General features: G+C 34.1%; 3 protein-coding genes across 3 annotated transcripts; 2 read left to right on the plus strand and 1 right to left on the minus strand.

The window, feature by feature from the left end:
* The first annotated feature begins 2,070 nt into the window (after window positions 1-2,070).
* Window positions 2,071-11,075, plus strand: LOC114752424 (O-fucosyltransferase 9). Its single transcript, XM_028941171.1, has 10 exons — window positions 2,071-2,844; window positions 4,168-4,237; window positions 4,472-4,539; window positions 5,042-5,130; window positions 5,879-6,076; window positions 7,779-7,983; window positions 8,068-8,235; window positions 9,049-9,216; window positions 9,715-9,905; window positions 10,874-11,075. The coding sequence occupies exons 1-10, from the start codon at window positions 2,446-2,448 to the stop codon at window positions 11,034-11,036; spliced, it is 1,719 nt and encodes a 572-aa protein (XP_028797004.1). The 5' UTR covers window positions 2,071-2,445; the 3' UTR covers window positions 11,037-11,075.
* Window positions 11,076-14,954: 3,879 nt separating this feature from the next.
* LOC114752402 (uncharacterized) lies at window positions 14,955-18,916 on the plus strand. The gene is made up of 5 exons (XM_028941158.1): window positions 14,955-15,593; window positions 16,261-16,719; window positions 17,077-17,454; window positions 17,537-17,604; window positions 18,706-18,916. The coding sequence occupies exons 1-5, from the start codon at window positions 14,955-14,957 to the stop codon at window positions 18,914-18,916; spliced, it is 1,755 nt and encodes a 584-aa protein (XP_028796991.1).
* A 1,730-nt stretch (window positions 18,917-20,646) lies between these two features.
* Window positions 20,647-33,525, minus strand: LOC114752449 (DEAD-box ATP-dependent RNA helicase FANCM-like). Its single transcript, XM_028941192.1, has 23 exons — window positions 33,487-33,525; window positions 33,156-33,411; window positions 32,048-32,191; window positions 30,620-30,702; window positions 30,379-30,493; window positions 29,126-29,217; window positions 28,977-29,031; window positions 28,780-28,901; window positions 28,581-28,694; window positions 26,834-27,027; window positions 26,555-26,685; window positions 26,007-26,067; window positions 25,835-25,905; window positions 25,277-25,326; window positions 25,048-25,213; window positions 24,777-24,904; window positions 24,329-24,664; window positions 24,185-24,248; window positions 23,268-23,726; window positions 22,769-23,176; window positions 22,514-22,565; window positions 22,241-22,381; window positions 20,647-21,202 (listed from the first exon to the last, which is right to left on the minus strand). Exons 2-23 carry the CDS (start codon window positions 33,310-33,312, stop codon window positions 20,647-20,649), a joined length of 3,699 nt encoding a protein of 1,232 aa, XP_028797025.1. The 5' UTR covers window positions 33,313-33,411; window positions 33,487-33,525.
* Between the last annotated feature and the right edge of the window lie 18,858 nt (window positions 33,526-52,383).

The following is a 52,383-nucleotide window of genomic DNA, read 5'->3' on the forward strand; positions in this document are numbered from 1 at the left end:
TTTAGTAAAAACGTGTTTACATTTCTTATAATTAACTAATTTACCTAACTTCTTTAATCTAATCAAATTACTTAAATAGGTTTATATTAAGGACGAGAAGAATATAATCATTATTTGTTAGCAAAAAAAAAAAAATTATTTGTGTGAGATCATAGGCAAAATCCGGGTCTGAGGGGACAAAAGTTGCTTGTCTAATAACTCACACTGTCATTGTATCACAGACTCATGTTTAGAAGCCTTAAGAAAAATGTTTTCCGTCAATTGTGCCACAATAACCCGAGAGGGACACAAATTACTTGTTCCTAATTTTTTTAATTTCTTATTGTAAAAAATAGAAAAAATATCGGATGTATAGGATGCAATTTTATACTCCTAGAAAGATATTGGATTGGATTTTTTTTAAATGTTAAAAATACTTATTAAATTTCAAAATAATAAATAGGTCGTGTTAACTATTTTATAATTAGTCAAAATCTGAAAATTAACTATTTATTATTTTGAAACCCAACAAATACTTTTGTTTTTGGTCATTGTTCTCATTTTTTTTAAAGAAAAATTAATTCGGAGGCGGGAGGGTGGCTTCTCATTTAAGACATCACAAAGCCTGAATTTAGTTAATTAGCAACTTTTCTAAATCATGTCGTAAAAAGTGTGTTGATAACTTTTATCTCCTTTTTCAACTTCTTTTCGTTTTTTAACTTAATTTGCTACTTTTTATTGTTTTACCATACATAAATACATCTAAAGTATTTTTGCACTTTAAAATTCACAGTCTAGTTTTAAAAAAAAATTAACACAGTGAAGACGCATGTTCCCAAATACTCCTCCTGTACTTAATATAAAATCTATTTTATGATGCAAAATTACAAAGTAAGTCTTATATTAAAAATTAGAAGAGCATCAAATAATTCATTTCAAATTCTTTTAAGTATATCTGTCTTTTCTTTTAAAAAATATTAGACCTAATTATTTGATAGATATGGCATGATTTGAGAAAATAGGTGTTTGATTTAAAAGATGCTTGATATAAAATAAAATATGCCATGTAAGTTATAAAAAATAGTAAAATCCATGGTAATTTTGATAAAATAACAAAGAATAAACCACCATTCATGCACCTAATTTTATCCTCAGGCACATTCAATATTTTAATCTTATGCATATTATATCTAATATCTTGATGTTATCTTTTGGATGCATCAAACATTACGATTTTTTTTTAAGTTACACATAGCACTCTAATCTTATCTATGATTTAGAGTGTTGAATGCAATTAAAACAAATAAAATTAGATACATTATAAATAAAATTAGAGTGTTAAATACAGATAAAAGATAAGATTAAAATACTGAATGTTACTTTATCTAATAGTAAATCTATAGAAGTTTAGATTTTAATAGATCAATATCTATAATAAAATTTATGTCTCACTTAAAATTATGTAAAATGTACTCTTCTAGTCACAATTCTAACATGTTTTACTAAATTAAGAAATTTTTTTAAATCTCATTAGTTATATTTTTAAAATTTACTGTTATTTAATATATATGTGTGTGTTCGGAGAAAATAATAGTGTACTGAATAATAAATAAAAGTAAAATTATATATTCATGTAACAAATTTAATGAGATGACTCATATTAAGGATAAGAAATACTCTCTGTATGACAAATGTCTAGTTATACTATATTGATTATATAATTTTTTTTGAATTTTTTTATATTATGGGAATCCCCTCTTGATTTTAAAAATATATAAAATTTTCAAAACAATCTTGATCAAATTAGATGCATTTAGATTTAATTTTCAATATAAAAAACATTATGTGCTCTTGAAAATAAAAAGCTAAGGGAAGTTTTGTACCCTCAAGTCACGACCATGTTATTGGGCTAAAAATGCAATTTTCTGCAAATTTCCATATCAACGTGATTTTGATCTCTCGGAATCAGCAACGGTCGACAATTTCTTTCTATAAAACCGGCACGCCCTTTGCACGCGATCTTCTTTATTGCTCCACTTTCTCCCCCGACATCGCTTTAACTTCGTGCTCATCTTCGTGGATACTATCCCACTCACAGGCTCCCCCACACACACATTCACACGCCTTCTCTCTCTGTCCCTCCCCATCCTCGCTGTGCTCTCTTTTCTGTAAATTTCGCCTCTGCATATTTCTCGTCGTTGTTTGTTTCCCTGGAAAATCTTCTCTTCCGCAGGTTCAGTTCTTTTGAACATCGGTTCATTCCGACCTCGGCTGTGCATTCAATGTTTTATTGAGCGTTAAAAAGCAGCTGACGGGAGAAATTACCGCAATTCTCATTGCGCAATAAAGTACATTTTGCAAAGTAATTTACTTTTTCGAGCTCGGTACCGGATGTTATTGTGAGAATCAGGTGCTGGATCCTGATTTCATTATTGGGATTTCAGCAATTTTGAAGCTTCTTCCGTAATGCATGGGTATAGTCGCTTAGGCGGAGCTAGGAACGGCAGCTCCCCGCCTTCATCACCTCGGTTCCGTCATGGCCGGAGCAAAAGCAATGGCTGGGCGAATGGGTTTGTCGGTGGTGGAATCAGGGGTTCCAAGGAGCGCACACTCGAGAAGTTGCTCTTCGGAATTATGTCGGCGGTTTTCAGAAGGAGGGGCCTGCTTTTGTTTGCGCCCCTGTTGTATATTTCTGGGATGTTGCTGTATATGGGTTCGTTGAACTTTGATGGTGTTAGTATAAAAAATGGGGTTGTTTTTGTTCACAAGCGTTCCCCTCCAGGCTCAGTATATAGAAGTCCACAGGTGTTTGAGAAGCTCTGGCCTTTAATGGAGTCTGAGAGCAGCAATGGAAGTGTGAATGCGGTACGGAACGTTTCTTTATATTTATTGTCATTTTTTCTTTTGATAGTATAATGACAATTCGACACAATCTCGTATTTTGTGTTTCTACGTCCATGAGTTTCTGATTACTACTCTAGTTAATCGTTGAGGATGTAAATGATCACTGATGACAAGAAGGTTTAGCATCGGATTTAGGTTTCCCATTTATACGATAAGCGGGATTGCAATCGTAAGCCAAGGCAGATTTTTGGCGTTGATGAAACGAAGAGGTAACTGACTAACATTCGTTACTAGGCCGGGATGAAATCTTCCCCATGCTAACGCGTGCTTCATACATAATGGACTTTGGACGTACAAACGCCAGTTGTGGACTTGTATAGCTGTTTTCTATCTGAATAGAATTTCCCAAACGGTCGTTTTAGTAGAGAGATTATGAATTGATGATGCTACATCTCACTCTGAATAGATAGGATTGTCCAAAAGATGTCTATGAAATCATGGAATGGGGTAATAGACATAATTTGAAAGTTAAGACATTTAAAAATGGTCATCCAAGGAGATCATTCATGATCAGACTAGTACTTTGCTTTGGTTACAACGTTTCTTGAATAGCTTTAAACAGGCTTGTGCGCGTGGCATTTTGAAGTACTTTGATGAAAAAAAAAAAATAGGTGTCAAGACAAGAGGCACAATTATTTCAAGGGGAAAAAAAAACTGGGGATCATATGGGCCTGAAGTCAAACTGAAGATTGCATTGGCAGTAATGTTCATATGACTGGGGCCAAATATCCAACAGTTTAATCCTACTCACCATTTTAGGTGTCAGCGGTAGGAAGTTCGATTAACAAAATTAGAAATATACATCTAGAAGAATTCACCTTCAGAAACATGTTGGTTGTGGCGATCCACTTCATTTGTTTTTGAATTAATTTTACTCACTTTCATTGGTCTTTAGGACTTCATTGGTCTCCTATTTCTTTTATCTGTCGTGCCCTTGATTACTTCATCCCCTGATATCATCAGATACATGACTGATCTGAACGCTGTACTACGTCTGTGGTTGTGGGGATGGCCATTTAATGTGCTAGTGTAACTTTACCATTATAAGCCATTTTAGAGTAAAAAAGGGGACAAATGGGCTCAATCTGCTGAAATGATTTCAATAATGACTAATCTGTTGTTGAATTGAAAATATATTGTCTTTGTAGTTTTGTAAGTTTTATTAAACGCCTCCTGTGTGTTTAATCATAGGTAGTCAAATATAGGCTGATAGTTTGCTTCTCTTGTTTATTGATGGTTGGTGTTAATTGATGTAAAACCATGAATGAAATGAATATCATGCAGTTGTTTAGAGCATGGAATCTAAAGAGGGAAGGGTGGAGGCCTTGTGCTGATAAAAGTGTTCTCAGAACAGGTATTTTTTTTCCTTAACCAGAATTCCCCTATCCTGGAAACCGGTTTACTTGATATGTCAAGTGAAGTTTTAAAGAAAAATTGATTTTGGAAGTGCAACTATTTTCTTGAAGTTTCTTTGAATTCACTCTTAGATCAGGAACTTGAATAAATTTTTTTCTGGTCCCTTTGTTATCTTTTTTTTTTTTTTTGGAAGGGATTAGCTAACTTCTACCTGTGTGATTTTTTGTCCTAGAATTGCCGGTGTCAAATGGATTTCTTATAGTTGAAGCAAATGGTGGTTTGAATCAACAACGGCTGTCGGTACGTCAGTTAATGAAATCTAACATTTTATTTTTCCTTGAATTTCTTTAAAGTTGCAAAGCTTAGGATTCCAACGTGGGTATGGAATTGTTGGTCGGCAAAACTTAGGTTAGGGGCTGAAAAAATTCACTGTATCCTTCTGTGCATTTTATTTTTTAAAATTTAACTTTAAGATTAACAAACATAGATGAGAAGACAAGTCTCAAAGCAATCCAACAGATAATCCTTTGATACTTCCTTTATAGAGATCATGGTTTCATGGAAGGTGATTGTCTTCAATTATCATTTCCATTGGAAATTGATGCCATTAGTAGTTATGAATTGAGGATTAGTTGCTTGTGGTTCCCCTAGTGATTGATTACTTGGCATCTTGCTCTAAATTATTACGGTGGCAGACTGAAAAATTAATATCTGGCCTTTTTTCCTTGAATTTAGATGGGTCACATTTGTGTATCCTATGTCTGTTTTGTTCTGGCACTTTCTAATATCTTCTTTATCTCAGATATCTGATGCGGTTGCAGTAGCTGGACTGCTAAATGCAACTCTTCTTATTCCAATATTTCACTTTAATAGTGTTTGGCGGGACTCAAGGTAATTCTTTTTGTTGGCTGTATAGCAAAGGTTAACATTAATGTGTTGGCTGTTTGATTCTTCATATTTTACAGCTGTTATATATCTATTGTTTTATCTATATGTGAATTATTGTGATTTATTGTTTCTTTCCAGCACATAATTCACATATTCAAAATCTGGATTTGTAAGGTGGGTCATGTTTTACCATTTTACTTGCTCTAGGTTCATTGTTAGATGATTGGCATTGGGGATAGATCTCACAGAATTTCAAATGCATAAAGATAGTGGTTTTGACTTGTGAAGATGATCATCATTCGTTGATGGGCTCTGGGTACATGTATCAATTTTGGTCTGTTTCATATGTAGGATTATAAATAACGGTCATAGCTTCTCTGAGAATGACAAACCACCTGGAACACACCGAACGGCAAAAGTTAACTTCCAATTGCTGATGCCAATGATAAAGTTAAAATGCTAGCAGCCTCTAGGAAACAATCACCTTATGAAATGATAAAATTAGTTTCCGTTTTTGGCTACAAGCTTTCTCCAATAGCATTTCAACTATTATTTTTTATTTTCTGGTTGGGCATAACTTTTTGATGTCTCAAATCTCAATTGGATCCCTGATCATGTTTCAAACATTATTTGTTTACAATGTTCCCTTATTTGTCCCTCTTGATTCCATGATAACTCATCTGATACTTAATACTGAATTCCTTTACATAGATTAGAACATTAACATATGCTAAATCTTAATGTTTGGCAGCAAATTTGGGGAGATATTCGATGAGGATTTCTTCATAAGTGCACTTCAAAATCATGTGCATGTGGCTAGACAACTTTCAGATGACATACTTCAGCGCTTTGACAATAACATAAGTAACATTATCAATCTTAGAGTTAAAGCTTGGACTAGTCCAGCTCACTATATTCAGAAGGTGCTTCCACAACTTCGAGGAATGGGGTGCGTGGCTTTCTATCTTATTAAATTTCAGGACAACTTGTCTGGTTGGTTTTCAGTTCCTCGAGACAGAAAGTGTTTGAACAATAATAATAAAACTATATTTTGCTATTCCATTAAGCTCAAATTGACCTTCCTTATGTGAGTGTTTTAATTTTAATCAGTTTAAACACTTCTTTTCTGCTTAGAGACTAAGGATGTAAAATGAAATGCCTAATGAACTTTAAGATGGAAATTACAATCTTTTCATTATATTGACAAATTAGAAATGATTTCTTACTTACTCCACCTTTATCCACCACCTTGTGTTTCCAAAGTTTGACCTTAGGTAAAGCCGAACTTATTCAGTTTTGTTTTCCTTCTTTAAATACATCTGTAAGCCAGACTCTTTATATTTGTTTGTTTGGTGAGCTTCTTTGGTCTGTATTGCAATAGACAATAGCATAAACATACTCACTAGAAGCTAAAATTTTTACCCTGAAAACTTCAAAGCAGAGGTAACAGAATGCGTGAAGGTGAGCTTAATTTCAAGTAGTTTGGTGAGAGCTTAGAATGGCGGTGAGCAATAGTAATCCCTAAACCAGCCTCCCTCCCTCTTAGACACTTTGATGGTGGTCATCAACTTCTTCAATGGAAAACCTATATTGATAATCAAAACTGGTATAATTTTTGTTACTTTAAGCGCAGTGTCATATTAGGTTTTTGTGTTAGTTTTCATACAAGGAACAGGTGAAAACTAAGCTCTCACATTTGGCTCATGTTTGGATAATTGGACTTAACTTTGCAAGCTGGATAGAAGCCATTGGATAATGTATGTGTATCATAGTATGATGTGATAAATCATTCTTAGGTTGAACCTGATAGAAGCTTAAGTAGTAAGATATCCAATTTTTGAGATGCTCAATGGGGTACTTTGTCCCGATTGGTATCCATTACACTTGGGTGTCCATCAATTAATATCAAAGTTGGTGGTTAGCAACTTTGTAGAAGACCTACCCGCTGAAGATTTTTTTTGATCAGCAAAAAAAAATTGAGTGCAGTGTCGCAAAATGTTGTCATCAGAACATTGATTCTATAGGGCTGGCCACTGGATGGAAATTGAAGTAGGATGGGACACTTGTATCATAAGTTCAGTAGTGTGAGATGTTTTATGAGGTACTTCAATGGGTTGGTTCTCCATCCCACTCGGTCCTCTTTGGGATTGCTATGATTCAAAGTTTGATTCGATGTGTTCTCCTTTTCTTCCAGCAATCCATGTTGCCAAATGATTGAATCATCTCAACTTGTTAGATTCAATTGGTGAACCTTTCACTTTGGTAATTAATGTGTTTGAAGACTGATATATGGGTCCTTTTCTAAGCCAACCTGACAGCTGACATATGGTTCTTGGGAATTTAAAACTTCAAATTCTTGAGTATCCATGTAATTGTTGACTGTTAGGTTTGATGGTGTTTCTCAACTTTCTGGAACAAATGTAGGATTGCAGGGGGGATTTTGTGTTATAAGCTAACTGATGCATATTATAGAGATTTCCTAAAAGTACATTCAGCCAAAAAGTGCTACAGTTATGGCCCTTTTCTGGATGTTTCTTGTCCACTATTATATTATTATTATTTTTTAACTTCTTTGATAAAACTTGCTATTTATTTAACTTGTCATACTGTCTGTGGCTCATTAGATGACTTTTATTCATTCCTTTTTGCAGAGCTGTTCGCATTGCACCTTTCTCCAACAGATTAGCTCAGAATGTGCCCTCTAAAATCCAAGGACTCAGGTGCTTTGCCAATTTTGAAGCTCTTAGATTTTCAGAACCTATAAGAACACTTGGGGAAAGCATGGTTGAGCGGATGGTCAAATATAGCTCCCAAAGTAAAGGGCAATATGTTTCTGTGCATCTTCGATTTGAGGAGGTTCTATACTAATATCTTTGTATAATTTTCAGTTTGTCAAGTTAAATCTTATATTATTATTGATTGTTCATCTCTCTGTAAAAGGATATGGTTGCATTTTCATGTTGTGAGTATGATGGGGGTGAGGAAGAGAAGCGTGAAATGGATATTGCTCGGGAAAGGAGTTGGCGGGGTAAATTCAGGAGAAAGAATAAAGTAATCAAGCCTGGTGCAAATCGAATCAATGGAAAATGCCCAATGACTCCATTGGAGGTATATCGTTTGAAGAATTTATTTATTTTCTTTGATTTCAAAAACTTAAAAGCCCTTGAGGTTTGTTGTTTTTGTGCTATTGGTGCATCTTATTTGTTGTTTATATTGGTAGTTGAACTGATTACTCTATTGGAAACCACAACCCAAGGAATTTCTTTCGGCTTTAATTAGAATTCCCATGAACTCAGTTATTTAAACATTTTTTTGGTCATTTTAATTGTTTGGCAGTTTAGGATTTGAAAAAATCCTGTGAAATTTATTTGTAAACTGTGAGGCTATAGATTTGCATTTCTTTTAAAGTAATGGATTCACTGGTTTGGTTTACCGAAAAATCTTCAACCTATGCATGCCAAATGCTCTCCCATTTGAAAAAACAGCATAAATAAAAGCCAAGCTTGAACAACCCTTAAAAGAAAAATAGGTAGGATTGAAAATAAAAAATGTCTGCTGAAAAGAAAGTCTATCTTTTCTTCTCTTGGCTAAGCTAAAAACATAATGCATATTCCCATCTCTCTAAATGTTTACAAATGAGAAAAAATAATTATTCTACTTAAAATTAGTATACAAAATAAACCCTATCTTCAATTTTCTTGATCAAGTCAAAAACAATTAAGCTCTCCAATCTCTCTGGAGTTATGTATATGGGCTTTTACAATTGGGCATATGCTACATTTTCCAAGACTAGACTTCTAGTAGGATGTACTACGATGAAATCCCCTTTTAAGCTGTAGCACTTACATAAGTGGATGATTTCTCTGTTGCTTCATAGTTTGTATTTTCACAGCTTAGCATTTTTTTTTTTTGATGTTTTAGGTGGGGATGATGCTTAGGGGCATGGGTTTTGATAATACGACCACAGTATATGTTGCAGCAGGAAAGATTTATAAAGAGCAAAAGTTTATGGCGCCCCTTAAAAAAATGTTTCCGCTATTACAAACCAAGGATACACTGGCTACTCCAGAAGAGCTTGCTCCATTCATGGTATTGAGTAATTGGACTGGATATGCTTATGTAAATACCTAATAAAGGACTCACATGTGGTTTGGCCCTCCCTTCGGGTTTAAAATATTTATTCTTCTTCCCCATCATTTTTTTCCATTTCCACATTACCATCTCTATCTTTTATTTCGGTCTTCATTTTTATTGGGATAATCAAGTGTCAGAATAATGAGTGTTTGGTTTCGTATATCACATAAATAAAAATGCCCATTTAATCCTCGTAATAATCTCAGGAACACTGGAAAGTGTCAAAGTTTATCATGCTTTCAAATAGTGAAGGTATACCTTGTGTTAGCTTTCTTAAAGTGAGACCAAATTATTGGTTGGTTCAGTGAAAGGGAATGAATTGTGATGTTGAATAGTTTTCCAATGGGGCAAATTGTTTTGGGGCCAATCCACAAGAGGGTAAACTAGATTTTACTGAAGTTAAGAATGTCTCTGGGAGCAAGTTAATTATTCTAACTCGTGTTTCTGGCTTAGGGCCACTCATCTAGGTTGGCTGCACTTGATTACACGGTCTGCCTTCATAGTGAAGTCTTCGTTACAACTCAGGGTGGAAACTTTCCACATTTCTTGATGGGTCACAGGCGATATATGTTTGGTGGCCATGCAAAAACGATTAGACCAGATAAGAGAAGATTGGCTCTATTATTTGACAACCCCAACATAAGGTGCAATTTCTGTTCTCTTCCATGCTTTTCATCTGATTTACAACTTTTCATTCATCACGGTAAGGAATATTTTTGCGTTGAGAACAATAAATGCAAACTCTATAGGTAAACTATTATACCAGTCGTCTCAAGGTTATGTGATTGACTGCATATAGACATAATAGGTTCAGTTTCGTTGGAAACATCTGAGTGCTTCTATCCTATTTGAGCAGGGAAAAAACACAATAGGTGTAGACTGCTTTTAAGTAGCCAGAACCTTGTAAGTTTAAATATTACCCCTTGGAAAATTGGTGGGTGGCAGTACTTGGAATGCACTTTATGCAAGAAAATAAAGGGGGAGTTGATGGAGAAAGAGGGAGGGAGTAACAGAAAAGGTCAGAAAGATCTGACGACGGACTGAGGAACAGAGAGAAATCCGAGAGGGAGGAACAAATGGCATGAGAGAGAGAGAGAACAGAGTTCTAAAACTGCATTTTCTTTTTGAATCCGAAGTCCCATTGTAAGGGCTCTATACTGTGCCCAATAGCTCCTAATAGAGTAACTTTTAATAAAAACCTAAATAAAATAGGGAAAATTGGGGATAAATGCCGATTTGAAAATTAATGGGGGAATGGTCTCTAGGAAAAGGTGAAGCTATGAGGTCCTATAGGCGAAATAACAATATGAAATGACCACTTTGTTCTTTGTGCAGCCCATCTTCTCTATGTGCAAGCTAGTTCCCTTCCTGCAATTTATCTTCCTTTTGTGCAACTTATTTTTCTTTGCGTGCAATTCATCTTCCCTTTATACAACTTCTCTATATGCAAAATTACATTTTGTGCAATTTATTTTTCTTTTTACGCAACTTATCTTCCATCTTTACTAAAAGCACATTTTGATAGCAATAATAGGTGATATACTTTCCAGATTCATTACTGTGTGGGCGTAAGTTCAAAATTTAATTTTTACTACTAATACTGATTCTGCAGTTGGAAAGTATTTAAGCAACAAGTGAAAGAGATGCTTCGCCGCAGTGATCAGAAGGGAATTGAGATGAAAAAGCCAGGTGGTTCACTCTACAATTTTCCCATGCCGGATTGCATGTGTAAACAGGCAGAAGCTAGAAACGAAAGTGTCAATACACAAGCATAGAAGAAACTAAGGAAGTAAGGTTTTAGTCCTCCTTAAGAATACGAATATCTCAATACCTGTAATTTAACTTATATAATTAAGTGGTGAAATTGAGAAAACATTCTTTAATTTAAGTTAGGCAAAGCTAATAGGTTTTGATTTCCCCTTTATTATTTGTCCTCTGATTCATAGGTGAAAATTAACAGTTCAAATCACATTTCATTGTACATTATGATAATTGTAGACTGTGGACAGACTTTAAACTGACCATCAGTATTCATTATTTGGTGACAAGTGATGTTTGGTTAAACTTGATTTAGTGGAAGTGAATCATTCAGCATGTGCTGAACAAGATTGGCTCTTTCTGTCTTGTAATCTTTGTTTACTTTGTCCTAACTTAGTAGCAGGCGGCGAAATAATCATGAACCTCTGTGGGCAGCACACGCATTCTGTGACTCAGACCCCTGTTGTAGTGTAAACTACACTATGAGAGAGTCTTATATTTAGGAGTGGAGGAGTACTAAAAATTGGATTAGTCATTTAAGTTAGTTGAAATAAGGTGGACTCAATCATGAATAAAATAATACAACTTAATTGTATATTAAAAGTATTCATTCATAAATACCTCTAAAAAGAGTAATATTTAAATTAAAAAAGTATTAATTCACATGTGAATAGAATAATTTTGTATAAATCAATCATAATCTAATAAAACAGGTACTAAAATATAAATATGATAGATTGTTATTTTTTTAACCTAATGTTTTGACAAGCTGGTCCGACTTGATCAATTTGTCTAAAACTTTTGACTATACCAAGGGATTAGTTAACTGATTTATTGTTTTGACAAAGTCATTCAGATCAGATTTTAATATTATGATATATCATATTGATATTCATCTTTCGCTTAGGAGGGTTGGGGCACCCAAGGTGGGACAAATTATTAATTATAATAATATTTTATATTAATTATAAAATGAAATTCTGATTAAATTAAATATGAAATTAATATAATTAAATATTTAAATATTAATTAAACTTTTAAACTATAAACTTATAAACTAATTATTAATTGTTATTAATTAAAATAACAAAACTTGAATTTAAATCCAAAAATGAAAAGAAAAAATCTTACGATACTCTATACTACTCCCTCCGTTCCTTATTATAAGAGACAAATAACCAAATTACGTTAATCAAAAAAACAGTTAAAATTAGTTGAGGATAATTAATGTGTAAAAAGTATAATATTTTTTCCAATAATGCCCCCATTAATAAGGAGAGAGTATGAGAGAAACAATTAAATTATTAAAAGAAAGAGAAGTGGGAGGGAGAGAGAGTATGAGTTGGAGACAAAATAAATAGGGGTAAAATAGGAAATCAATACAAAAAAATAGAGACAACTTTTAAGTGTCTCTTATATATAGGAACATGCTATAAGCATCAAATGTCTTTTATAATAAGGAACGGAGGGAGTACTAATTAAGATAAAGATATTGATCATTAATAAACATATAATTGATTGTTGAGAAACATAATATATTTAATAAATAGATTGAAATATATTCTATTAATCCTTATCTTCAAATTGTTATGCTCTTTATGTCCTAGAATATTAAAGAAATGAAATATTTATTTGAAATTCTATATTCTTTTGTATATTCATGCTCATTATGTTATCAGCACCTTGGCCGCCACTTGGTAAAGTGTGAATCTTTATGACTGGCCACCGTTTGTGGAGCACTCATTGGCGTATTAAAGGTAATGTCTTTTGTGTTGTCTATTAGACTATTACGATATTATTGTAATCATTACTACCTCCGGTCCTTAATATAAGACTTCATTTGACTTTTTGTTTGGTCCTAATTATAAGACCCCAATCCATTTTTTCTCTCATATTTATGCATTTTTTTCTAAGATAACCCTTCTAATAATGATAGTTTTAGCCAATACACTTAATTAGCAATGATATTTTAGGAATGACAACACTTATTTATTACAAATAACTAACTTAACATACTTTCTTAATCTCCTTAAATAAGTCAACTAGGTTTTATAATTAGGACCGGAGGTAGTATTTAACAATAATTATCAGCTTTGCCTCCTTTTTCTTTCTAAATTTCTCCCTTTGCTAAAGGATGCAAACAAAAGTGAACATTTATGACTTCATGTGAAAGGGTTTCTGTGTTTAGCACCAAGCTTGAGGGACACAAACGAGAAACACGTACGTGGCATGCGGATGATGTCATTTAGAGTAAATTATATTTTTTTTTAATGTTTTAAATTACTATATTTACAAGTTCTATCAAATTTGATTGGGTAAATATAATTTTTGATTTTTGAAATTTGGATTCATTTTAATTTTAATTCTTTAAATTGCAAATTCGTGATTGTAGTCCTTGGAATTTATTTTTAAAAAAAAAGTTATTTCCTGGACATGGAATGATGTTCAAACTTCAAACCTGATGAAGAGTTGTAAATGGTGCTACAATGATAACATGGACTTACCAGATGACACGTAGCTGGATGGTTAAAAAAAAAATGGAACGTAGAGAAAGGTCATTAGGATGCAACGTATTAAATGGTAACCCAATTTTTTTATGCCTAGTCATTAAAAATTTTATTTTTTTCCCATACGACCTAGGTTGACTTGTCATTGCGAATGACACGTCCAATTTTAGTATGGGCAAAAAAAAAAAAAAGAGAGTCTAGTTTTGGCAATATGTGTGACTTGTCCTAGGATTCGAAGATGGCATATTTTTGTAAATAATAAAAATTGTATGCTAATGACACGTGGCTATAAGACACAGAACATTTATGGAATGATAAGGATGTGGCGTGGAGAATAATTTCTCCCATGCTTTCGTTTATAATAAAGCTTTTGCAAAAGACAGTTTGATAATAATATCTTTTGACCCGCACGAGACAGCGGAACCTACTCCCAACGTTCCTGACAGCACGGTCCTGTGCTTCCGCTTTTTCTTCCATGGTTGCTTTTCTTTGACTTATTTTCCTCAAAACAAAAAACAAAATTGTATCACTAATTAGGATAAAGTAACATCCATAATGCTATTTTCTTAATTTCAAGATCCGTTTAGTATTTGATATTACTCTATTTTTTTATATGTTTATAATACTTTAATTTTATTTATTGGATATTCAACACCCTAAATTATAAATAAAATTAAATCACTAGATCAAACTGAAAAATAACATAAGGATATTACATGTATCAGAAAAATAAAATCAATATATTACATGCATTGTAAATAAAATTAGAGTATTAGACGTATTTGAAAAATAATATTATTGGATGCTACTTTATTCTTTTACTTGGACCAGAATAAGGCATGGAGATTTTATACATATTATTTATTTTATGATAAATTCAGTAATATGTTAGAATTTGTTTATTTTGATTCAATTAAAAAGTATATTAAATAAATAAATCTAATTACTCAAAAATTTTTCCTTTTCCCTATTCTAATCTGTGTCTACATATTTCTAAAATTTTATACATATTGCAATGTTATTAAATTATTAATAATATAATTTTCTGAGCCTATTTAGTCTAAAAGTTTTAACCTAAAATTTTCATTAAATCAACATATCTTTTCATTAAAAAATAATATTATTCTAAGAAATATGAGTTTGTTAATTTATTGTTTATCTTTTATGCGAAATTTTTTTGTAATTTTTTATTTCTCCAATTTTTGATGTATTTTGTAAATTATAATAAGGTTTAAAATGTATGGGTTACATGACTAATTTAGATAGAATTAAAAAATTCAAATAATTCTCTCTGTTTTTTTTTTTTTTTTGGGGTCCCGTGTACTTCAATTTTTTTCAATTCCTCCCCAGGGGCAAAGCTACAGAAGAAGCCGCTTCGCCTTCCCGCGCGCCTTCAGTGGGTGACACTGCTCAGACTCAGACGAACCAATGCAGACATTGCTTCGCCTTTCTTCTTCTGTCCACATTCCCTCCATTGCGGCCACCTCCATGCCTTCTCTTCTTCTCTCCAAGAACCCCTCAACCCACTTGTTTTCTCTTTCTTCGCTCTCGCATTATTATTCCCCACATTTTCACACCATGCCTTCTTCCGTACGGCTTTCTCATTCCCTGGTGTTCTCGCTTACCAAGAAGCCCTTCCCTGTGAACTCTCCTATTTCATCTCGCTACTTCACCACTTTGGCGGGTTCAGGAAGTTTTGGTGCTTGTAGGTGCGTGGTTGATGATAGTATGAGAGACATTACGCAAGCAAGAGCCTGGGTTCTGCTTAAAGACGGTATAAAGGGGACACGAACTTGGTCTTCTCTTTCTTCTGATGTTGGTGAGAGTACGAGGAGTTCGGAGAAGTGTGGTAATGGGGATACTGAAGAAGTGTGTTGTGGTTCAGTGGCTTCTGAGGAGAAGCCCTTGAGATTAAATAGGCGACAGAAGGGTTTATCCAGTAGCTTTGAGGCGTCACTAAATCCTGATTTACTGACTGTTCCAGGCGTGGGTCCGAGAAATTTGAGAAAGCTTGTAAGGAAAGGGATTGCTGGGGTTGTTGAGCTCAAGAAACTTTACAAAGACAAGGTATAAATTTGTCTATGTTGCTGTCATTGCGCTTTGTACACCTGCAGCCTGATCATGGTTCATCACTGGATGCCTCATCTCTTGCAATGATAAATCATGCCTGGATAGTCTTGTTGCTTTATTATGTCATATTTTGAGTATATCTGAGCTTCGTTTAGTATTTTCAGTACAATTATTTATCATCCAAGTTCCAACTTCATTTCTAATTCAAGTTATTTTGATAACAAAACTCTTACTTGTCTGATTGACTAGCATATATGATTTGTCTAAGTTCAGTTATCTTATTCCTATATACTCAAGTGTGTCTGAACTCTTTGATCTCAAAAGCTTGAACCGCTAGAAGAAGGGTGAGGAGTGGATTTATTATCTATAACAAATAGGAACGATGTTCACTACGCATGGCACATTTGATTTTGCTGCACTTTAGTCCGCCTATGAAGACTCCAGTGCTTCTAGGAATCTAAAATTAGCTTCTAGCCAATTTACACCTATTTCTTAAAATTCCTAGGCTGTTCATCAAGCTGAATTGCCATAAAAGAAAGATAGCAGGGTCAGCATTGTATAAAAGGAAGAAGTATTGCACCTTAGGTGTCACATCACCTTTTTTTTTTTTTTTTTGAGGTTAAGGTTAAATTTTTACCTGGTTCTTTTTTTTCTTTTTTGGCAGTTCTTTGGAAAATCTAGTGATAAGATGGTTGAATATCTTCAGAGTTCTGTGGGAATCATCCACAGGAACCATGCTGAAAGTATAACAACCTACATCAAAAAGAGTGTGGATGAAGAGTTGGATGATACCTCTTCCTTGCAGCTTCCACAAAAGAAACAGATTACATTCTGTGTTGAGGGAAATATCAGTGTTGGGAAGACTACTTTCCTTCAGAGAATAGCTAATGAAACAATTGAATTGCGTGACCTTGTTGAGGTGGTTCCTGAACCCATTAACAAGTGGCAGGATGTTGGAGCTGATCACTTCAATATTTTGGATGCTTTCTATGCTGAGCCCCAACGGTATGCTTACACATTTCAGAACTATGTATTTGTTACCAGGGTTATGCAGGAAAGAGAGTCATCTGGTGGAATGAAGCCTCTTCGATTAATGGAGAGGAGTGTTTTTAGTGACAGAATGGTGAGAATTCAATGCTTTGGTATTGTTCTCCTTATTTAGTAAGTTGGTGTTAAATTACCTTGTTAACAAAGCTTCTCCTGAATTCATGTTTTCCTCCCTTGCTTCTTTTATTATGGGGTTTCTTACCCTCACATTTTATATATTTTTCAGAAGAACTGCTTTTAACATGCATTGGTTAGAGTTTTTTAGTGATTGCAAGTGATGGTTTGGCAGCATGTGTTTGTTTCTTTTTCTCATTTGTCCAATTCAAGAGGGGAAACATTGGCCCCAAAAAAAAAAATCAAGGGGGGAAAAAAACCCTGCTTTGAGAGATTCAACACTAGTGTATTCTTATGACATCTTGAATGTTGCATAAAGGTCTTTGTACGAGCTGTTCATGAGGCTAAGTGGATGAATGAGATGGAGATTAGTATTTATGACTCGTGGTTCGATCCTGTTGTGTCTTGCTTGCCTGGACTTATTCCTGATGGTTTTATCTATCTTAGGGCAAGTCCTGATACTTGCCATAAGAGAATGAGGTTGAGGAGGAGGGAAGAGGAAGGTGGAGTCACATTGGACTATCTCCGTGACCTCCATGAAAAGCATGAAAGCTGGTTATACCCCTTCCAAAGCGGCAGTCGTGAAGTGTTATCTGTGAGTAAGTTGCCTCTGCATGTCGACAATTCCTTGCATCCTGCTATAAGGGAGCGTGTGTTTTATCTGGAGGGTGATCGTATGCATTCAAGCCTTCAGAAGGTATTATCTTTTTGATATCGATGTGTTAACTTTATTATCCGTTATTTAGTAGTATGGCTTGAGAATTTTTTATAACAAGCAGGTTCCTGCATTAATTCTGGACTGCGAACCCAATATTGATTTCAGCAGAGACATTGAGGCAAAAAGACAGTAAGCTATCTATCTCTTGCTCAGATAGCATTGAACATGGACTAAACTTGGTTCTGTGAGATGTCTACTTACCCACGTGATTTTTCTATTGCGCTTGATTATTTCTTTTCTAGTTTCGGCTAATTAAAGTTGCAAATTGGGTTTGCTAAATTTCATGGTAAAGCAATGATTTAATAAATAATGAGGCGTGCAAAACAATTCTGGCCTACTGCTCCATTATTAATACTGAAACTGTACAGATAAGTGGCCAAACTATATGCTAGTCTCTATATAATCTCTAATAAAGGGTTGTTATTCATATCGATAATTATATCCTTTTTCTCTTGATAAGGTGTTTAATCTCTAATAAAGTCGTCTGCTTAATGTGCTTCACACGTGGCGCAATCTAGTGAATGAGAGGCAATTTTGCCTCCCCCACCACTGTTAGAAATAAGAATTCTCTAGGGAACCACGACCATTTACACCCTTTTTTGTTACGCGACCCATTTACACCCTTGGAAAGTAATAATCCGTTTGTTTTTAACTTTCTGCAGCATTATTGAATTAATCCTTACTTATATAATTTTACCTCTTTTTTTTTTTTTCTCGTTTCTTGTCTACATTCTTATGTTGAACGATTTGTTCATGAAACTTTAAGGTGACTTCATTTGGACAGTCTTCTAATGAGTCTTACTGAATTGTCACTACCTAAAATTGGTGACGGTAAGTTTAAGTTTCATGGGACTTGGGTTAAGCAGTGTAATATATGTTTGTATTAGGTTCTTGCTGATAGTGTGGTTTATCTCTGATACTTGCTGATGATGGTATTCCTTGGCTGCAGTTAGATAGGATTTTTTTTTTTTTTAATATGACAATTTCATATAATCATTACTTCAATTTAGGGACTGGAAAGTTTTTAGAACTTTTCTTCAACTGGCTTAGTGATCGGAATTAGAACCAAGATAAAAAGTGTCTTCGTTTTTCTTGATCATTAAAAATCTTGGTTTCCTGGTATGGCATTTTTTTTTTAAGTATCATTAATGAAACAAACCAACATGCAAGAACATATTCGTACGTCTATCATGACCTTGTGCATTTGAATTTTTTTGTTATGCTGTGTAGTTATGCTCATCAAGTTGCAGAGTTCTTTGAATTTGTAAAGAAGAAGAAAGAAGCTCCATTGGATGAAGCTGGCCAAGGGGAGAAACACAGCCAGCCACAGATGCTGCAACCCCATAAAGATGGCCTGTGGCTACCAGGCCGAGCACAATTTCCTTCATCGGCCCTGAGTCCACTGGACTTCCGGCCTGCAAGCTACGCAGGTCATGTCTAGCTTGTTTGTCGTGAAGCATACAAGTGGGCCATGGAATATTCAGCTTCCTTCAACATATTGGTGATCTTCTAATGTTTCCCTAATTTACATGTGCTTGTTTTCCTTCAATGTAAACATTTCAGCTTCTGACCCTGACTAATGTAAGAGATAGTTGAATGCTTGTTAATACCATGCTAGGATGCTTCTTAGGTGTAGGTTGTATTTCCTTGGTTGGAAAGTTTACTGAGTTTTAGGCAACTATGTAAGTTGATCTTCTTCGTGCTGTCTCTTTAGGGACTTAAGGGGAATGCAAGGAATGACTCTGTCTTGTTCCATTTGTGTTAATATTCTTTTCCCTAGTCTTTATGTACTCTATTTAATCTTTTGCTTTACTTTATGCCATACTATAATGGGATTCGTATTATCCTTTGAAATATCTATTTTTTTTACTGTAGTTTGAGATGACTGATCATACTTTTATTCAAGGAACTAAAATTCAGTCAAATGAGTGGTTCAAGGGCCAATGATCCAAGCATAGTTGAATTAGCGTCAACCTAATTATGATTAAAATACTATAACATAATTAAAACATATGGAGTTACTTTTGTAATTAAAGTTTTAAGCAAAGATATGTGATTAAAGTTTTGTTTGCTGTTGACCAATAAGAATATGATGGTGGGGATATCTGTATAGCTGACAAAATCACATGAAAGAAAAAAAATAATACTCTTCTGGTTCTAAATATAAGACCTTTATAGTAGTGTATATAAAGGTCTTATATTTAGGATTGGAGGAATAGCATTTACGAGGTTAATATATATACTTCATAGTATAAATAAGCTCGCATCAGAAAAAAAAAAAAATAAAGGGCTGGCATTTTCACATCAAAAAAGAGCACAAATTTAAACTGGTTTACCAATAATTTATTTTTTTAAAAAAAAGAAAAACTTTGTTTAACTTGAATCGAATTAACACAACCAAACCAAAATAATCGAGAAGTCAAATCATTATAGATCAACCTTTTTTCTAAACAAATCAGTTTGGTTCACTTTGCTTTCACTTCAAAACTGAACCTTTGAATACTAACAATCCAACACAGCAAAACTCTGAGCAAACCGGCCAGCAGTATTACTACCTCCGAATCTCTATAAAAATTAGATAATTAATTTGAGTGTTAAGAAAATTAGTTAAGTTAATATTTGTAATAAATGCATTGTTTTCACTAAAATACTTTTATTAATTATATGTATTAAAAAGAAAATTCTTTAACATGTGTAATCACTATGAGAACTACTATAAATAAATAAATAAATATAAAAAAAAATTAGAATATTATATTTACAATCAAATTGAATCTTCAGCTAACTCTTATTTTAGGACTAGAAGTAGTATTAGCTCAATTAATGACAACTAAAACACTTCGTTTGTAAGAAATCCCATAACATTATTTTTTGCCAGGAGCAAGTTGTTGTACAAACTTTTATATACATTTAATTATAACAATGAAGAAATATCTCAAATATGATCCTGCGAGTTCCAACTGCATAATTAAATATTAAAGGATGTAAGTACATTATTTTCTTGCTCCCTTATATGCATGAATAAACTATACAGCTATTGATAACTGAAATATTAACCTGTACAAAATCCTGCTGAATTTTCAATTATCTGAAATTGCACCAAGGCAAGTCCACAATGGAAGTGCCAGGGCCAGCAGCAACAATGGTTATTACGTGCATTCCCATGAGTTTTCATATCCCAAGGTCGAATGATGGGTTGGAAAGGTGAGGATTTTGCAAGTGAGATTGAGGTATTGTATGCGCACCTTGCTTCTGAGCTGAAAAATCTGAGTTTTGTTTAAGAAGAGAAGCTGCTTGAGCCTCCAACTCATCAAGGTCAATATTATCAAAAATGTGATCATCACAGAGAATATCCTTAGCTGCACAAGCATCCATAGGTTCTTCGTTTGATTGAAGTGCAAATTGCTGCTCAAGATTTGCACTTGGAAATCCAAAACGATGAAATGACAATTTTCTTTTTCGACTTCTCATCTGTGTCGTGTTTTCAGCAGGAAAACTACTCGAAGGTGTAGCTTCTGAGGTGATTTGGTTGCCTTCAACGGACTGCAAACTCTTGGAAGCTGACTGATTTGTTTGCTCAATTTGACGAGTCTGAATATGTCTTGGTATGCTGCCAGAAGAGTCCTCATTTTCACTAATTATAGTCATAGACGACACGTAGTCAGGACTAAATGTTGCAGAAACGTTGGTCCCTCCTTCAACTGGTATTTGACTGAGCAAAGAACGCCTGCAACATAGTTTCGGTTATGCATCATTTACAACACCGAAAGTTAATCAGGAAATTTTAAAGGGATAAGGGTTCTGATCAATGCAGAAATAGGAAACCAAAACATAGAATACAAGAAAGCAATCTTTTCTTTCCCTCTCCCGCTAATGGAAAACGTATTTTGTACATGCTTCAATTCTAACTAGGCTACAAAAGCTAATGCAGATGTGTTAGTTTTGAAATCCAATTTTGGAATAATAGCGAAAGAGTTAGGACGGTGAAGAAATCCTTGTTTTAAGGAATTCTTCACCAAGCAACGAAGAAGTTTAACAAAGAAACCAACGATAGTTGGTTGGGTGAAAAGAACTTGATTCCTTTAAGTAAAGTCAAGGGTTAGAATCCCATGGATGAAAAAAATTCAAAATTAGGAGAACTACCTTCAACTGAGCCTGACAATGCTCAAATCTGACCCAATAATGTAAGATATGAGATGAATGCATGAAAAAACCAATAGATGAATTGCTTTGGAGAACTTATTGGTAATTTCAAATTCTTGCATGCTTTAGGACCCATTCACTCTTCAAGTACAGCACTTCCATTTGTCTCGTTTTGTCTCATGGCTTTTTAAGCAAGCCAAAATCCAAGTGAGGACAGCAGGCAAGTGTTCTATAGCCATGGCCAAATGAAGGACTCCATGGAATTCATCAAAGGACATAAATTGAACGACCATAACCAAGCAGTGAAGTCTATAATGACATTTGTTTCAGGATGATTATCTTACTCTTGTCTTAAACCAAGCGCTAATATCATGTAAAATTCAAGAGAACAGAAATATGATGAATAGGATGACTTGCACATAAAATTGTCATTTTGTAGCATCCCCTCTCTAATTTTATTTTAATTATAATGAGCTAATGCAACAATATTTTCCAATAAGAAGAAATTAACAGATTATATCTATAAAAGATTGCCCCTATTCATGCATGTCTACCGACAGCTTTTCACCAGGAAGCTGAGAAGATTACAATTTGAAGGGAAATAAAAGGGAAGAATAAGAACCTGTATATTGCCATCATGTCTATTCCGCTAGCTCTGGACTGAGTTGTTGCTGTAGGGTTCATCCTGTCATCTATGAAACTATCCGATGAACTGTCATCCTCACCATCCTCATCATTAGAAACGTCAGCTTCTGAAGAAACCCTAAGGAAATTGAGTAGCTCATGTATTGTTTCCACAAAACCATGAAAGATAGGCTGAATACGTTTACCAAAAATGATAAGGAGAAGGATAACATGAGAATGCAACATTTAATAAGTCTAAGCATGAGCTTACTCAGCCTCGTCGTCAATGAAGACTCTGACATTGTGCATTGATTTCCTTCTACCTAAAATGCAGAGAACAAATAGAAACAGATTAAGTTCACCGCAATACTTCATATATAATGTTCAATTATAATGTGTTGCCACCAGTAAAGCTTTTTCCATAGATATAAAAGTTAGCTAAAGTCAAATATTTCCTTCAGTTTTGAGGGTAACGAAACATTGATAAAGATTAAAGTTGGACGCAACAAACATTAGCAAAAGGTACCTTTGCCATGATCTTTTCTGCTTTTCTCTTTCCTATGACGCCTACCATCGTCAGCTTTACGCAACCTTTTAAATCTATGTGCTGGCTTGACACTATCAGCAACATTTCCACCACATAAAGGTGAATCTTCACTAAAGCTCCGGTTGGTAATATCCGCTAAAAGATTTTGGGCTTCCTCCACCACAGGAGAACTAAAGACATGAACTCTTCTAATTGCACGACTCTTCCGTTCGAATAAAAGAGTTTGAGTTTCATTATTAGAAGGATCAATAGGTACGTTATTTACATCTGCGGCATTATCAATAACGACCTCTTCATTTGTCCCTAGACTTGAGGTAATTTGTTGTTCCGTCTGGTGATGAACAAGTGGTTTACAGTGCCGAATGATAAGCTGGCTTCTTGATAACCCTGCAAATTTTATTTATCTCAGGACAGATTATTCAATGACATAATTAACAGAGATCTTATTTTGCAACATTATTGAAAAAACCATCATGACCTGGAAGAAAATCAGTCCTCTCATCAATGGGAGACTCTGGAACAACACCACTTTTAATTAAACTGGTCAAACGGGGACTACACTGGGACTCATTGATGTCGTTATTGAATACGTCGTCTAGCAACAAAGATGTCTTGAACTGAGAATGATCAGGCGTTCCACTATTGCTATGCCCTTCATCTGACATAACTGTGTTAGCAATTGGAGTGTCAGGAACTGTCTCTTCAAACTCACATGTTTTCTCTTTATTTTCATCTAAGTCAATAAAACTAGATGACGGTAGATCATCCTTCTTTATGCAACTTGTATTAGGCGATCTCTGTTCTCCCACAATATTATCTGGTGCAGTTAGATCAACAAAGTCTTCAGTCTGAATCCCTAAACGAGAGGAATCCAGCTTCAGGCAACTTACAGAGACTGCATTGCTTCCAACGGTATGCCTAGAGTGTGATTTGTTGTCTGAAAAGGACAATAAATAAATAAAGGAAAGGCATCAAACTAGCAGATGTGTTCACAGGTTTTCATATTTTGAGGTTTTATATGCATGTATATGAGAAGGTCACCACTTCTCCAAACATCAATCCCCCACCCCCAAAAGAAAATGAAATTGCATTATGTTTGAATCACTTTGTTGCAATACAATATGCTTAATATCTCTTTTCACCCCCCCCCCCAAAAGGTTAAGCAACTTGCAAGATTAAAAAGGTCTTTAAGGGGGAAAAAAACTAAAGAGGATAATCGCAATTCTCATTACAAAATATATTTGAAACAATAACTAAGATAATTATTCTTTTTTTTGTGTGACTGTTCCTATAATAACATTGTCTCTGGTCTGAAAATAAAACAAGTACGGATGAGCTCCAACCATCTTTACAAATCCATAGTGAAAATTCTTGAGAAACTGAAACTGATATTACCTGATCTAACTTCGCGAATCTTGTTTAGGTCGGATGCATTGCTAGCTTCTATACACGGGCCATCCTGAATAAAATAGAAAAGCAATCATATGATAGCTATATTGAATTCAACAAATAAATGACAAGCCTAGACAAGGAGAAAACCTGAGGGATGGAAGTTTTACTGTTTCCTAAGAATGACGTTTGTCCTTGCAGACGTTGCATCAAATCAATGAGCATTATTGCTCTACAGGAATGATTCACTTTATGTGTTCTAGAAGGATATGTCTGAAAGTAAGGAAAGGCAACAAGAGATGGCTTCCACGTATTTTCACCAGTGGTTGGAAAATACTTCGCAAGTATATTATTCTCTGCTGCTGTGAGTTTGCCAATAGATGCATGTATCTGAATGGAGTCACCTCTTACTTTCTTCTCACGGGAAACAAATTTCTCAATTGACAGCTCAACAAACTGAACCTCTGGTTTAAAGACGTGGGGAATCTACGCAAATAGTAAGCAGGATTTGAGGTTTATGGGTCAGAAACTGAAATTTCCATCAAGAGAAAACAACAGAACATGTAACAGAATAAGAGCCATAAAAGGGAGTCCCCACCATCCTGGGACTAGGATGAAAAGTGAAGCTATTTATGCCCCCATTCCGCATGTGTTTACTAATAGCCTTGCTCTTGGCTTGTTTCCGCAAGTATCCCTTCAGTTCAGTCCCTTCACAAGCTAAAACTAGTAATGGCCGTGAAGGAATCACTTGAACAAGCATTTAAGAGCACTTTAAAGAATAAATGCTATCAGGATCTTCAAGAAATTATTCAGCAGAGGACATCAGCAGCAACAATTGCCAACAAACATTTTTGGAAACCAAAGGATATCAACTTGTCCATCGTGCTTTCTTCCAGTTCTCCCCATGCGCTGAATCATTCTTAGTGGTGATACATTAGCATCAAAAGCTACAACAAGATCAACTTCCATGATATCAAGACCTTCTTCACCAATTGATGTAGCAACAATGACATTGTAGGCTCCAGAACGGAATTTCTGTGGGTAAACGACGTAAGTATATGCAAGGACTGCAAAAATTATACCAAAAGGAATACATACCTGCAGCACTGCCTGTTGAACTTTCTGGGACTGACCTTTCATTGTTTTCCCTGGAATTCATTACATTGAATTTTAATATGTAAGAGGCGGTTTCACTGAAACAATGGGTAAGAAGGACGAAAAGACATCTCCCCAAAAAATAAAGATAAGGAAAAAAATGGAAAGCCGATAATAATTGATTAATTTTATCATGTCAGAGAAAGTTCAAGCATTCTTGACCATTACTATTACCGTATTTTTTAGCAGAGGCCAGAATTCCCTTTTAGATATGCTCTGCAGAATTAGTGTATCGAGCTTTGCTCTTTTCAAAAAGAAATTCATGCCCTTTCATGTACGACAAAATACAATTCAGCCCTCATGTTTTATTCCCCCCTTTTTTTCTTCATGTCAACTTTTTTATCCCCTCTTTCAGGTTTACCACTAATAAATGTCAACTTTTTAGTCATGTTGGGCTCAATAGAAGATATATTGCAAAGTTGCAATAATTGAAGCGGACATTTTATTTCATATCCCAATCAAGTTCTCTACATGGATAAACAGAATTATCATGATAAATACCTGAACTTTGACCAATAAACTGAGTAGCTCTGATTGGTTCCCCAATATTTGCTAGTGCATCCATTATATCCCTGATTATATCATTATACCACCAGTAGCTTTTAAAATTTCAGTAACTAAACAGCTTTCACCAATCATGCAGCATAAGATAATGAAACGAAGTTTATTTTACCTCACACTTTCCCTATAATTCGAGAAAATAATAACCCTAGAGCTCTGAGGATCATTGGCTTCTGCAAACACATCCAATAAGTCATACATTAATAAATCTTGTAACTATTAACCAATGGATTAATAATTAATTAACTAATCAGATAATCATTAAATAATAACGATCTAAACAACAACAACAAATTCTAACAACTAACTTATCCTCAAAGAAAGCTATAGAATCATTTCTCACTGCAACTAAAATTAATTTCCTAAGAGTGCCAGTTCCTTTAACCTTTTTTTTCAGGTGGAAAGGTTCCTTTAACATTTTGACCCTGTGAAGATAAACACTTTCTCAATTTATTCTCCTAAAGTTTAAACTTACCTTTTTGGTTACAAAGATTAGCAGTGCGCTTGCTAAGAACAAGCCTATTTACTTTCCAACTAGTAATGCAAAACCATTGATTTTTTCCCTCTCAAAACAAATAGCACAGCGGAAATTCGAAAACCATGACAAGTAAACATATTTTATATAGAATTTTGACACTTGAGAACAAAAGCTCTTCATACTGAAATGTTCCCGCAGTATTTCAAGCATTTTGGACAACTTGGGACTTGGTGCTCCATGAGATAAGTTTTGCTGCATTGACATCCTTGCTTTCAAAAGAACTTCGTTTTTACTCACATATTTTGCAAAAAATCTGGAACAAGACATGCACGTTCAGAACCATTGTAGTTGAAGCACATAAAATAACATATAATAAGCAAAAATATGTTTCTTAATTTTTTTCCAGACATCAGTCACAGATAATATAAAGGTGTGGTCATGAAAGTGGTGGAAAGACCTACCCTTGCTTCAATTTTCTTTCAAGCATCTCGTGCGCTGGCCTGATTCCATGACTTGAAAGTAGCTTATGGATGTAGTAAAGACTAATAAGAACTCCAAAATAGCCCTCAACATCCCCATTGTTGACACTGGAAAGATCTTGTGGAGGTGCTTGACGATACTTTTCCCGTATTTCAAGTAATTCACAAGGGCTCAACTGTAAGGCATTTATCAAGATAGGAGATGTCAGCAATAAACTACAAAGTACAAGCTAAATACTATGAGACCTGAATCATGTGAATTTAGTTAATCTTCAGGGGAAAATATCAGATGTCTGAATTTAGAGTAATTATCAATGAACCTATGTATAAAAACCATTTCACCAGTCTCGCATGCCCTCAGGCCTCAGTTATAATTTTGCTTCCTTGAACAGCCTCCCTTACATCAATATTTGCCTCATTTCAATACAAAAGAACTTTTTACGACTTCTCATTAGTCAACATGACATAACTAAACATGTTGAAGATCATGTCTTCAGGGCACCAGTTGGCTTTCTGAAGTCTATAGACTTACTATTTTCGTTTGCTTTTCATTCTTACTGAGTGGTTGGTAGCAATATTTTATTGTTTGCATGTTGCTCTTATGTAGCTGGTTTCAGCGTATTTCATTTTAAATTTATATTCCTACAGGTTCAGTAATGATGAAACAAGATGTAATTTTATATTTTATAAGCTTACTGCTTAGGATCTAAAATTACAGAAAAGATTAAACTGAGTTTTACACGGTATCAGATGCAGAGTGCTTTGCCCTCTAATGATTAATTTCAACACCTTACGAGCCATGAACGTGGAGAGTCATTACTCCATTCTAAAGTAACATATCCCAATCGCAGGGCACAAGCTGGATGTGATCCCAAATACAACATTTGGATTATAGGAAAGAGAAATCATGCGTTAGTCTGTTTTCATTTGTCGCAACTAAAGGTAATGATTCCGTTACTAATTGACTTCCCACTGCTCTGTTTGTTCGCTGCTTAAGAAGCTGGATCATGCAAAGTGGTTTCAATTGCACCAATACCATCCTAGACTTCCATCACGGTTTCATTCACATGTACCAAAGAATTCTGGTTGATAAGCAACGAACAGCCAAGCCAACTCTACAACCACCGTCTATACCAGCAACAACTCTCACAAGCGATCAATGCTTCTGGTTACCTTCGCCATCGTCAAAACCTCTCTTCTTTCCATTTCAACTGCTTATTCCCCTTGCTAGCCCACCACTATGTCACTCTAAGTACCTCAACATATTACGTCCCCTAGCAGACTCGGTTCTAACTAAACTCGTCACCATTTAATACGTAACATATACAAATCATTATCTTAAAAGTGATCAAAATGACAAGTCAAAACACAGCGGGCACGATAGAGCTAAAATCCAAATAGAACAGTCTCCCCTTGTGCACATGCATGTAGAGAGGGACCCCCAAAAAAAATCAGCACCCGCAACTTTTCCCCTTCTTGTTCTGAGTAACATTGGAGAGTTTTAACCCAAACATCTGTTCAGTGTTCAGACACTACCTTAACTTGCTTGTTCATTATTTCTTTTCTCTGTGTATCTCCCTTCACATATTCCGGATGCAATTTTTCTTTCCCTTTTTTTTTTTTTAACGTAGAGATCCGTAATGCTAATCTTCAAGTTTATGGAACTTAAACAAGAGCAAAGCTATCTCAAAACAAGGAAGAATAATTCCCCAAAAAAAAAAAAACATACAGTGCGGTAATCTCTATTCTTGAGGACTCCAATTGTCGAGAGGCGACCTACAATTGGGCGTATTACTTCCAAAAGCTGCTGGTTTATTTCCACCGCATCTTGACCCATTGCAACCTGGTAACATTTACATTTGCAAGCAAAATATCAAGTAAGCATCAGCTTGTGATTTTAAAATTCAGCTAAACAAAGCATTAGCTACCTGAATCAACTCTATCTTCCTTTTGTGAACATAGGAGATAACATCGGGATCATTTTCATTGCGATATTCAAGATTGGAGATATGCAGATTATCAATGACTTGCTGGACCGTTTGCCGCTTTGCTGAATTTTTAGCATCTAGAATTAGAACATGTATCATAAATGACTAACTAAAAAATACCGTTATTAATCACATGCCTCCCGGTGTTGCAGTTAAAGCCAATATTCGCAGTTGCACTGGCACAGCCATTAACTAACAATGACAAAATCACCATAGCCAATCAGTCTCTGGTAACGTATAAAAAGGAATGAACATATACTAGTCAAAAAGTTTAGAAGTAATTCACCTCACGAACTACTTCACAATAAGAGTAATTTCCCATTGCTCTGTGGGCTTCATCAATTACCAAACATACCAAGTATTTCACCAAACATTTACCTAAAACGAATCATGTCATGAACAAATTAGAAATGGTATGAAATTTGAAGCATGATACAAATAACACAAAACTCACTAGAAAACTAGACAGTGCTAAACATCAACGGGGTAATCCATCTGATCTTACAACTAGACGGCCCTTATATGAATTCAGCGCCAATTTATAAAAGCCAGAGCCGATAGTCCGTAGGGTCCAGAGTTGACGACAAAATAATGCAGATTGGACAATGACAGAGTTTGTCAGTCAGCATGTTTTAGTATCTAACCCCATGACCTAAACAACATGGAAAGTCAATAACAAAACAGACAGACAAAACTCCCGTTGTTATTAGTTTATTTTTCTTATGTATAAATCAATATATCTTCATTCCGCTGCGATCTTTTGAAAAGTCGCTTCGCCTTGGTGGCACTATCAAGAATCCATGATATTTATGCATTTTAGTTAAAACGTTGAGCTAATATAAACTGCTGCACATATATTTGGAAATTGTTAGTTTGCGAAGTAAACAGAAATGCCCTTAAGTTTAAGAACAAGATTGCTTTTGCTCCATTAAGAAGTATTAAGGATTTAGGAAAATCTTGCATCCTAAGAAAAGAGCTGCTCTTGATGCACCCAGTGTAAAGGCCAAAGGGCTTACGAATCTTTCTCAAACACCCCCCCCCAAAACCATGGATTCTTTCACTGATATACTGTAGTCTCTTTTCTCCCTATTTCTAAATATTTTGTGACTCCGGTCTGTAGATGAAAAAGCTTTGACAAATATCTTTAAGGGGGAAAATACATTAACCTTCTCGGAGCTACGTAAAGGATAATTGCAAGTTTTGTTCATTAACTTCGAAGTTGTAACGAAGTATTCAACAAGTTAACGGGACTTAATTGCAGTATACAATCTCTCGTAAGCCAACTCAAGGGAACAGGAAAGAAATAATATCAAACAGTCCAATAACCATGCATCTTGCTTTTGCAGGGGAAGTTGACGGTAGTCACATTGCTTATCCGCCACTTCGGTCTTATCTAATAGAGTTGGCTTTTTACAAATCTTGTAGTAGTTCTTGATTAGTTTTCATTATAAAGCACAGGCTAACAGCTGGTCAAGATATACTAAACAATAAAATTATAAAAGTATCCAGCAAAAATAAGGAATTAATTTAAATATTCACCGGAATGAATATCTTTTTCCAACACTTGTGGAGTGACAAAGAAAACTCGTTTGGTTTTCCAAAAGCATGCTCTTTTAGCCGGACTTAGTTGACCCGTCATATCAATTGTCCATTCCTGCAATTATTTTCAACCAGCTATATTTTAATTTAAAATTATATTAAAAACAATTGAAATATAAAATTGCCCAAACAAAGACGGACAATTCAGCAAATTCCAAGGACAACCAGAAACAGTACTTACTTGAGGTATTCCGACAATGTTATGGCATGCTTCTATCTGTTGCATGACAAGTGGCCGAGAAGGAGCAGTGAAGACAATTTTCCCTAATGAGAAAGGACCAGCAGAAAAGGACATAAATGCTCCATAGTATAGCTTCCCGTTCAACTAAAAAACTAAACTCTGTAAATAATTAATACTAAGCGTTCATCTTTCAAAATCTCTAACCATAGGAGAAGTAGCATGTATACAACATTTTGCATATCTAACGCTAAACTTCCTTTTAGCTAGCCTTATCAGGAGCTTTTATGACCAACATGAAGTGTAACAAATACATGAATAACAGAAAGTGAAATTCAACTTTAACGTTTGTTGTTAGGATCTGAAACTCCGATAAAGCAAAACACTGACACTGACATAGACATTTCCATCTTTAAAAATCATACAACAAGAGTACATAACATGTACATATATTCACACTAATGTCCATGAGCGAGCATGCACAAGTGTTCATATTCAAATCCCACTTTAGCTTACTCCTTCCTCAGAAAAATAGGATGAGCATTGCCCTACATTCTAAACAACTTGCATTGCCATTTTACAAAAACAAATTTCTGAATAGAAAATTGTTACACTATTATTCATGTCATTAAAAATTTAAAGAAAATTAGGAAATAAACTTAACTATCTCATTAAGATTAGGTTTCTACTCTCATTTTTTTCTGTTTTTTCCTCCTACATTGGATCTGTTACAAGCCAAAAAAGTAAACTTTCCAATAATCATGTTTATTTCCTCTTTATGATACTTTATTTCCCTGTTTTCCTCCTTGATTTATGAGATTGGCCGGCTAATTCCTTGAGTCATTTATCATAGTTATCATTTATCAAGAATAACATTATTTTGAGGGCAACTGTTTGCTTGATAAATCATGAGTCCCAAAAATTGGTCTTGCTTCTACGCAGTATAAAATATCAGATTACGAAGCTCTTAGCTGATTTCAATGTGTTCTTAGGTCTGACTCCAAACCTTTCTCCTTTTTGCCTCTTCTATGTTTCAGTGCAGTTTCTAAGTTGAAAATTTAACTTACAGAGCATGTCTTATAACTTATGTTGATTACTAGCTATAATAACACATAATCAGTGAAACTTATCAATATAAAGGATTCCACTTATGAAAAAATAGTTGGGACAAATCAAAATGAAAGGCTCAGCTCCTAAAACTTGGAAGGTCAATAAACATAAAAAATTTGAGTAACAGACTAAAATATGGGTCCCTATCTCCTGGCAGTCAGATAATGAAGAACCACATCTGGGTTCTTGCTCATTTATTTACAGATGAGAAAGAAAGGTACGTGCAGAGTCAAAAAGGTCTCAAAGGCTAACCACGCGATCGAAATATGTAAGGACATCATATGGCCAAAAAAATATGACTAAGCATGAGATACACGTTACCTCTAGGAAACCATCGGAAGTAGTTGTACATGACCACTGCTGCAATCAGAGTTTTCCCAAGTCCTGTTGGCAATGCCACCAACGTGTTTGAAAATAAAGCAGACTTTGTTATAGCAAACTGGTAGTCACGAAGAGGAATATTGACTGCAAAAGTTAAAATAAACAGATTAGTTGTGAAAAAATACAGGAAGTTTGAATGCTGCACGTATGGATTTCATGCATAAGATAACAATAGCATCACTTGCACAATCAAACCTCAAATCAGAACCCAAAGAGAAAAGATCACAAGAATAGCCAAAGATTTATGCCCGTTTGTTTCATGCTTGAGTAAAAAAAACTCTAAAGCAGGCAGATAATTGTATTGGAATATATACCAAAAGTTTAATGGGTATTTGGATTCAGGAAGAGGTGGTAAGAGTCCATTTCAACCATCCATCTGCAACTCATAAAATCATACCACATTGTCCAAAGAATAAAATGACTTCATACTGTCAATTTCACTTTTTTCAAATAACTTCATATTGTCTTAATTTCCTGATGGATGTGGCTCAATCCTATAGGTTGCGAATGGACAATTGTGATGAATCCAAATCTTTTACAGGAGATGTTGAAAGGACTATTGTCAATGCATTGCCTGAGAAATATCAACTATCCATATGTTGGTGCAAACCGTGAAACCAACATATTGAGCCATAAGCCACGTCAAACAAAATAAAATGAAATAAAAACTTCGACGCTATCGTTAGTGTTTACAGACCTATAAGTGTCACAATGTTCGTCAGTCATCCTCGAAGTAGAAAATAAATCTGAACATTGACAATTGTATTCTAAGAATCCCACAAAATAACTCATTAGAAAGAAAGAAGAAAAGCCCCCCTAGTCACCGACAATGCACACCCACAGTGGCAAGTTGCGGTAAATCTGTCCACAGCACAACCAAAAACTGCGGCGAAATACAGCTTGAAGCTGGACAACAAGTTTCACAGCTCCAAGAAATTACCCTAAACAATATTATCCACTCCCATGCAGTCATCACCCAAAAGAAAGAAAAAAGGGGGAGCTAAACAAGTTAGACTGGAAGGGAAATGGAAACCAAAGTCATTGTAACCTGGGTATATCCAAGTTTTGACTGCCTCAGCGTCGACCTCAATGCAGCTTGCCCCTTCATCTCCTACGAAGCAATCTTGCTCATTCTTGCCGATCTTGGGATCCTCAAGTTGAGGCCTTGGGGTTTCCTTCTTACCCAAAAACTTGTGTAAAGTCATCTGGCGCGAATTGGAAGTATCACCAACAAGTAAAGTGGTGGGCTTCGTGACTTGGCAAGCCACGTCGATTTTTCGTGCAGCAGCATCCCAATCAAAAGCCTAAAGAACAGAAGGAAACGGCGAGTTGGCGCGACGCAAAGAGAGAAAGAAAAGTTAAGAGTAAAAGATACTTACTTCGCCGTCGTCGCCGTCGTCAATGATTTCATAAGGATTAGCGGAAGACATGGAAAAATAAAAACGATACGCAGAAACAGAAATTGTCAAATTGATGACGATGGAGGCTCTCTTCCTCGATGAAGGCAGATAGAAACTGAGGAGAGAGACGAAATTACATATTGGCGGTAATATTTGAATGTCGATTTAAAAAGCTTCAATACAAAATATTTCGTCTTGTCCAAGATTTCGCCGTCCCTTTTATCTCTTATGTATTTTATAACAGACATTAAATTTAAAAACGCAAATTTTATTTTATAGCGCATGAAATATTAGAACACAATTTTTTAGGCAATCTTGTGTGAGATAAAATTGCAACTAATATCATGGAAAACAGATTTATTATATCAACTTTCATTAATACAAACAGATTTATTATTGAACTGATCATCAGAATCAAAACCGGAAGTATTATATAGAAATATTTTTATACTCCTCTTGTTCTTAATATAGGACCTAATTATTAAGTTGATTTTGATCCTAAATATAAGACCTATTATCATATTTATTAATTTTTTCTAAATTACCTATATAGATATTCTCTCAATCATAATCAAGTGGAAAAAAAAAGGAGGATATTAAGAAAATGATTATAGTGTTTTAGGAAAAACATGTCATATTTCTTATAATTAACTAACTTACCTAACTTCCTTAATCTAATCAAATTGGTTAAAGAGGTATTATATTAAGGACCAAAATCTGGAGGAATATTTAATATGTTTAAAAAATATTTTAATAATATATAATAAAAGTATTCATGTATTAACCCATGTCCTTTTTACTTTTTTGATATAAAAATTTTAGGTAAGGGTTAGAGTTGAACCCAAACTAAAAATTGGAATCAATAATGTATACGCCCCTCTAATTTTAATTTTAAAAACACCTGATCGTTAATAAAAGCAAGTTCTAATAGAGAAAACTACAAGGATGGCGTGAACATCTTTTTTGTCAAGATCAATGCATTCTACCATTTCTTTCCCAGCAAAGTCGGATGCCACAACAAAATCAAATAGTCCTGCAAAAACTTATCTTATAGGCTTAGGTACAGCAAAATTATAAGAAATAATTAAATAAAGAGAGAATTACAATAAGGTCCTAAAAAAATTATAAAATAGATTTTAAAAATTGTCATTTTTACTTTCAAATTGTCAATAGTTATTACAAACTACTTAAGTTGTTATTAGAATATTTTAGTAATTATCTTTTTGAGATCTTATTGTAGTTTTTCCTTAAACAAATTTGTTCATCCAAAGGTCACAAAGAATAACTAAACAAGATAACCTACTATATTTAACTCAAGTCTCATTAACATTCACAACGTAGCAATTAGTTTCGTGGCTTGTATAAAAACCTTTTTAGAAAATCTACAATACGAGAGAATTAGTCATTTGCTATCGACAATGGATACTCTAGACTTAACAGGAAAAAAAAATTATTTTCTTGCAACACAAGTGTTTAAAAGGATTTCAAATAAATATATATCCTTAAAAATGGGTACTTTATTATACTAGCTCATTTATGATTTAATGATTATGTAAATTTGGCACAAAAATTAATTATTAATAATTAAATAAATAGAATATAATTTTAAAAATAAATGAGAGACGTAACAATTGAACAAAAAAAATTTCATTGCTTACAGTTCTTGCAAATGGCTAAGGAATCCAAATTCACTTGGTAAAAATCCAGATATATTAAGTCCCATCATAATGCTATCATAAAAACAAAACACATCATTAAAACTATTTACATAGAGCTAAAATAAAATAAGTTATCTTATATTTAGTACCAATATGCTGGTAGAAAAAAATAGCACTAATATGCATTTGAATATTAATTTTATTGCAAAGCAGAGCTAGACCTAACTTATTCTAAATATCATATAGAAATGTATCTCAAAATCAAATCAACTAGTTTAAAATAAAGAAAGGAACAAGAAGTAAGAAAGAAAACTTTTCAACATTATTTGGAACTCATTGAACGCAGCTTAATTTAGATTGGAGCTTGATTTGTACCCAAGTTGAAAGGGTTACGTTGTAACTATATACACAGATGCACTTACATATTTGTAACATGACAAACTTTTCCATTTGAGAAACTGCAATCGCATGTTACATTCCTTTCGATGACGATATTACTAAAGTTCTCATTTTTGAAGCCTCTATCGACACAAGAACTGGGGGTCGCATTCCAATTGCAAGTCCTTTATCTTCGATGATATTGTTTCTAGAACTTTCACTGCATCAAACAAAATTCAGTTTTTTCAAAATAAAAATCATACACCATAAAGTAAGAACCTCAACATCTATGTTTTCTATTCATAGACATGTGTAAATCTTTTCTATATAAAGAAATTTCAAAGTACTTGCCGTGGCCCACTGTGTTTAATTTTGACACGCATTCATATTGATGAACTTCTTCAACTTATGGATCATGCAAAGCTGGTTCAAATTTAATTTAAAACGCTAATAAAGGCTCAGCCTATAAACTTAAGTTGTGGTAAATACATATCTAAGTTGTTTTTTTTTTATTCTTATATTGATTAAGAAATGTCTTCTGATCCAAAACAGCATTAGTGATGCCCAAAAATCACATTTTCCCTAATAAGCGCATCGGAAACTAAACATAAAAAAATATTTTTTAATAGGTTAAAATACACAAAACTTCCTAAACTTTATGTCAGTTGCACATCCCTAACCTTTAAAAATTTAAACTAATGACCTTGATATTTCATGTTCTGACTATCAATTCCCCTACTATTAAAATTAACGGTTCTTGTCATGCCATTTTTTTTTTATTATATGCCATTTCATTTTAAAAAAATATTTGGTATTTAACATGTAATTTTATATACTAAAAATATAACATACTTAAAAAACTTAAAATATTTATTTCACTATGTCTTTTTAAAATAAAAAAGGTAGAAAATGCTTAAAAGATTTATCTCAAACGCCAACTATTATATTTTTTAAATGAAATGATATATAATAACCAATATAAAAAATTTGTGATATGTCAAAAAGCGTTAACTTTAACCGTAATTTTAATAGTAGGGGAGTTGAGATTCAAAACATAAAATATCAGAGTTCTTAAATTAAACTCTTAAAAGCAAGGGAGATGGTGTGCAACTGATTCAAAGTTAAAGGGGGTTTCACATATTTTAGCCTATTTAATATATAATGACATAATTGATTAATTTATCATTTTTATAACTGTGGTTTACAGGTTTTCAAATTATTAATTAAAACATAGCTTTTATTTTCTTTTTATAATGATATATCTCAATGTATAAAAACTATTAAAATAATTAATATAATTTTTCAGAACTTTTTTGGTTTATTTTATTTAAAAAAAGAAAGATTGATAAACGACTATTAACACATTTTATAAATTATAAGTACAAGGAGACTGCACCGAATAAAATATATAGCAATAGCAAGAGAAGTCAAAATGAATTGGGTGTTATGGAAATTGAAGTAGACGAGTTTAAATTAAAGTAGATTGTTCATATTTATTTCAGTTTCATGGGTGAGAGGACTAAATTATTTAGAAATTATAGCAATCATATAAATTAAGCTAATAAGATATTTTGTATAAATACATAACAAGTAATTGATAAAACATGATTTTCTATCATATTCTGTGCATGTAAAAGAGATTACTAAGCTTTATTCATCTATCCAAGTTGCCCAAAAAATTTTAGATATGATTAATATCTATTAATAATATAGAAATTTTAATAAATCGCATTCCTTATACCAAAGAGAAAAATATTATTATTGATTACTTAGTTCTTTGAATTCAATATTAGCATAAAATTAAAGCAGTAGCAAATAAATGAATAAAATAAATTACTATAGTTTTCAACTATTGAAATCTCGTTGGTAAAAAGGGAGAAAAAACAAAAAAAAAAGAAAAAAAAGAAAGAAAGAAAACATTTGAATCAGTTTACTTAGTTGCCTTTGGAGGAAAAAAAAAAATGAAGGATCAAGTCTCAAAAGTTACAACAGTTTTTTTATCACTGCTTGTTCAAAAAGAGAAAGGGGTCAACCACCACGTTGACCCCTTTCTTATGTGTATTTTTCTTTGAACAGTGAGAAAACAGATGGAAATGGAAGAATTGATCATAACGCAAAATAGAGTAATATAATATATACTAAGGAGTAAGAAAAACAGAAAGGGATTAATTAACAAACCTTCATCTTCTGGTATGAGTTGAGCATTGGAATCATAGTTCATGAAAACTGTCAAAACAAAGCATCCAAAAACAAAAAGATATAAAAGTTTAGAGATTGAGATCCCAAACTCCATTTTGGTTGTTGTAGTGTGAAGAAAATAATTTTGTGAGGAAGCGAAGGAAAGAGGAGGAGGAAGAAGCAGTTTGCCAAATCACACAGTAGCAAAGTGCAAGAGACGAGAGAATAAGCTAAAGATGATGCAGTAGAAATAGAGGCAAGAAGAAAAGAAAAGCAAGTCAAGATTTCTATAAGTTTTCTACTTTTTTGGTCAAGTCTTCTGCACTAACAAAGCTGTTGAATTTTTGGTAGGATGTGGACCCTGGAGGATGTACCACAATGAGTGGCGTGACCATTAAGCGTGTTTTTAGCTCATGACTTGACAAAAAGAAGGGATTCCAAGGGTAGTGTACTGTGTACGTGCTTCTAAGGCCCCGAGAAAAAGTATTGGCTGACATAATCCATGTTTCTAGTTGGATTTTAATTGTTTTTGTTTTGTTTGTGTTTTTTATTTGGGTTAATTAATCTGCAAGTCCTTATAGTTTCAACTAATTTTGAATTAGGTCCTTATAGTTTTTTTTCTTTTTATCAGGTCCTTATACTTTCATCTATTTTTAATTAGGTCCTCGCATTTATTTTTCTTTTTATTAAGTCCTTATAATTTCACTAAAATTTTAATCAGGTCCATCTAGTTTTAATTTTTATTTATTAATTAACTATAAACTTAATTAAATAAATTAATACTGAAGTATAAAATATTAATAATTATATAATAAAAGATAAATAATATAATTAATTAATTCAGGAAATTTTTTTTAAAACAATTATTTTTTTGCTAAAAAAATAAAATTATTATAATAATTCATTATTTTTAGAATATTATTGTTTATAAACTAATATTACATAATATATACTATTTTATGTTTATAGAATAGTACTACTAGAATTTATAAAATAAAGAATAAAAAATTCAGGGACTTACTTAAAAATAAGGTGATCTTATAAGGACTTGATAAAAAGAAAAATAAATGTAAGGACCTAATTAAAAACAGATGAAAGTATAAGGACTTGATAAAAAGAAAAAAAATTATAGGGACCTGATTTAAAATTGGTTAAAACTATAAGGACTTGCAAATTAATTATCCCTTTTTATTTTCAGTATTTTGTGTATTAGGTTGTATCTTGGGTTTTTTGAGAGTTTATTTTGGCCTTTGGGTTATTAGTGTTTGTACTATTTTTTGATATTAATAAAATTGACTTTCTTAGAAAAATAAAAATAAAAATAAAAGGCATTGGGCAGTTGCAAGCCGTTTCATAGGTAATGTGATTTTTAGTATTATAATAATTAGATCTCTTAGAGTGATGAATCACTGGTTAATGGTTCAATTTGATAAGATTATCATCAAATTTGCTATTATTAAATTAAGATATTCTTATTTTTATATGTTAAAATAATATAGACAAAAGCATAGCTTTAGCTATTAATTTTAAGCAAAATTTTAATTTGGTTTATTAATTTTATAAAGTATTTTTTTCAATCCTCCAATCCTCACATTATTTTGTTATTTTAAAAAGGTAAAAATGTACATTTGATCATATAATCTCATAGAAGTTTCGAAATCGTTCTTCAATTTTATAAAATGTGTTTTTAGTCTTCTAATTAATCCTAACACGTTGATTGCAAATAATTATTTTTTATCGATGATTATTATTTTAAAAGGTTAAATTTAACATGTGAGTATTTCTGAGTGTTCTTGTTTTTATTAACATTTAAAATTATTATATCAATATTTTTTTCATTGAGACTAACACTAAAGAATTGATCGAAAAGAGAATTTTTAAAACTAAATTATTAAAATAGAATATTATGTAAAATTAAAGAAAAAAAGATATACTTTCGTTAAAGAGAGATTTTAAAAAAATATAAAAAGGAAACAGATGACGATAATGATACTATTAACCAGAAAAGATAAATGTGAAATCGAGAGCCAAGTGTTAACAGGAAGCACGCCAAACTCTATCAAAACATCATTGCATTCCATTTGTAAACAAAAAATAAAACATTAAAAAGAAGGGAATTTTAAAAAGTTGAGAAAGAATTTAAAGGCTGGGTTGTAAAATACTATTTCGATCCTTAATATAAGAACTAGTTAATTAATTTGAGCAGTTTAAGGAAACTAGTTAAGTTAGTTATTTATAATAAATTTGTGTTATCTTTCTTAAAATATCATTACTAGTTAAGTGTATTAACTAGAATTATCATTATTACAAAATTACCTTATAAAAAATGAATAAATATGAGAAACAAAGTGGCTTAGGTTCTTATATTTAGAACTAAAATAAAAGTCAAACGAGTTCTTATATTAAATATTAGAAGTAGTATGAATTATGTATCCAAAATATTTTAAAATTTAAATTTTTATATAATTATTTTAGAATTTTTGATTTGGAAAAGCAACATTATTATTTAAATGGGAGATTAAATAAAATTTTTTTAAAAAAAAGAAGAGATAGAGAGAGGGATGGAGGGAGAGTGTGTGAGGGCGTACGAAAATAAAATAAAGAGATAAAATTTAAAATGGGTAGAAGAAGTTTTATTGGGGAGAGAGAGGAAATTAAATCAAAAAGAGAGGGGGAGTTGAGAATCAAAAGAGAGAGAGCGCGTGCAGAAGGAAAAAAGATATATCTCTTTGGGCAAATGGCAAATAAAAACCCTTGAATATATAAAATGACAAAATAGATTCCTGAATTAAGAAAATGGCTATCAGAGACCGGGTCCTAAATATGAATTATGAAATGTTGGGCAAAACTCAAAAGTACCCATCTGTTTTTTTTAATCTCTTTTCTTCTTCTTTTCCTCTTCCTCTTTTCTTCTATCTCTTTCCTTCTCCCTTTTCCTTCTACCCTAATCCCATTTCCTCATCCCCACCCCCATATCTCCCCATTCTCTCTTCTCTCTTCTTTCTCTATCATCTTCTTTGTTCTTGTGTTTGTCTTTTTTATTCCTTCTCCCAAAACAAGTAAATGATGGGACTAAGATAAAGGATGCCAAGACAAATAAGAATCAAGCTCAACAAAACTTCCACCGGACAATGTCGAGGCCTAGCTCAGGTAAGGAATTGGGTTCCCTTTTGTCACCGAGTTCTGGGTTCAAATTGAATATAGTTGCGGTGGCGATGGCAGGTACTGCTAGTAGGAAAGAATCGTTCTCATCTTACGTATCAGATGCTCTCCATATATTGCAGCTTGAGATGAAAGTGTATTATCTTCTGATTCATGAATCCATACCCAAAGAGGGGGATTCGAATATTGTGTTCTTTGTTCTGTTCTTCCCCTTGATTCATTGACTGATTTGTAAGTAGAGAATGAAGCTAAACGCAGAGGGTTCCCCTATAATATTTTTTGATTTGCTCTTTGAGTTTATGTTCTCTTTATTCATAAATGATTGGCAATGTGCGAGTTCAATGATAAGCTTTATTTTGTTGGGAAGTTTTTGGAGTGTGGACAAACTGAACTTTTATATTCCTTCTATCTTTTGTTTTCAAAAAAATATATACACAATTGAAATCAAGGGCAATGCAAAAAAGGTAACGTAGTGGACTAGAAAGCATGAGCTGTGCACTTTTCATCTTGTATAAAAATCTTATCGAAACTTGTCATTGGTCTTACTTAACTAGTCATCGGCCTAACTGAACTTGTCATGAATCCTATATCAGAAGTGCTTGTTGTCAAAGAAATCTGCATATTCTTATTTCAACAGAGAAATTTACAATTGTATGAAAATCTTATCGAAACTTGTTATTGGCCTTACTTAACTTGTTATTGGCCTAACTGAACTTGTCATGAATCCTATATCAGAAGTGCTTGCTGTCAAAGAAATCTACAAATTCTCATTTCAACAGAGAAATTTAAAATTGCATGAAAACCTTATTGGAACTTGTCATTGGTTTTACTTAACTTGTCATTGGCCTAACTGAACTTGTCATGAATCCTATATCAGAAGTGTTTGTTGTTCAAGAAATCTGCAAATTCTCACTTCAACAGAGAAATTCAAAATTGTATGAAAACTTTATCGGAACTTGTCACTGGCCTAATTGAACTTGTCATGAATCATATATCAGAAATGCTTGCTGTCAAAGAAATATGCAAATTCTCATTTCAACAGAGAAATTTAAAATTGTATAAAAATCTTATTGGAACTTGTCATTGGCCTTATTTAACTTGTCATTTTGTAACAAATGTGGAAATTCAGTTATTTTAACAGAGAATCTCAAATTTGTATTGGTAGTTTATCAGAAGTTGTCATTAGCCTTACTTAACTTGTTATTGGCCTCATTGAACTTGTCATTTTGTAAATAAATGTGGAAATTCAGTCATTTTAACAGAAAATCTCAAATTTATATGAAAACCTTATCAAAAGTTGTCATTCGCCCTAATGAAGTTATCATTTGACTAACTGAACTTGTCGTTTTGTAAAGAAATATGGAAATTCCATCATTTTTAACAACTTAAGTTCAAATTTGTATATTCGACTTACTAAAGTTGTCATTGGCCTTACTGAAGTTGTCATTCGTCCAAGAATTGTGGAAATTGTCATTTTAACGCACAAACTTAAATTCCTATCAAATGCTTATCAGAACTTGTCGCTTGCATTACTAAACTTGTCATTCACCTTAGTAAACTTGTCATTCACCTAATAATTATGGAAATTGTCATTCGAAATGTAAATACTGTTATAGCATCAATCCAATCATATCATAACCACTACATAATTTTAAATTATGTTAAGTAAGGCCAATGACAAGTTAAATGAGGTTTTCATACAATTTTAAAATTTTCTGTTGAAATAAGAATTTTCAGGTTGCTTTGACAGCTAGCACTTCTGATATAGGATTCATGACAAGTTCAGTTAGGCCAATGACAAGTTAAGTAAGGCCAATGACAAGTTCTAATATGGTTTTCGTACAATTTTAAATTTCTCTGTTTGAAATGAGAATTTGCTGATTTCTTTGACAGCAAGCACTTCTAATATAGGATTCATGACAAGTTTAGTTAAGCCAATAACAAGTTAAGTAAGGCCAATGACAAGTTCCGATAAGGTTTTCATACAATTTTAAATTTCTCTGTTGAAATGAGAATTTGCAAATTTCTTTGATAGTAAGCACTTCTAATATAGGATTCATGACAAGTTTAGTTAGGCCAAGGACAAGTTAAGTAAAACCAATGACAAGTTCTGATAAGGTTTTCATACAATTTTAAATTTTTCTGTTGAAATGAGAATTTGCAGATTTCTTTGATAGTAAGCACTTCTGATATAGGATTCATGACAAGTTCAATTAGGCCAATGACTAGTTAAGTAAAACCAATGAGAAGTTCTGATAAGGTTTTCACACAATTTTAAATTTTTCTGTGGAAATGAGAATTTGCTTATTTCTTTGACAACAAACACTTTTGATATAGAATTTATGACAAGTTCAGTTAGGCCAATGACAAGTTAAGTAAAGTCAATGACAAGTTTAGATAAGGTTTTCATACAATTTTAAATTTCTCTGTTAAAATAAAAATATGCAGATTTCTTTGACAGGAAGCACTTTTGATATAGGATTCATGACAAGTTCAATTAGGCCAATGACTAGTTAAATAAGACTAATGACAAGTTCTGATAAGATTTCTATACAAGATGAAAAATGCACAACTTATGCTTTCTAGTCCACTACGTTACCTTTTTTGCATTGCCCTTGATTTCAATTGTGTATATATTTTTTTGAAAACAAAAGATAGAAGGAATATAAAAGTTCAATTTGTCCACACTATTCTCGTATATAGTGAACAATTTGATCTCTAATGGAGTCACGAAGTCGAGCCATGTGAGATGAAGATTCTATTGATGAAGGTATATGTGAAGATCCAACTCCATCATCATCATTATTTTCTTCTGCATAAGAACCTTCTTGCTCAAACTCAATGAAACCAGGATCAAAAATGGATGTTGATCTAATGAAGCTATGTATGGTCATCGTTGCACAAATAATTTGAACCTGTGTTGGAAAGTCATAGCTCGGCATGTTTTCTAAAATTGCAAACTTACTCTTCCAAACTCCAAAAGTTCTTTCAATAGTGCTTCGTAGACTTGAGTACAAATAATTAAACGCCTCATTGTCATTTTCAACTGCAGATGACCTTCGAAAATCAGGGAGATGATAGCGTTCACGTTTGTAGGGACCAAGATATCCCACGGGTGTCGGATAGCCAGCATCCACCAAATAATATTTGCCTACATGAAATATATGATTGGTGTCAATAAACTTTGTTTTCTAACAGTATCACATAAATAAATTGTAGCAATTTAAAATATACCTTGAGGCGGATGGGGAAAGTTCATGGAAGGAGTTGTGAGAGCGTGGTCAAATATACGAGCATCATGCGCACTACCTTCCCATCCAACTAATACAAAAGTGAAGCACATGTCCCAATCGCAAACTGCCATTACATTTTGCGTCACTCTTCCTTTTCGATTAACAAATTTTGTTTGCTCAGATGCATTAATAATGCATGAAATATGTGTTCCATCAATTGCTCCAATAGCATGTTTGAAAAAGGGCCAGTATCGACCACCGGGCTGTATTTTTGAATGCAAATGCTGAAATGTTGGATCTTTTGGTTTGATATTGGACATAGCAAGTCTACAGCATGCCAGTAAGACATTATGGAAATGTCTACTAATTGTCTCCCCCGAATGCTGAAATCTTTTTTGCTACATCCTACTACTAAGCACATGGCCAACGGTATTTAAAAACATTGCAACCATTTCATGTATCCCAACATTTCTAGTTTCCTTAAGACCGTGTTGCTGCAATTCTGTGCAAAGACTGAAAAACACTTCCCTTTCCATCCTAAACCTATTATAACAACGGGTGGAATGGCCTTGTAAAACGTCTCTTACCCATGCCCTGCCTGTATAAATACTTGTATGCTGGGGCTCTTTACACAAATGAAGATAAGCGTATCCACCAACTGCTACTGCAACTTGATTAATCCGTTTGTTCTGTCGTTTACGATACTTTTTCGCAATTTTAATTTCATCAGCCATTTTTTGTCTTGTCCTGTGCACATAGATATAAAATTCAGAAATCCTCATATGAAATTACTAAACATTTAACGAGGAAATAAGTTATCTAATTCCTAAAGAAGTTTTGCAGTCACATAATACAATAGTGTTGGTTACATCATTTCCAAAAATATATGCAAATTTTCACAGTCATCTCCTGAGTAACATAAAAAGTAGTCAAATACTATGATAAGCAACACAAATGAAGTCTCAATATTTAGTTGCGTGCTTCAAGAAGATCAGGAGTCTTTCCCTCTTGTTCTTCAGAGCCACATGCATCTCCCTTGCAGCTGGCTTGTCCATAAGGAGTGTTGTGCACCGGCCAAACAAATCAGGATCATCAACAACTTCATCAACTTGGTTAAGGTGCTCCATGACTCCCGCAATTGACGTCTCATAAGCACGCGCTTCTTCTTCTAACTTCCTAGCACGTGCTTCTGAAATCTCTTCATGTTCACGCTGAGAATCATTTTCATTTGCTTGAGCTACCTTGCTTAATGCATCTGCTATTTTCATAGTGGCAGTGTTCTTCTTCTTCATGGATTCACCCTTTTTTCTAACCCCTAATGAGCTACTAGGCCGACTGCCACCTGTGCTTCTACCCCCATGAATGTTTTCCCGTCTCATCCCAGTGTTGCCTCCACTTCCTCCACTATTGTCATTGAATGTGACCGAATTAAACTCCCCGCTTATGCCAGTTGGTGCCCCCAATATTTCATCACTATCTCCAGACCCTTCTTCCATATCATTTTCGGGAACTCCTTCGCTTGGAAGTGTCATGGAAGAAGGTGCCCATGACTGTGGTCCAGTTGCAGTGACAAAGCCAAAGAGTTGAGTCAATTCAGCCCGAAATTGAAGCCCTCTTTCTCTAAATTTCTCGTAGCCTGGAACTTCCTGCGCATTCAACACCAAAAATATTCTTTATTACGAAAAAAAATGTTAACATCAGAGAAATTGCTAGCTCAAATGAAGTTAAATGATTACCACTATTTTCCTCTCCCACCAATCATCAGGGGCACTAACAGTATTCCTTTCGGCATCCCACCCCAAACCTGTCTCACGGAGCAACCTATCCCATAACTGCCACTCTTTTCGCAGAGAGTCAAATTTGTTCTTTAATTGGATTTTTGTATAGGCTCTCCCAGTCTTTGCGGTGAAGTTGTCCTCAAGACTTGACCAAGCAGGCTTGGTCAAGCTAGTCCCTTTTCTTCCCCCTTTCTCAACTTCTTCAATGCATAGGTTAATAAAGACCTTTGTGGCTCTTATATCCCACGAAGCTTTTCCATTTTGTTTACTCATGATGCTATGGACCAATTACAACATTTCAGTCATCACAAGTTCAACCCAAAAAACATACCATTCAATTCGGAGATATGATATAACAGGCATAGTATTTAACAAGTATAGCCACATGTTCTATACCATTTATGTCAAGTTAATTGAAGTACAACATTAAGGTCAACAAAACAGATGCTTTGTCTTCAATAAAGCACAAAAAATGAGAACTAATCAACAAAAGAGTGCAGCAACCGTGAACAAAAAATCCAAACAATACTAGTTTCAGCTACTCTTATTCCAAAAAATTTCACCTTTGCGAAAAACTGGTATATGCTATAGCGACAGGACATTTACAATACGTGAGAAAAATTTTAGTGTTCTGTGTCCAAAATAAAATCCAAGAAAAAGAAAATAAGATCAACAACTAAGAATAATTCCAGCAGCACAAGCATCCACAACCAAAAACCAATGCTCTGCCTCTCATAACCACACAGACGAAGCCACACGATTTCTCTCATACACACACAAGAAGCCACACGATGCTCTATCTGTCATACGCACATACACAAGCCATAGCCAGTCACAACCAAGCGAACAACCATACTCGTACACACACACGAAGTCGACTGGAGTTTTTGAAGGCGCGACGGCAACTCACCGATGGCAACAACCTTGGTCAGGTTTGGACGGGACGACGGCAACTAATCGGATTTGATCAACCCAATGATGCTCTGTCTCTCATACACACATACACGAAGCCACAACCAATCACAACCAAGCGAATACCCAAGAGTTTCACTGAAGAAGAGGAGAGAGCTCACCTGAAACGCTAGATCTGAGCGATGGAACCAGACACGGTGACCTCAGCAAACGATGACCGAACGAACTGAACATGGAAGAAGATTTTGTTAATCGAATGTGCGATCAAATTTCAGAACGAGTGACGAAAACTCACCGGTGGCAACAAGTCGACTGGACTTTCAGCACGGGTGACGGCAACTCACAACCTTGGTCAAGTTTTGGAAGGTGCGACCCAGTGGCAGCAAGTTCGGTCTAGGGGCACGCAACTCACCGGTGGCACAAATTCTCGGTTGACTTTCTCAGAAGGGGCGACGGTAGATGCAAGCTGAGAATGGGAGAAGAGGATGGTAATTCGGTCGAATTTCTCAGGGGGGACGGCAGATGCAAGGTGAGAATGGGAGAGATGGTCTAATTATTTTTCTTGTTTTTCACCATTGGGAGCTCTGACAGGAATCATTATTACTGTAACGACTACTTTCTAATCCTCAGAAGCGAAAAATTGCTGCTTATCATGAAACCTTGTTTGGCCATGCAAAACCTTGGTTTTCTCTGAAACCATGGTTTTGCAAAAAATCAGGGTGTTTGGCAATCCTTTTACCCAAACCATGGTTTGGGCCTCAGAATTGCTTCTACACAAATTGCCAAACACCCCCTCAATCAATAAATGGTTTCTCAAAAGATAAATATACATGTATGTCTTGTGTAGACTTTACTTCTTGCCATCTAAATATTTTACCATATTGACAATAGATGTTGCTTCCCCAGTCAATCAGCATAATTAATTAATTATGGTCCTATGAATAAGTGGATTGGAAGGATCATATTCAATGCTCCTCCAATCTTTAATATAAGACTCATTTAACTAATTTGATTAGATTAAGGAAGTTAGGTAAGTTGGTTAATTATAAGAAATATGACATGTTTTTCCTAAAACACCATAGTTATCTTTTTTAATACTCATATTCTTCTTCTACTTGATTATGATTAAGAGAGTATCCATAGGGGTAATTTAGAAAAAATTGATAAATATGAGAAATGAATCTTATATTTAGAATTAAAACTAACTTGACAATTGGATTCTATATTAAGAACTAGAAGACTACTATATATCTTTCGTGGGGGATTTTCGACTCTGCTGTTTAATTTGTGATTATATGTATACATATATTCTTACAAAGATCACTTCAATTTAAAGCGGGTGTACGTATTTCAGTGTTTCTCTTTTTATTTTGTCATAGATTTTTGTTCACCGGAAACTCTTTAAATCAAAATGACAACAAATATGGTTTTTTGTCTAAAAAAATTCTGCCTAATCAACGCCATTTGTTTTGGGGGGGGGGGGAAGGTCCATGTCTTGTAGAATTTTCTCCCAGGTCCCGCCCATTTAAATGTGACCAAAGTTGAATTGAGCAAAGATCTCCTCATTAGCTTTGTCTCTCTCTCTCTCTTCTTCTTTTTTTTTTTTAAATACATATTTGTGCACTAAATCCAATATATATTATTTTGATTGACTACTTATTTCTACTAAATTGACAATAGAATAGATTTTGTTACCCAAAAATTCGGCATAACTATTGATGTTCCAATGAATAAATGGGTTGCAAGGATCATATTTAACATTACGTATACAATAGCACTCTTTCCTTAATGCCCACTTTCAATTTGCTTTCACCAGACTGCGATGCGGAGCACTCTTTTCATGACGTTATAGATGATGCAAGATTGCTTCTGAAGAGGGATTGGCAGGTTTTGCCTCTTTTTGTTTATAGGGAAGACCTCTCCACATAATTTGGATATTCCTTTTTGTGCCTTTGTTCACCCTCTATCTTTTCTAGGTAAAAAAGAATGGGAATGAGAGCTTATTTGTTTTGAGTTGCTTTATTGGTTTGTAATAATCATACTTTTCAATCAACATAGTGCCCGTTTGGATCAGCAACTGGAAAAACAGCTTATAGAAAAAGTAGCTTACGAAAAGTGAAGTTGGTAAAAGTTAAATTGGATAAGCTGAATTGTGTTTGGATTGAAGTTCAGAAAAGTTAGTTTGCAAAAGTGAGATTGGTAAAAGCTTGTTTGGATTATAGTTGAGTAAAAATAAGTTTGGCTGAAAAATTACCAAAATAGGTATGAGTTTTAATAAATAATGAAACATGATAAAAAATTGATTTCACATAATATAATGAAATTAAAATAATTTAATTTGAAGACATCAAATTTAATGAGTGAATTAAATTTTAAAACTTTAAAGAAATCAAAAAAAATATTTTAAACATAAATTGAAACATAAAAAAAATTTGAGATAATTTGAGAAAAGGAAGGAATGAGCTGGGGGTGAAAAGGAAAGCTAGACCGAGCTCTTACGGAAGAAAAAGGCAGATGAGAGAGAAAAGCAAAGAATCTTTCTACATTGCACAACGGCTACGTGAGAAGCTCTTGTAATTTAATTGATAAGCTCCTTCAGTTAGCTTATTCCAACTGAGCGTCCAGGAAGCTTAAAATTATATAAGCTCAGTCAGTTTTAGATGCTGCCAAACAAGTCCATTGAACTTAAACTACTTATTTTATAATTTAAGCTCTTTTTGGACCAGCAAACGCTGACCCAAACAGAGCCATAACTTATAAATAAAAAGCAATGATAAGCCGAATATATCTCAATTTTTAATAGCTTCTTACTCAGATCACTGTGCTATGAATAGTGATAGCTAAATGAATAATGATGGCTAATTCTATTAGACTGCATGTAAAAGTGAGTTTCAAATTTTGAAATTCCCTCCAACTCCATTTTTCCATCTTTCTTTCGTTTCGAAGTCTTCAACTTCGGGAGTGTTTGGATAGAAACCAAACCATGATTTCAGAAGTACTTTTACGGTTTACGAAGTAAATATGTGGAGGAGTTTGCCTCGTTTTGCGGAAAAGTGCTTCTGAAACCATGGTTTTCATATTGCCAAACACCCCCTTCCTACCCTGTAATTTTTCTCGGTAGATGTGTTTCGAATTCTCTTTTCTATTTCTCTGTTTTCTTTTCCCTTTTCTTCAATTTCCCGGAGGAATCAATGCTCTTTCTCACTCTGCCCCTTCCGCATCAGGCATGCATGTCCTCTCCCTCAATTTCTTTTCATCTCCTTTTTCTCTCTTGCTACGGCTTCATCGTCTCCCCTGCTCTTCATCTATTTTTCGTTACCTCCCAACTGTTTTTATTTTTTGGGTGAAATTCCTTGCCTTCCAACTTTGTTCTTGAGAAATGTAGCAAATCTCACATGGAGGTGATGTCTTTTGGCTTGTGGTAAGTTGTTTTCCGTTTTTCCTTCCCTTTCATTTCCTTGGTGATTCGAGAGTTTGATCCGGAGGCCTCTATCTACTTTGTAGCTGTATTCTCATGTGCATGTACTCTTCATGAGTTGTTTCAAACATCTTATTTTGGTATTTATTTTCATTTCCCCCACTTTTTATCACTGTAAGTCGAAGATGAGAGAGAAAGCGGTAAACTCAAATTGATGAAAATATTATTCTTATTCATATCATATTCAGCCACCAGCTCAAGTATTTATATACAACTAATATAACTTAATGTTTGACAGTTGTCAACTAACAGATCTTAACAAATCTAACAAACTAACAACTTAGTTAATTATTCCCTAATACCCCCCCTCAAGCTGGAGAATGTATATCTATCATTCCCAGCTTGGAAAGGAGTGTACAAAATGGAGTAGGAGCAAGTGCTTTAGTGAAGATATCAGCCAGCTGGTCTTGAGAACTGATCGGAAGAAGATGTAGCAATCCCTTTTGTAGTTTCTCACGTACTAGATGACAATCAATTTCGATATGTTTTGTTCTTTCATGAAAGGTAGGATTGGCTGCAATATGTCTAGCAGATTGACTGTCACAGTACAATAGGGCAGGTGACGTTTGAGCAAGTCCAAAATCCTTCAACAAATAAGAAAGCCATTGTAGTTCACAAGTTGTAGCTGCAAGTGCCCTGTATTCAGCCTCAGAAGAAGAACGGGATACTGTCTGTTGTTTCTTAGATCGCCAAGTTATCAATGCTTTATCCAAGAAACCACAAAAACCAGTGATGGAACGTCTAGTATCTGCACATCCAGCCCAGTCAGAGTCACTGAAAGCCTTTAAACGTAGATCAGATTGTGCAGGGAAGAACAGACCCTTTCCAGGTGAAGCTTTAATATAGCGAAGAACTCTGTGAGCTGCTCGGAGATGAACATCAGTTGGACTGTGTACAAATTGACTCAATTGCTGTACTGCAAATGATATATCTGGTCTAGTATTTGTGAGATATAACAAGCGACCAACAAGTGTTCTATAGGATGAACTATCTTCCAGAGGAATTCCTGAATCTTGAGTAAGCTTGAGATCCCTATCCATAGGAGTTTTGACTGGTTTGCTATCAAGAAAACCAGCATCTAATAAAATGTCTAAGGCAAATTTGCGTTGACATAGAGAAATACCAGTAGAACTGCGAGCAATCTCAAAGCCTAGGAAGTATTTAGCATCTCCCAAGTCCTTGATCTTAAAAGAATTATCAAGATAAGCCTTAAGTCGATTAATCTCAACCAAATCAGTACCACTCAGGATTATGTCATCAACATATACCAACAGAACGGTAAAAGAAGTATCAGATTTCTTAATAAACAAAGAATGATCAGCTTGAGAATGATGATATCCACAGGACAAAAGTGCTTCAGAGAGCTTAAAAAACCACTGTCTACTGGCTTGTTTTAAGCCATAAAGGGATCTCTGTAATTTACAAACTTGAGTGGGAGAAGAAACTGATAAACCTGGTGGAGGAAGCATATATACCTCCTCATTAAGATCCCCATGTAAAAAAGCATTATTTACATCAAGTTGCTTTAAATGCCAATTATGAGCAGCAGCTAGAGCAAGTAGTAAACGAACTGTAGTGAGTTTAGCTACAGGTGAAAAAGTATCAGTATAGTCAACTCCTTCAATCTGAGTATAGCCTTGTGCAACTAAACGTCCCTTGTATCTAGCTAAGCTACCATCTGAGTTATATTTCTTTGCCAAGACCCACTTACAACCTATAGGACGCTTGCCAGGAGGTAAATCAGTTAACACCCAGGTATTATTTTGCTGTAAAGCATCTAGTTCAGCTTCTATAGCTTTCCGCCAACACTCATGTTTGATAGCTTGGGCATAGGTTTTAGGTATATCATCAACAGAAATGGACAAAGCAAAATTTTTATATTTAGAAGAAAGACGATTATATGACAAGACAGAAGATAAAGGATGATAGCTACCTGCCTCCATGGAATCTGGTACAGCTGCAGTACATTGAAGGGTGTAATGATAGTCATGCAGATATGATGGTGGTCTTTTAAGTCTAGAAGAACGTCTTGGAGAAGGTAAAGAAGTAGGAACAGATGCAGAGGAATTTTCAATGGAAGTGGATGAAGTTGCTGAAGA

Source organism: Neltuma alba, unplaced genomic scaffold (genome assembly GCF_004799145.2).
Source record: "Neltuma alba isolate B1F8T4 unplaced genomic scaffold, ASM479914v2 tig00001162_pilon, whole genome shotgun sequence".
Taxonomy (NCBI): Eukaryota; Viridiplantae; Streptophyta; class Magnoliopsida; order Fabales; family Fabaceae; genus Neltuma; species Neltuma alba.

What these genes read in the sequence shown, in the direction of transcription:
- LOC114752424 (XM_028941171.1), top strand. Translation starts at nt 2,446, where the DNA reads ATGCATGGGTATAGTCGCTTAGGCGGAGCTAGGAACGGCAGCTCCCCG. An exon ending in GCCCAATGACTCCATTGGAG is followed by an intron (nt 8,236 to 9,048) that starts GTATATCGTTTG and finishes TTGATGTTTTAG; the next exon opens with GTGGGGATGATGCTTAGGGG. An exon ending in AAGAGCTTGCTCCATTCATG is followed by an intron (nt 9,217 to 9,714) that starts GTATTGAGTAAT and finishes TTTCTGGCTTAG; the next exon opens with GGCCACTCATCTAGGTTGGC.
- LOC114752402 (XM_028941158.1), top strand. Translation starts at nt 14,955, where the DNA reads ATGCAGACATTGCTTCGCCTTTCTTCTTCTGTCCACATTCCCTCCATT. An exon ending in AGAAACTTTACAAAGACAAG is followed by an intron (nt 15,594 to 16,260) that starts GTATAAATTTGT and finishes CTTTTTTGGCAG; the next exon opens with TTCTTTGGAAAATCTAGTGA. An exon ending in GACATTGAGGCAAAAAGACA is followed by an intron (nt 17,605 to 18,705) that starts GTAAGCTATCTA and finishes TATGCTGTGTAG; the next exon opens with TTATGCTCATCAAGTTGCAG.
- LOC114752449 (XM_028941192.1), bottom strand. Translation starts at nt 33,312, where the DNA reads ATGACTTTACACAAGTTTTTGGGTAAGAAGGAAACCCCAAGGCCTCAA. An exon ending in CTTCCGATGGTTTCCTAGAG is followed by an intron (nt 30,703 to 32,047) that starts GTAACGTGTATC and finishes CTTTCTCATTAG; the next exon opens with GGAAAATTGTCTTCACTGCT. An exon ending in TTCATTGACGACGAGGCTGA is followed by an intron (nt 22,382 to 22,513) that starts GTAAGCTCATGC and finishes CAATTTCCTTAG; the next exon opens with GGTTTCTTCAGAAGCTGACG.